General features: G+C 31.9%; 5 protein-coding genes across 5 annotated transcripts; 3 read left to right on the top strand and 2 right to left on the bottom strand.

Moving 5' to 3' along the window:
- The first annotated feature begins 19,397 nt into the window (after nt 1-19,397).
- Nucleotides 19,398-21,500, top strand: LOC137818312 (cytochrome P450 81E8-like). Its single transcript, XM_068621648.1, has 3 exons — nt 19,398-20,153; nt 20,249-20,618; nt 20,725-21,500. The coding sequence occupies exons 1-3, from the start codon at nt 19,636-19,638 to the stop codon at nt 21,340-21,342; spliced, it is 1,506 nt and encodes a 501-aa protein (XP_068477749.1). The 5' UTR covers nt 19,398-19,635; the 3' UTR covers nt 21,343-21,500.
- An 8,218-nt stretch (nt 21,501-29,718) lies between these two features.
- On the top strand, nt 29,719-31,639 carry LOC137819138 (cytochrome P450 81E8-like). The gene is made up of 3 exons (XM_068622901.1): nt 29,719-30,294; nt 30,390-30,759; nt 30,908-31,639. The coding sequence occupies exons 1-3, from the start codon at nt 29,780-29,782 to the stop codon at nt 31,514-31,516; spliced, it is 1,494 nt and encodes a 497-aa protein (XP_068479002.1). The 5' UTR covers nt 29,719-29,779; the 3' UTR covers nt 31,517-31,639.
- A 5,853-nt stretch (nt 31,640-37,492) lies between these two features.
- On the bottom strand, nt 37,493-39,389 carry LOC137819366 (cytochrome P450 81E8-like). Its single transcript, XM_068623186.1, has 3 exons — nt 38,847-39,389; nt 38,358-38,727; nt 37,493-38,251 (listed from the first exon to the last, which is right to left on the bottom strand). Exons 1-3 carry the CDS (start codon nt 39,359-39,361, stop codon nt 37,643-37,645), a joined length of 1,494 nt encoding a protein of 497 aa, XP_068479287.1. The 5' UTR covers nt 39,362-39,389; the 3' UTR covers nt 37,493-37,642.
- A 2,274-nt stretch (nt 39,390-41,663) lies between these two features.
- On the bottom strand, nt 41,664-42,071 carry LOC137819092 (uncharacterized). The gene has a single exon (XM_068622833.1). It carries the CDS (start codon nt 42,069-42,071, stop codon nt 41,664-41,666), a length of 408 nt encoding a protein of 135 aa, XP_068478934.1.
- A 4,989-nt stretch (nt 42,072-47,060) lies between these two features.
- LOC137819370 (cycloartenol synthase-like) lies at nt 47,061-63,587 on the top strand. The gene is made up of 18 exons (XM_068623190.1): nt 47,061-47,353; nt 47,496-47,681; nt 49,012-49,101; nt 49,183-49,377; nt 49,458-49,542; nt 49,671-49,837; nt 52,332-52,520; nt 52,678-52,791; nt 53,334-53,456; nt 54,007-54,129; nt 54,923-55,021; nt 55,616-55,672; nt 56,388-56,434; nt 57,064-57,207; nt 57,960-58,137; nt 61,515-61,595; nt 62,557-62,640; nt 63,389-63,587. Exons 1-18 carry the CDS (start codon nt 47,075-47,077, stop codon nt 63,497-63,499), a joined length of 2,352 nt encoding a protein of 783 aa, XP_068479291.1. The 5' UTR covers nt 47,061-47,074; the 3' UTR covers nt 63,500-63,587.
- Nucleotides 63,588-72,089: the final 8,502 nt, after the last annotated feature.

The following is a 72,089-nucleotide window of genomic DNA, read 5'->3' as shown; positions in this document are numbered from 1 at the left end:
TTATCTTTGGTGGATTTTCTTTATTGGGTCAGGTTAAGGAGTTTGACTATGTTTAGGGTTGTATTACCTAGCTCTTAGCTTCGCTAACCTTGATTGAGCGTAATTGGACTTGTGCAGTTGGTTGGTCCTATGGACGTAGGCCTTTACTTCGGTCGGTCCAGGGATGGGGACTAAAACGTGACATCAGTCGGACGACCCTCACTGGTACATTTGCCTCCCAAGCTAGAGGATGATTAATTCGAAGAGTCTTTTGAGAGTGATGTGTCAGTTGGGCTTCCGAGTTTGGTGTGACGATTGGGTTCTCAATGCCTAATGTGACGTTACGCGACGCCTGACGCATGACGTGACCCGCATTGATGAAGGATTTTTTGGGCACCAAGTGACGAGGATCGTTGGATCGAAAAGATCTAACGGTTGAGATGGTTATGACGCTTCGCCTCCCGAGACCCTTGAGGGCTATAAATAGTGGTCCCAACAGTGCTGAGACACTGTCCTACTACACAGACATTTGCTCCGAGACCCAAACACTTATTGCCCTCCTAAGTTGTTGTATTCCGGCTTTCATAAGGTTAATCATGTCTTCTCTGTCTCGGCCCACCTCTTCTTCAGCTCCCCATACTCCTCATCCTGTGCGTCCTTCTTCCTTTTCGTCTTCGTCTTTGTGTTTCATCTCCGTCTTCTGTTTTTGTCTCCTCCACGACCGAGCCTTTGTCGGTCGGTGCAATCCAAGTGTTACACCCTGTGGAGGAGGTGGCTAGAGGGCATGACCCGGATGGTGTTGTCGACCGGTCGAACTTCCTTGAGCAGGTCATCTCCCCCCCAGAGATCGACTGGGTGGATCCTAAGGTAACCAGGATCACCTCTGTCTTTACGACCGAGACCTCTGTCATTGATTTTTTGGGCAGGTTCCCGGTTTTGAAGGCAGATGCTAGCCTTAGCTTCTTTAGGGTTGAGTCGTGCCTATCGACCGAGACCATATGTCTGGGTTAGTCTCCTACCGAGTCACCTTTCTTCTATATGTATTCTTGTCTTTTTTTTAGACTTACACATTTCTTTACCATTCGATAACTTCACGATGGGCATCATTAAGGCGTTCAACGTGGCTCTTACTCAACTTCATCCCAACACCTGGGCATCCATCCAAGCCTTCCACCTGATATGTGACGTTATTCATTTACATCCAACTCCTTCATGTTTTTTAAGTTATTAGACCTTCCATCCGAGCGAGTCTGTTCTGTGGCATTCACTGATCAGTCGGTCGGGTAATATCCTCTTCAGCTCTTACACCACTTCATACAAAAAGTTCAAAGAAAGATTTTTCAAAGTCTTAATCCGATCGGAAGCCATGCCATACTTCTTTGACGAAGTCGACCGGTCGAGGTTTCCTATGTCTTGGACTAGGAAGCCTCAAAAGTTTAAGGATTGGCCTTTTCTGACCATGGATGCCGAGAAAACTCCCTACACAGAAGTTGATAACCATGTATGCGAAAGCGTCTCATTGGGTGGTCTTTAAGGGTATGCTAGTTTTCTCTAGTCTCAGTCAGTTGTTTTGTTTTTAACTAACACTTTGTTTCCTATTGTTGCAAAAATCATGAACCAAGACACTCTTCAGGCGAAGGGCCTACTCGACGCCTTTAAGGAAAGGGCCGCCCAACGGAAGGGTAGGCCGAGTATCGAGGCCTTGACGGCTAGGAAAGGGTCGATCGGTGGTGTTGACCCTTCAGGAAAAAGGAAAAAGGGGCCGAGAGAGGGGGGCAACATTGCCACGACTACCCACTCCCCCGGGGTAATGCTGACACCACCCCCTCCTCTCCGATCGTCGATTGACATTGACTCGCCACCAACACACGAATTTAACCGCCCAATCCCCCCTCCAGCGGCCAAGCGTACAATGGAGGTCTCCATGTCACCCCTGTCGGTGTTGGGAGTGACTTACAATTTGCGAGGGGGATGGATTGGCCTGCCCGAGCCGACTTGCTCCAAGGCAGCATCGAAATGATGTGTTGAGCACTTATCCTGGCCCACCAGGGTTTTGAGGATCTCTTGGCTTGAGCATGAGCTTTCAGAGGCTTCAGGGAACTTGAAGTAGTCTCTTGCGGGTAACACTGAGTACGCGGAGAAGCTTGCTCGGGAGGGTGCAGAGTGGGAGATTGTCGAGGGTCGAGCGGCGAAACTCGAGTGGCGGGTTGCGGAGATGGCGATTGAGAATGCACGCATGAAGAAGGTCGTGAAGGAAGCGGATAACAAGATCTCAGTGTTGCATGCCTAGAACTCTAAGTTGAAGGCCGAGAAGGGAGCGGTCGAGACAGAGCTGGATAGGAACACTAATGAGACTTTGGAGCTGCTCAACTAAAGTTTTTTCCAGGTTGTCCGACAGGCTCACGTCCTCTACAATGGTCTGCCACCGTCTGGTGAGTTCGACCTCGAAAACGAGGTGTTTGAGGGTCGGATCTTGCCGATGACCGAGGTGAGGGCCTTGAAGAGCGCAACTCAACCTGCGTCGACCGAAGGTGCTAAAGGTGAAGACCAGTAAGTCTTAGGCTTTAATTTCTTGCTTCCTTTGATTGGGATGTGACCTTTTATCGCTTTACCTTCGAGGTCGGGGTATGACCTCCTCGTATCTTTCTTCATTAATGAAATGGTCGTTTCTTCGCATATAGTAGCTTCATTTGAATAAGTTAGGTTCCTTGGTCAGATAACTTAATTGAACAAAGAAAATTGGTATGGCTTCATCCTTAATTGCACCATGTCTTTAGGTATCAGTAGTGTATGTCGGTTAAGGCTTCATCCTTAACCGCACCATGTCTTTAGGTATCAGTAGGGTATGCCAGTTAAGACTTCATCCATATCAAACCAAGGTTTTGCAGTGTTGGTAGGGTATGCCAGTTAAGACTTCATCCAGACCAATCCGAGCTTTCGGAGTGTCGACAAAGTATGTCAGTTAAGGCTTCATCCAGACCGACACGAGGTTTTTGCGGTATCAGCAGGCTATGTCGGTTAAGGCTTCATCTAGACCAATTCGAACTTTTGCAATGTCGGCAGGGTATGTCGGTTAAGGCTTCATCCAAACTGAACCGAGCACCAAAAGATGCGTGAACTTGACTTTAAATTGCAAATAGTTAGAGAGAAACGTCTCGTTAAAACCTATCCGACCGAAAACCCTCAGGGAAAAAATGGTCGGATGAGGAAAGATTGCGCAAAATTTTTCAAGCTTAGGTACAAAAGGGTCATTTGTGATACCATCCTAGATTCCTCTATCAATTGATTCAACAAAAAATTTCATTCTTACTTTCCAAAATTGATAGTTCAGTCCACAAAACAAAGGTGACCCTGTTTATAGAACCACCCTCCCCAAAGGGTAGTTTTTTAACCATTTTCAAAAAGGTTTTAGGATCGAAACTTGAGTAACTTTCAAAAACTTAACTCCTAATGTCAATTGTTAGAATTAGTGGCCTAAACAAGAGGAGGTGAATTGTTTTCGCAAGATTTTCACAAAGCTTGGAAGTAGAGTGAAAAGTTCTGAAAAATCAACCAATTGATTTTCTATTCAACTAGATAAAAGTTCAATTTTAATGTTCTTTGCAGAAATTCAACCGGTTTTTTCTCAAAACAACGGGTTGTTTATACCAGCAGAGAAAAAACAATGATTAAAATAGTGTAAAAGAGAAGGAATAGAGAGATTCACACAAAGAGGTTTATATTGGTTCACTTTTAACCAATAGTTACATCCAGTCCTCAGCTAACCACTGAGAATTCACTAAGTTATCAAACCAAGATTACAAACACACACCAAGAGTGAAGATCTTGAACCCCTCAAGAACACACACCACTCCTTGACAACACCACAGTTTTCAAAAACCCCTTTTTGAAACTGTCTTACATACAAACACACAGAATTACAGTGTTCAAAGTGAAAGAAATAGAATACATCTGGGCTTTGCAAAGTAGAAGAACCAAAGTATACAAAGACTCAGTCCTATTCCACACAAAAGTGATAATCCAAAGCACTTGATCTCTTGAAAAATATTTTTAATAATCTCTCTTTCTTTTTTCTTGAAAAGATCATAAAACAGCTTTTATATAGACTCGAGGAAGTGGTCAAAGTTATTAGATCAAAAATCAATAGTTGGAATCATTTAAAAACAGTTTCAAACTCTTAACATAATTATGTTATAAAGACAACAAATTGATTTCTAAAACAACAGATTGAAATAAATTTTCTGTTAAGATTTTCATAAAAACAATAAGTTGTTTTATCAAAATAACCAGTTGTTTTAGTTTGACAACAAAGATAAAATAAAGCAAAGCTTTTCCAAATCATTTAGAAAACCACTAAGTGTCAAACAACCAGTTGTTTCGACAAATCAACAGGTTGAAAAACTTGTCTTAGCCTCAATACCTTTGAGTAGCAGCTTTTTCAACTGGTTGATTAGAAAATCAACTAACTAAAGTTTCTCAGCTTTTAAGAAAACATTTCTTTCAAAAGATATAAAGAGTCAAGGGAGCTTGGATCAATACAAGGAGTGAATTAACAAGTCAAAAACTATTAGACAACACACACAGCAGGAGGGTCTTCAAGCTTTCCACACAGATTTGGAGGCATCAAATCATCTTATTCAACAACATCCAAATCTTCTAACCTAGGGTTCTATTTAAAAATAAACTAGCTTCCCTTACCTGAGAAGAAGTAAATATGCTGACAAAGAGCTCCAATCCTACAAAGCCAAAAGATAGTCTAACCTGTACCACATAGTCCTTATTAAAGATCTAACTATATCACTAGGACTCTGAACTGACAGGGACTAATCTTGAAGCTAGGAACACCACATGCAAAGCCTATACCAAAGATAATCTAGCAAGTTCAAAACTAACTCGAAGGAAGAAAGAAAAAAATGAACGTACTATGTCTAAAACTATGATCAAATAGTCTTGTAGGATTCGTTGTTAGGAATCCAATGGCAGAACCAATCGTCAGTCTAATGATAGAGAGGTTCAGAAAGTTAGAGAGAAAACAAAGGAGAGAAAAAAAAATAATGATTATTCTAAAATAACACTTAATCCACTATTATTAATAATAATAATAATATTATTATTATTATCATCATTGAATTATCTTAATATAGTGGTTACATATTTTCTGTTGTACTCAATGGACTTGTTACAACTCCTAATATCGAGATAATCTTCCTAAGACTGCCATGTAGTATCTTTCTTGCTTTGAGATGTTTTCTACCTTCTACATAACTGAAATATATTCTTCTACTCTTGCTTAAACCTATTGGACTAATAATATCTACAAATACACTTTCAGTTTAAATTAGGTAAAGAAATAATAAAATAATAAATGCATAAGGATAAGGATTGAATGATGTATACCTTGAAATTCTTATTTATTTATATTGTTTTTAATAAATGTTTACTCATTAAATCTTAGAAGAACTGCAATTACTCTTAATTTTTAATTAATTATTTTATAATGTCACTAATAATTTCAATGTTAATTATGTAATTAAAATATTAAATAGTTTACTGTAAAATACTGGCTAATATTACACAGACAAAAATATTTTTGAACTTTTATCCCATATAATCAATTTCATCCATAATAAGTTGTTAATAATTTAAGACTTTATTACCGAAAAAAGAGAGTCTTCACTAGTATAAAATGTCTTTAATATAATAATATTTGTACAAATTTTATTATATTAAACTAGTAGTCGTTTTTAAATACATATAACATATAGAATAATAATATTGACTATTTTTATTATTGTTCCATCTGTTGATAAATTTTTTCATAATTAAAATTGTTAAAACCATGTTTGCACTCAAATCCAATCGTTTTACTCTATTTTCAATTAAAAAAAAATCTTTAAATAATCATGAATATAAAAAAATTATTAACAATATTCTTAATATACTTAATAATTAAAAAAGTAGGTAGACTTTTTATTATCACGCACGTGATATATTCATAATGTACCAAAAAAAGTACTTTCCTTTTTTTTATAAATTTTTTTCAGTCCCACTCAGATACACACACTATTTTGAAGAGTTTATGTCTATATTCTTACGAAGCATTATGATGATGGTTACGTAAGATGAAAATCAATTCAATTCCAAATTCATTTCCATTTATCTCTTTCTTTTTTTATCGTTTTAATTATAAAATTAAAAATAATTTCTATATAAACTAAAATTAATTTATATTTAATTTACGATCATATAAAAAAATAAAAATAAAAAATAATTATACCAAAACTCATATATTAAAAAAATATATATAAATAAATTTTATATCTATTTATAAAGAATTCTAATAAAAAAATAGATAAAAACTTATTATATCAATAAAATAATTCTTTAAAAATAAATCATAAATTAATTAATTTATCATACTTACTTTTAAATTGCACATTCAAATATTTGCTTCAACAAAATTCAACTAATCAGCATTGTTTAACACCACTTCAATCACGGCTTAAATCTTTTCATAGAACGCCTCGTGTCCCACCGAATGTGTCAATGATTGTTCGCGTTTTTTTAAGCATAGAAGTTCTGAACTGCTGTAGTTTGATGTGAAAAAGTGAATTCTACAAAAAAATGGCTAGCAGTTAATTTATGACTTTAAGTTTAGTGCTATTTAGAAAACAACTCTCATGTTGTATAAGTGTACCATACTTTTTGTTTTTGTTCTCGTATAAGCATGACGGCTAGAAAACTGAAAATAAATTCTTTTATCTCCTTTTATCGGTCAGTCGTATTATCTTTTAACTACTTTGTAAACTTCTTGTTTTTTCTTTCTAACTTCAGTTCTCGATCTTCTCGTAATTCAGATTTGTAGGATAGTTACAGAAGGCAATTTGATGCTCAAGTCAGTAAATACGTTTGATACTCGATTCTCAGAGCATTGTATATGATGATGTACTTGATTCTTGGAATATGTGCTATTTACATTATCTTTGGTGGACTTTCTTTATTGGGTCAGGTTAAGGAGTTGGACCTTGTTTAGGGTTGCATTACCTAACTCTTAATCGCGGATTAGCTTTGCTGACCTTGATTGAGCGTAATTGGACTTGTGCAGTCGGTCGACCCTATGGACGTGGGCCTTTACTTCGGTCGGCCCAGGGATGGGGACCGAGACGTGACATCAGTCGTACGACCATCACCGGTACATTTGCCTTCAAGCTCGAGGATGATTAATCCAAAGAGTCTTTTGAGAGTGATGTGTCGGTTGGGCTTCCGAGTTTGGTGTGACGATTGAGGTTCTCAATGCCTGAAGTGACGTTAGGCGACGCTTGACGCATGACGTGACCCACATTGATGAGGGGTTTTTTGGACACCAAGTGATGAGGACCGTTAGATCGAAGAGATCTAACGGTTGAGATGGTTGCGACGCTTTGCCTCCTGAGACCCTTAAGGGCTATATATAGTGGTCCCAACAGTGCTGAGACACTGTGCTACTACTCAAACATTTGGTCTGAGACCTGAACACTTCTCGTCCTCCTAAGATGTTGTATTTCGACTTTCATAAGGTTAGTCATGTCTTCTCCGTCTCGGCTCACCTCTTCTTTGGCTCCTCATTCTCCTCGTCTTGTGCATCCTTCTTCTTCTTCGTCTTCGCCTTTGTTTTCATCTTCGTCTTTGATTTCTGACTCCTCCACGACCGAGCTTCTGTTGGTCGGTACAATCCAAGTGTTACACCCTGTGAAAGAGGTGGCTAGAGGGGATGACCCGGGTGGTGCTGTCGACTGGTCGGACTTCCTTGAGCAGGTCATCTCCCCCTAGAGATCGACTGGGTGGATCCTAAGGTAATCAGGATCACCTCTGTCTTTACAATCGATACCTCTGTCGCTGATTTTTTGGACAGGTTCCTGGTTTTGAAGGCAAATGCTAGCCTTAGCTTCTTTAGGGTTGAGTCGTGCCTACCGACCGAGACCATATGTCAGGGTCGGTCTCCCACCGAGTCACCTTTCTTCTATATGTATTCTTGTCTTTTTTTCGTACTTACACGTTTCTTTACCATTCGATAAATTCATGATGGGCATCATTAAGATGCTCAACGTGGCTCCTATTCAGCTTCATCCCAACACCTGGGCATCCATCTAGGCCTTCACCCAGATATGTGACGTTATTCGTTTACATCCAACTCCTTCATGTTTTTAAAGCTATTAGACCTCCCTTCCGGTCGAGCTTGTTCTGTGGCATTCATTGATCATTTGGTCGGGTAATATCCTCTTCAGCTCCTACACCACTTTATACAAAAAGTTCAAAGAAATATTTTTCAAAGTCTTCGTCTGACCGGAAGCCATGTCATACTTCTTTAATGAAGTCGATCAGTCGAGGTTTTCTATGTCTTGGACTAGGAAGTCTCAAAAGTTTAAGGAGTGACCTCGTCTGACCATGGATGCCGAGGAGGTAGAGATTCTTTCTCTTTTCTATAAGCTCTCGAGGAAACTCCCTACACGGAAGCTGATAACCGTGTATGCGAAAGCATCTCGTTGGGCGGCCTTTAGGGGTATGCTAGTTTTCTCTAGTCTCGGTTGGTTGTTTTGTTTTTAACTAACATTTTGCTTCTAATTGTTGCAGAAATCATGAACCGACGCTCCTCAAATGAAGGGCATATTTGACGCCTTTAAGGAAAGGGCCACCCAACGAAAGGGTAGGCCGAGTATTGAGGCTTTGGTGGTTGGGAAAGGGTCGGTTGGTTGTGTTGTTCCTTCAGGAAAAAGCAAAAAGAGGACGAGAGAGGGGTGCAACATTGTCACGACCACCCGTTCCCCTGGGTAATGCCGACATCACTCCCTCCTCGCCGATCGATGTTGACTCGCCACCAACGGACGACCTCAATCGCCCAATCCCCCCTCCAGTGGCTGAGCGTACAATGGAGGTCTCCATGTCACCCTCTGTCGGTGTTGGGGGTGACTTACAATTTACAAGGGGGGTGAAGGTTGGCCTGCCCGAGCCGATCTGAGAGCTTATCCGGGGGGTCCCCTCGGAGGACTTGCTCCAAGGAAGCATCAAAATAATGTGTCGAGTGCTTGTCCTGACCTGTTTGGGTTCTGAGGACTGGATTCATCACTCCGAGGAGATCTCTTGGCTCGAGCATGAGCTTTCAAAGGCTTCGGGAAACCTAAAACAGTCTCTCGCGACTAACATTGAGTATGTGGAGAAGCTTGCTCGGGAGGGCGCCAAGCGGGAGATTGCCGAGGGTCGAACGGCTGAGCTCGAGTGGCGGGTTGCAGAGATGGCAGCTGGGAATGCACGCATGAAGAAGGTCGTGGAGGAGGCGGATAACAAGATCTCGGTGTTACATGTCAAGAACTCTGAGTTGAAGGCCGAGAAGGGAGCGGTCGAGACAGAGTTGGATAGGAACATTGATGAGACTTTGGAGCTTCTCAACCAATGTTTTTCCCAGGCTGTCTAACAAGCTCGCATCCTCGACCCCGAAAACAAGGTGTTTGAGGGTCAGATCTTGTCGAGGGTTGAGGTGAGGGCCTTGGAGAGCGCAACTCAACCTACGTCGACCGAAGGTGCTGAAGGTGAAGACCAGTAAGTCTTAGGCTTAAGTTTTTTGCTTCCTTCGGTCGAAATGTGTCCTTTTATCGCTTTACCTTCGAGGTCGGGGTGTGGCCCCCTCCTATCTTTCTTCATTAATGAAATGGTCGTTTCTTTGCATATTGTAGCTTCATTTGAATAAGTTAGGTTCCTCGGTCAATAACTTAATTGAACAAGTTAAGTAATCAGCCTGATTGCGCTTGTAATGCGTTTTAAGGTTTTGGTAGGGTGTGTTGATTAAGGCTTCATCCTTAACTGCACCATGTCTTTAGGTATCAGTAGGGTATTTCGGTTAAAGCTTCATCCTTAACCGCACCATGTCTTTAGGTATCAGCAGGGTATGCCAGTTAAGACTTCATCCAGATCAAACCAAGGTTTTGTGGTGTTGGTAGGGTATGTCGGTTAAGGCTTCATCTAGACCGACACGAGGTTTTTGCAATATCAACATAGTATGTCGATTAAGGCTTCATCCAAACCGAATTGAGCACTGGAAGATGCGTGAACTTGACTTTAAATTGCAAATAGTTGGAGAGAAACGCCTCGTTAAAACTTGTCCGACCGAAAATCCTCAGGGAAAAAATGGTCGGATAAGGAAAGAGTGCACAAATCTTTTCAAGCTTAGGTACAAAAGGGTCATTTGTGATAGCATCATAGATTCCTCTATCAATTGATTCAACAAAAAAATTCATTCTTACTTTCCAAAATTGATAGTTCAGTCCACAAAACAAAGGTGGCCTTTTTATAGAAGCACCCTCCCCAAAGGGTAGTTTTTTAGCCATTTTCAAAAAGATTTTAGGATCGAAACTTGAGTAACTTTCAAGAACTTAGCTCCTAATACCAATTGTTAAAATTAGTGGCCTAAACAAGAGGGGGGTGAATTGTTTTCACAAGATTTTCGCAAAGTTTGGAAGTAGAGGGAAAAGTTCTGAAAAATCAACCAATTGATTTTCTGTTCAACTAGATAAAAGTTCAGTTTTAATGTTCTTCACAGAAATTCAACCGATTTTTTCTCAAAACAACGGGTTGTTTATACTAGCAAAGAAAGAACAATGATTAAAATAGTGTAAAAGAGAAGGAATAGAGAGAGTCAGACAAAGAGGTTTATACTGGTTCACTCTTAACCAAGAGCTACATCCAATCCTCAGTTAACCACTGAGGTAATCAAACCAAGATTACAATCACACACCAAGAGTGAAGATCTTGAACCCCTCAAGAACATACACCACTCCTTGGCAACACCACAATTTTCAAAAACCCTTTTTGAAACTGCCTTACATACAAACACACAGAATTATAGTGTTCAAAGTGAAAGAAATAGAATACACTTGGGCTTTGCAAAGTAGAAGAACAGTTACAAAGACTCAGTCCTATTCCACACAAAAGTGATGATCCAAAGCTCTTGATCTCTTGAAAAATGTTTTTAATAATATCTATTTCTTTTTTCTTGAAAAGATCATAAAACATCCTTTATATAGACTCAAGTAAGTGGTCAAAGCTCTTAGATAAAAAAAATCAAAAGTAGTTGGAATAATTTAAAAACAGTTTCAAACTCTTAACAAAATTATGTTAGGACTCTAAATCAACATGGACTAATCCTGAAGCTAGGAACACCACATGCAAAACCTATACCAAAAACAATCTAACAAGTTCAAAAACTAACTCAAAGGAAGAAAGAGCAAAAATGAACTTACTATGTCTAAAACTATGATCAGAGAGTCTTGTAGAATTCATTGTTAGAAATCCAATAGCAGAACCAATTATCAGTCTAATGATAGAGGAGTTCAGAAAGTTAGAGAAAAGACAAAGAAAATTTAGAAAAATAGTGATTTTTGAGTTTAAATTAGGTAAAGAATTAATAAAATAATAAATATATAAGGATAAGAATTGAATGATGTATACCTTGAAATTCTTATTTATTTATATCATTTTTAATAAATTTTTACTCATATAAATCTTAGAAGAACTGCAATTACTCTTAATTTTAAATTAATTATTTTATAATGTCACTAATAATTTCAATGTTAATTATGTAATTAAAATATTAAATATTTTACTGTTTAATACTGGCTAATATTACACAGACAAAAATATTTTTGAACTTTTATCCCATATAATCAATTTCATCCATAATAAGTTGTTAATAATTTAAGACTTTATTACCCAAAAAAGAGAGTCTTCACTAGTATAAAATGTCTTTAATATAATAATATTTGTACAAATTTTATTATATTAAACTAGTAGTCGTTTTTAAATACATATAACATATAGAATAATAATATTGACTATTTTTATTATTGTTCCATCTGTGGATAAATTTTTTCATAATTAAAATTGTTAAAACCATGTTTGCACTCAAATCCAATCGTTTTACTCTATTTTCAATTAAAAAAAAATCTTTAAATAATCATGAATATAAAAAAATTATTAACAATATTCTTAATATACTTAATAATTAAAAAAGTAGGTAGACTTTTTATTATCACGCACGTGATATATTCATAATGTACCAAAAAAAGTACTTTCCTTTTTTTTATAAATTTTTTTCAGTCCCACTCAGATACACACACTATTTTGAAGAGTTTATGTCTATATTCTTACGAAGCATTATGATGATGGTTACGTAAGATGAAAATCAATTCAATTCCAAATTCATTTCCATTTATCTCTTTCTTTTTTTATCGTTTTAATTATAAAATTAAAAATAATTTATATATAAACTAAAATTAATTTATATTTAATTTAATTTAAAAACACTCCCTCATATATTTTTTTAAAATATACTTTTAACTGCTACTTAGAAGTAACAAAATTAATTAATCTATTCTATTTTAATTCACTAACTTCTCAATCACTAAAAATAAGTCAAAAGGATTCCATTAACCGTAATTTACATTTTTTAAATATTATATTAATTATAATAAAAATTATTATATGTTTTATTGCGTTTATCTTTCTCTTCTATAATATTATTTTAAAAAGTATTACTACTAGTTTTCATATTTTATGTTTTATAGCTATTCTTTATATTAGTGATAAAAGAGTTTTTGTTCTTTACTTTAAATCTGTTTGAAGAATATAATATTTACTTATTAAATTATATTTTATTTCACAAATATTAATAGATATTTTTATTTTAAAAAAATGCATATGATATTCCTTGAATTATTCACCTTGTTCAGGTTTTTTTTAGTATGACATAATCTTTGTCTCATTAGAGTCCTTTTGTCTCCTTCATCCCCTCTTCCCTTATCCTCCCAGAGGATATTTAAGGTAATCTCTTATTTTGGAATTTTATATGACTTTTTTTTATTGTATCATATAGATCTTAATTATGCAATTTTTGCTAACAGTATATCTTTTTTATTCAAAACTTAAATAAAATTTTGTTGATCCCACAATTTTTTTACGTGGGTATAAAAATTTATTTTTTCTTGACATATTGAGAGTTCTTTTAAAATTAAATATTATATTTTTAAAATTATTTTTTTTAAAATAACTCTTCCGTTTATTAAGAAGTGCATATATAGATCTTATGTAATTTTTGCTAACATTATTTTATGCAACTCTTAAATAATTTTTTGTTTGTCCCACAAATTTTTTTACGTGGATATAAAAATTAATTTTCTTGACATATTGAGAGTTCTATTGAAATTAAATATTATATTTTAAAAAAAAATAGAAAAAATCTTATTTATTATTAATAAGTAAATTTTATATTTAACTCAATTCTATAAAAACAACTTATAATATCAAGTTTAAACTCATTTATTTATTTATATATATATATATATTAGATATTGAATGTTATTTTTTAGGAAATTTTTAAAAGTGAAATCCTATTTATCTTTTTTTAGAGTTTTTTTTAGAATAGAAGTAATAAAGTTGTTTGATGAAGATAATTTTCCTTGTACTTCTTCGAGTTTAGAACATTTTTCATCTTGCGAGTAAATATCATGTGATTTTTTTGGAAAAATTTTACTTGACCCTAAAATTGATATTAAATGTTCTTAGAAAAACCTAAAGGATCTTTTTAAAACTATAGTGTCTCTATTATTCCCTTTATAATCAATATGTTTTCTCTCGTTCCTTCCATAATGTATTATTCTAATTTTGTTTGACTCTCCGTACACATTTGTTGGAAAGTAAGTGCAATAATTAAATCACATCTTCATATTATTACTTATATTTGTATCATTTTTCTTCGGTTTTTACCTTTGTGAACCTTAAGATATACTTATATTATACTGTTAAAATCATATTTACCTTCTATAGCCTCACAAAATAGTCTTACTCTATTTTCAATTAAAATATATTTTTAGAGAATCATGAAAATATGAAAATTATTAACAATTTTGTAATAAAAAATATAAAATATTATGCTCAAATTGCAGAAAGTAGGTAGTAGCAAACGCATTTACCATGTGAAGCAGACCTGATCTGACCTGGATTATAATTTATTTGAGTAGTTGCTAGCGTGCTTTACTTTACTCTTTCTTGAAACGTTGGTATTTTTCGTGAAGGGAATGCATGTGCTGATAAGTTGGATAATTTAGGATTTATTCATAGAGAATCATTTTATTGGTATAATAGGTTTTCATCTAGTCTGTTCTTATAATTATTTATTAATAGATATAGTATATCTATGTATCGTTTTTCTTAACATATGCGTTTTGGTTTATTCCCCTATATTTTTGTATTTTCTTTATTTTTCTTTTTTTTAATAATATTTTTTTTCATGTGATGACAAATGATTGTTGTTACTTGAGGTGTCAGCGAGATGTCAAGTAGCATAGTAATGCCTAACATGAAAGTTTTTTATAAAAAAAAATATATTTTCTCAGTTTTCTTCATCATAATATTTTGATATCTTTTATCATTTATACCGTCTTTTAACAATTAGATGTAATATTATTTATTTAAATATTATTATTTTAATTTGAAATTTTCATCAATTTCGACTTCTAAACGATATGATACTATGTTTAATGTATTATTTATTTAAATATTATTATTTTAATTTTAAGTTCTTATAAATTTAGATTTTTAAGTGATATGAAACTATATTAGATGTACATATTAAGTTAAAAGATTAAGGAAATGAGTTTCTGATTCTCACCTACTATACTAATCTCAATCTTAGATACGTTGAGATAATAATCACTGCATTTAAGATATTGTGCATCTTCGCTTAGTTACAATTTTATTAGTTTAAAAAATTAAAAAAAAATATATTTATAAATTATTATTAATTTCAATTCTTAAATGATGATGTGACTTATCAAAATTATTACCTTTATGTGGGACTCTTATGCCTGGCCCCTCCCACGTTATGCATGCCAAGCTTCAAAAGTCATATTCATAGTTACGTAAGCTCAAACGCCACCCAATCCTAAATTTCGTGTCTGAGTCTTATTTTCTCGTACTACATCATAAAATTTAAAATAAAATTTATTCCTATATAAACTAAAATTAATTTATAAAAACTTTGTCATTTACAATTTGAAAGTATTACTTTGAATTGCTACATAATTAGAAGTAAAAAATATAGTTAATCTATTTTAAGTTTTTCTAACTTTTCCATCACTAAAAATAGATCATTCATCATAATTTATATTTTAAAATATTGTTATTAATTATAAAAGATTTATTATATTATTTTACTATAAAATTTAGAAACTAAATAATTGGTTGTTAAAACTTTTTTAACTAATTAAATATCAATTTAAAAACTATTTAATAATAATAGAAACTAATTTAAAAATCAATTTTTTTTATAGTTTCTAAGATGGTGTCTAATTTAGTTACTATAATAACTAATTATTATTTTCTCTAAAATTGATTTTTATTTCATATTTTTCTTGTAATTATTGTATTTATTTGAAGAATATAACATTTACTTAAAAAAATATGCTATTTTAAAAATTGTATATGATATTCTGATTTTAGAAACTCATGGTGTTGGTCGGTATTAAGAATATGAATGTATAAGAATATGGTAAAGGATAAAATATTAGAGTTAAATACTATGACATTGTGGACACCACATGAGATTGTGACAATCTTATATTAATAACTGCGATATTGAAAATATTCTCCAAAACCTTAATATTATTTTTTATAATATTACATTCTTATTATAAAAAAATTATTAAATAAATTAATTTTAAAAATAAAAAATAATTAATTATCATATTAACTAAATTAGATACTATTTTAAAAATTAAAATAATTATTAATATCTAAAATAGTTTTTATTATTAGCAAAATTTATAAACTAGTTTTTAAATTGGTATCTAACTATTTTAGTTTTTGAAATAATAACTAATTTAATTATTATAATAATTAATTATTTTTTATCTTTAGAATTAATTTTTATTTGATGATTTTATTATAGTATATATTGTATTTCTCTTCAAATACATTATTTAAATTCAATTTATTATATATTGGTCTTCATTTTCTCCCTCAAATACATTATATATATTTATTATTTTATTTTGTTGAGAGTTTATCTTTGAAGTTTTCCTAAAAAGGAAAAAGTGAATAGTTTTTTTTTTATCAGGAAGAAAAATAAAAGTGAATAGTAGGTGGAACTTTGAAACTCAAAATAGAACTCATAAATTAGGTTGGTGTGTGTGGAGATAGTCCAAAAAAAACCTAATTCCAAGTTTCACTTATATGTGAAACTTTTATTTCAATCAGAAGGTAATGATCCGAAGATTTGAAGTGAAATTCAATCTTTAGCAAGCCATATAATTGAAAATTTTGAGTTTTAATAGTTAAGATTATTTAGTTTTACTTGTTAACTACACTAAATAGAATTAGTAAAAGTTTGCAAACAAAATACATGGTATTCATGTAGCAATATATCTATCTTTGGTTAAGTAATTTTTTTTAAAAAAAAGTGAAAATTTGGTTTTACCAATGTTATTAGTGCCAAAATATTATATGATAATGGAGATTGAATGCGAAATTGTTGAAAAGTGTTAAACTTGTAGTAAAAATAGTGTGATAAAATTATCTCTAAATATACAAAATCAAATCATGAATATACTGAAGACTATTTTTATATATTATGCATAAAACAGTTGGTTCTTTTAAAAGAAATTTGAGAAATATAATACATAAAAGGATATATAATAAGTTCTTTCAATACATTTTGTTATTTATAAAATATATTTGTACAATATATGTTCCTACTAGGAAGTGAGACCTATAGAACTATTGAAGTCTTCTTCTCCTTCATTCGGTCGGTCAGGTTACTGGGTGATGAGCTGAGATTCCTCTCGTCCTCCTGCTTCTCCTTCGGCACTCGGTCTCAGGTGAACACCGGATGGTGGGGGTACCTGCGAAGGCACTCCGACGCTTAAGTCAGTAAAACGGGTGGTCAGCTCTCAGGTAGGTGAACAAGAATAAATGACATACCTTACTCCTTGGGATGCGTGCTATTTATATTATTCTAATGGGCCTACCTTGTTGGGCCCGTTTATCGAGGTGGATACCGCTTAGGGTTGCATTACCTAATTCTTAATGATGGATTAACTTTACTGATATTGGTTTGAGCGTTAACGGTAATAAGGGTCGGCCGTCGGCCAAGTTAACTTGGTGTGTGTCGGCCCTCGGCCAGATTTCCATGGTCTCGGCCGTCTCGGCTAGGTCTTCCAAGGTCTCGTCCAAGTAGGTCGTCGGCCTCGTCGTCTCGGCCAAGTCTCTTAGGTCTTGGTTAGGTTGACCAGGTCTCGGTCAACCACTTGGGTCTCGGGCAGGGAGATCAGAGTTCGGTCTCGCCCATACCAGTACAATATAAAATAATATTAATTACTTCTATTATTTTGTATCTTCTAAAAGAAATTCAAAATAAAAATTAATCATATTTAATTTTTTTCTATACCACAAGGTAGATTAAATAATTTTGCTCTAGATTTTAATTTCTATTAAAAATAATTTTTTAAATAATATTCATTGTAAAAACAATTTTAAAAAATATATTAAAAAATATAATTAGATAATTAAGAAAACACTATTTTTTTTTACTTAAATTATGACATTATAAAAACAAGGTAAGATATTTGGTTAAGTATGGAAATATTTCAGTTTTAGTATGATGAAAAAAAAAATTGTAATCTTAGTATAACAAAAATTCTATTAACTTTGTTTTAACTTCCTTAATTATTCAAGTAATTGAATACGTTTTTTTTATCCTTAATTTTTTTATTTTTTAAATTTAAAATCTTTAGTGATTTTTTCATGATTAATTATATATTAACATTAATTTCTCCTTTAATAAATATAAATAATAATTATTAAAAATCAAACAAGTATTTAATTACTCAAGTCATGAATAAAGTTAAAACAAAATTAATAAAATTAAATATTTTTTACTAAAATTGTAATCTTTTATTACACTAAACAAGCAAATATTTACTTACACTAAAAACAAAAACCATTACTAATTGCACTAATAATTGCCCAACTACGTTAAGTCAACATATATGAACGGTAGCTGCGGAACGTGTAGCTGTGGACCCATAACACCTGGACCTCATAGATAATTTTCTTCAACTACTTAACTATTTATTTTACGGAAAAATAATAATGGTATTTTTTTTATTTTCACCTAATACACTTTATCTTAAATACTAATACACGTTTTCCATTATTATTTTAAAAATGAATATGATATTCTAGATTTTAAAAAATCATGGTCTTCATATTAATTAATATTTTGTGAGCATAACACTACAAGAAAATCAAGAAATAGAAACCAATTTTTAGAGACTAAAATAATTAGTTACAATAGGAACTAAAATAGAGACCATTTTAAAAACTAAACAAAAAAATGTTGGAGATCCCACATCGACTAGAGATTAGAGCCTTTCATTGTATATAAGTGGGTGCAAACCTCAACCCTATGAACCGGTTTTATGGGGTTGAGTTAGGCTTAAAGTCCACTTCGTAATATGGTATCAGAGCCATTTCGAACCTATCCTAGTGAGTGTTTGAGTTGGGTCTATCGTGCCACCCGCTATCGGATCGTTATCGGACCATCCAAAAATTTAGAAACCAAATTAATTTCTTTTTAGTTTCTAAAATGGTATCTAATTTAGTTATATGCTATTTTAGACACTAAAAAAATTATTAGTTTCTAAATTAGTTTATATTATTAATAAATAATTTATAAATTGATATCTAATCAATTACTTAGATTTTAATTAACAATTATTTAGATTTTAAAATTGATATCTAAAATCTTGGTAACTAATTAGATACCAACTATCAATAATAGAAACTAATTTAGATATTAATAATTTGTTTAGTTTCTAAACAAGTATATAATTTAGTTAATATAATAACTAATTATTTTTTATCTTTAAAAATTGTTTCTATTAAGATGATGTTTAGTTTTCAGATCCATCATTTTCAATATGTTATAGACTACAATTGGCTATGAAGATTGAGAAATATAATACATATAAGTATATATATATATATATATATATATATATATTATTTAGTATTGAAAAACTTAAACAAATTGAAGGTGGAATTTTAAAAGTTTTGAGATGGTGAGTTGTTTGAAGTCATTTAATTATCTCCTACGCGTATGGTGTAGAATAAATATTAGCTATTCTTATTATAGTTGGAACTATTAAAAGATTTTTTTCAAAATTAAAATTGTTACAATTCTATTTGTATTTTGCTTACTATAATTTTTATTTAAAATAATTTTTAAATAATGCAGTTTGTGAAAAAACTTGTGGATGATTTTAAAAATATAATAAACTATATTGAAAAAATTACAACAATACTAATTTTCTTGTTAGGTATCAAGAAATCTCAGTGCCGACGGACCCTACTCACGCATGCACCACCACCACTAGAAGCCAACTCACGCTACTGCTACGTATTCAAATCGCATTTACCTAAAAACCAAACCCAAATGTTTTTCGTTCCCCAGCTATTTTTCTTGGCCTTTTTTTTTGAGCTTACCATTTTTATGCTTATATAAACTCCCACATGCTTGGAAATCAAAAACATAAAAATCAATAGCAGAATAGCAGAAGCAAAGCTTCAAGTATGATGGCTCTTTTGTATTTGGCTTTGCTAATTCTTCTGTTTCTGTTCTCTCTTAAGCTCTTCTTCAAAACAAGAACATTCAGAAACCTTCCACCAGGGCCATTCTCTTACCCTATAGTCGGAAATCTCTTGCAACTCAAACAGCCTTTCCACCGCACTTTCACTCAATTGTCGCAAAAATACGGCCAAGTCTTCTCTCTCTGGTTCGGTTCCCGTCTCGTGGTGGTCGTTTGTTCACAGTCTGCGGTGCAAGAATGCTGTACCAAAAACGACATCGTCTTGGCCAACCGACCTCACTTTCTCTTTGGCAAGTACATCAGCTACGACAACAGCACCATCCTTCACTCCTCCTACGGCGACCATTGGCGCCATCTTCGCCGCATCTTAGCGCTGGAAGTTGTCTCAACCAACCGTTTAAACTCCTTCTACCATGTTCGTAGGGGCGAGATCATGAGGCTCGTGCAAAAGCTCGCTCACCTTTCACACAACGACTTCACCAAAGTGGATCTTAAATCCATGTCAGTTCTTTATCAAACATCCTTACACTATGTTTTATTAAATTATACATTACTCTTATATTAGCATTATGTCTAAATAACATTTTTATATTAAGGTTCATGGAAACGGCGTTTAACACCATGACGAGAATAGTGGCGGGAAAGAGATTATTCGGCGACGATTGTGACGTGAATGATGTGCAGAAAGCAAAGCAGTTCCAAGATATCCTTAAAGAGTTAGTGACATTAGCCGGAGTAAATAACCGCGGAGACTTCTTGCCTTTTGTGAGGTTGTTTGATTTTGATAATTTAGAGAAAAGGTTAAAGGGGATTGGTAAGAGAACCGATGCATTCTTACAAGAACTCATTGACGAACATCGTAGTACTGGAAATTACAGTGGCAATACTATGATAGCTCATCTTCTTGCTCTACAACGATCACAACCTGAACAATACACCGATCAAATCATCAAAGGACTTTCTCTGGTAATTAGTTATTTCTTTGTTTAGAGTAAAAACAAAAGAACCTAAAAAGAAGGATCTGTTTCCTTATGTGGTATATTGATACTTTCTTTTTTTTTGGATTTTACAGAGCTTGCTACTTGCTGGAACAGATACATCAGCTTTAACTTTAGAATGGGCAATGGCTAATTTATTAAACCATCCAGAAGTTGTAAAGAAGGCAAAAAATGATATAGACGCTGAAGTTGGAGCAGATCGTCTTGTAGAGGAATCTGACATGTCAAAACTCCCTTACATTCAATGCATTGTTTACGAGACTCTTCGATTGCACCCTGCAGCTCCAATTTGGTCACCACATTTGTCTTCAGAAGACTGCAACATAGGAAAATATAATCTCCCAAAAGACACAATTGTGTTAGTGAATGCTTGGGCTGTTCATACAGATCCAAAAGTGTGGAGTGATCCAACACATTTTAAGCCAGAAAGGTTTGAGGATGAAAGTGAAGTGAGTAGGTTACTTTCATTTGGGTTAGGGAGAAGGGCTTGTCCTGGATCAAACCTAGCTCAACGTACAGTGAGTTTATCTGTGGCCTTATTGCTTCAATGCTTTGAGTGGAAACGAATTAGTGACGAAAAAGTTGATATGTCTGAAGGAAAAGGGATTACTATATCAAGAACACAACCTTTGGAAGTTATGTGCCAACTTCGTCAAACACCAGCAGCAGCAACAATAAAGGATATGTACTGAAGGATGGTGTTATTTAAAGAATAAACATAATGTAATGTGTGGAAAATAAATATGTCTGCATAGACAATATGTGATGAGTATGTTATGTGTTGAAGATAAGTATGTATTTCTATTGAATGTGATGAGTTATAACTTATAAGTTCTAGTTTTACAATAAATTCTTATTTTCTTTATATTATTTAATGTAATAGTAATCTTTTATAAATATGAGATTATAATTTAAGGTTTCTTATTATAATAGAAATTTTGATAATTAAAAATAAGTCTCATAATTTTAATTTAATATAATTTAATTATGGATTATTAGGGGTAAGATATTAATACTCCAAATAAATTTTTACTATAAAAAAATAATTAAATAAAAACTAATTTTAAAGATTAAAAATAATTAGTTACTATATTAATTAAGTTATATACTAATTTATAAAATAAAAAAATATTAATATCTAAATTAATTTGTATTATTAATTAAAAATTATAAACTAGTTTCTAAATTAGTATATAACATTGCTTACCAAGATTTTAACTCTAATTATTTTAGATTCTAAATTAGTCACTTATTTTTATTTAATTATTTTTTTAGTGTTCTCTTGCCTCTCTCTATATATATTTATTTATTTGATTAAACTAATTTATGAGTATAATCAATTATGATATTCTTATAATCAATTATCTTCTTCCTCCACTCCTTCTAAATCAAATTACATGCAAATATTCAAGGACATTTAGACTTTTTCATCATGGAAGACATGACTTTTCTTGTCTTTCTTCACATTACACAGAAACCATCACATCTCTTTTTTTCATAAACTCTTGCTTTTCTTCACCACATATCTGAAGATAAAAAAAATATCACCTCTTGCAAATCCATCTTCGTCCACACTAAATCAGTGAAAACAAAACAAACACAACGTTAATTCTAACTTCATGTCTCAAAACTATGGTCCCCACCAATTGATACACAAACAAAAGAAAGTAAATAAAACAAAGAAATAGTAGATCCTTACTTATAATATGATTAAAATAAATAATACATTGAGTTATTAAGTGAGAGTAATTTTTTAATAACATTAAACAATGGACACTCTTTGTTTCACCAAATCGTGGCCCCACAACCATTAAAATAAAACTCATTTTACTAAAAAAAGAAAGAAATGAATCAAAGGCACCTAAATTTGCATACCAAATGCATCCAAGAAATCAGATACGGATGAAAAATATTCTTAGACAACCAAGTTTCTGTACTTGGAGAGGATGCTTAGGGGGACAATTTTGAAGTGCCAAAAAAGAGAAAAACAAGAAAATTGAAAATCTTGACATGACAGAAAATTAATATGGACGAAATAAAACTGCAAAGTTAAAAACTCATTCTTTCATATTTAAAACAAAATCATTTTAATATTTTTTTTAAACATTTCTTTTCTGCATTAGAATTTTTCAAATCATACAAAAGATTAAAAGTTACCTTATCATCTTGAGTTCTTACTTTAAGATTTTCCTTATCAGTATCAATTATAATTCTAGGAGATTCACAGAAAATGTAAACTTGTCCACCTTAACGAGAACATTTTCAACCAAACCATATGGATAGTAGGTTACTCTATTAGCTAACTGTAATGTCATCTTGGTGGGTTTAATCTTCAAATCACCTAATTTCTCCAACATTGCCAAAGGAATTAGATTTATGCTTGCCCCCAAATCTAGTAAGACCTTGTCCACAAATAAAGCACATATAGACACAGGAAGAATAAAGCTTCTTAGGTCCTTGCATTTTTTAGGCAAACCCTTTTTAGTAATGGCACAACATGTAGCCTCCACCTTTATATTTCTCTCTTCAATATAACTTCTATTCTTCATAAATCTCTCAAATGTTGAATTTTGTTTTAGATTTTCTGCAAAACAACTTCAAATTCTTTCCTTCTTTTTTTTTTGAAGGAGCATGAGGATATGATAAATATTTTTCAAGAACACCTCTCTCCTTATTTTCACTTTATCTTTTCCTCCTCACTTCTTTTCTTCTCTCTCCCCCTCAGTCTCATTTTCCCTTTCTTTTTCAACCACTACATTATTACCATCCTTTTCTCCTGCTATTCTACCACTTTCATAGGCAATTTTATTGCAATGCTCTTTTGGGTTGCAACATCTAGGAACATCTTAGTATCAGATCTGAGACCATTAAGAAATATGCTCATTTGAGCAATATCTTCAAACCCATGATTTGGACATTTTCCCAACATCATTTTGAATCTCTCCCATGTCTCACTAAAAGCTTCATCTACTTCTTTTCTGAATATAGATATTTCGGACTTTGCTTCGATGTAGCGAGATATTGGAAAAAATCTTTGCATAAATTTTTCCTCTACATCCTTCCAGCTAGTGAGGCTCTAATTTGGATGAGATTTGAGTCCTTCTTTAGCCTTTCCTACCAATGAAAAAGGAAACAATCGCATATAAACATTTTCAATATCACCTGATTGAAAACCCATTGTTCCCACCAATTCATAAAATGTGGCCAAATGTGTATATGGACCCTCATGATTCATCGTTGTAAATTGATGGGTACTGATGAGACTAAGGAAAACAGGTTTCATCTCCAAGGCCCTGGTGGTAGCAGGTATTGCAATACTAGAAAAATGCCTTGGGCACTACTGCACGGCATAATCTCCAAGTGTTCTCCTATGGGGTGGTGCTTGCTCTTCTACCATGTTGCTTTCATCCTGAAAAATATTAGTGGGAAAGAAGAAGTGGTTGAGGATTTCTATCTAGTGTTTCCTTGTCTCTCTTTTGTCTTTGTCTTTTTATTTCTTTTGTCTGCCCTTTCAATCTCTGCTTCAAATAATAATTGGTCTTTGAGAATTTGACCTCTCAATATCATATAAGACAGCTAATTCAAGGGTAGCACAAGGATTCACTAGCAACAAAAAAATAATTTTTTATTTATTTTAAAATTGAAAAAATAAACATAATAAAATAAATGCAAATTAAATCTAAAAATAAAATAAAACCAAATCTAAACAAATATGCAATTAATTAATATAAACCAAAATAAAACAATACACAAAATAAACAAAAAATAAAAACAGTTAGAATATTCACAACATTTAGGAATTTGTACTAAAAAATTAATTATTCCCCAAACATGAAGCAAAAAATTCGATGACTTTTCTACGACAAGTGTACCGTGTTGTCAGAAGTAATAAGTTGTTCCTAAGGACGGATATTGATAAGTGCCTAATTTCAGTAATATTTCATATTAAAGTATAGGCACTTATGAATATTAATTTTTAAAATATATATAAAAGAATCCCTAATTTATTAATTTATATCTTTTTACATATTTTATTATCTTCATTTGAATAATAACATTTTATTCCCCAATTTGGTGTTAATTTCAGGCTTTTAAGGAAGAATGGAGATGACTGGTCTAAAGAAAATAAGATAAGCTAAAAGGAGAAAGCTTGAAGGCCCGAAACGCACAAAAAGAGCAAAAATTCCAACTCAGCAGCGGAGTTTCTTGCTCAAGCGAGCTCATTCTCGCTTGAGCGGGAATGCTCCCGTGAAGTTTTCGGAAATCAACGTCTTTCTCGCTTGAGCGAGCTACATCTCACTTGAGCGAAAATGCGTCAGACAAATTGGGTCATTTTATGTTTTCATCATTAAGCCCATCAGCGTGACGCAGGAAGTCACCTAACCCTGGTAAATTAGGTTAAATAGGGGGCTTAAAGCTCAACCCTAGTGTGCTAGATTGAGAGGAAAACATCATTAAGTGACTTGTAACCCAATTGGGAGAATAAAAGATATTAGAAGATGCGTGGCTAATTCTACCCTTTGGGATTGGGTGTAATATGCTCAAACTCTTATGTATTGAGGTGATATTTAAATATGATAGAATATTATGTTTTTGATTGATTATTGCTATTGTTGTTTTGTTTCTAACTCTTGATCTAGAATCTTAAATCTGGCTTAAAAGTATTTTTAGGGTTCTGACCTAAACAACAATATTTAACATATTTGAGTGCTAGAAATAGACTTGAAATTTTAATTACTATCAACGTTTGAGTGCGACTCTAAGTTGTTTTTATAAATATGTGAGAAATCTTCTAAATTATCAAGGAGTCTTCTAAATATCGATTCTTTGCATATTTATAAAAGTTTCTTATCATTAAGATTAGATGTTGATAGCAATTAACATTAATTCAGCACATCCCACACCTACCTCTAACCCATGAATTTTTAAGATGAGAAAGTTTAGAGGTGCAAAAGGCCTTCGTGTTGCTCAAGAGGAACACCAATATACATCCCTTACAACTGTTCTGTTTCTTTTTGGGTGGGTCTGCTTATATAGTAGATGCTCTTTATTTTTGAAGTCTTTTATGTTGCTGCCACAATCATTATTATTTTACATGATTCTGTTGCATAATGAGGTATAATGGTTGTTGAATTGTGGTACATTGGGGGTTCTTAAGCAATGGTTTCTTTAGGCCATTTGTGTAGGCTTTTATGGGTTGGTGGAAGGGTTATTCATTTTATGAATGAGTTTTGTTTTCTTCTTAAGAAACCAATATTCATTGTTGGTTTGGGTTTCTTGGATTCTGTATACGGGTTGAGATACTCCTAAAGTATCTCTTTTATTTTGTTTTATTCTTTGCTGATAAAAAAACATTTCAAATATATTCCTAGCATGCAAATATGTTAAGCATTATCATTTGGGTCAGAAACTTAAAAGTACTTTCTAGTCAAATCTAAGCTTTGAGATCATGGCGAACAAGCCTTACAAAGAAAATGACAATACCAATAACTTGTTGACTCCACCAACTCATCCTTCAACTTTTTAGTCAAGGTCGTGGAAGACTATTGTTGACCCTCGTCATCACTAATGTGCGACTCTTCATCTCGGTGCAGATCACATCTAAGGAGGTCGCATCCAAGACCTCCTCCTCGGCTAGGGAGAGAGCCATTTGCACCTCTTTGTCAAACCTTAGTCCATCTCCCAACATAGGAAGGGGAGTGTGGGTATTGGCCCCAAAAGGTGAGGGTCGTGACCTTTGAGGGGACTTCTCGAGTCGTGCCCTCTTATTTTTCTTAAAAAGATTATTGTTAGCCAGAGGAGGAGATAAATCAACAATTGGTGTCAAAGACCCCCGACAACAAGTTCAATGCTTTCTCCCGGTCTTTGGCTGACCTATCGGCGAAGCTGCTTCAAAACCAAGTCCATATCAAGGGTAGTCTAGTCCATTTTTTCTGCAAGCAAAATACAAATTCTGTGAAGTTAAAACCAAAATATAAGAGAGTACATTTACAACAAATCATTAAAGTCCACCCAACGATGAGGTGCAATATTATAAATGGAAAGCATTTTCTGGGTCGGTAACCTCTTCGACAACTGATAGAAAACATAAATTTCTCGATCCTCGGTGGTCATCGATGACCTCGGCTAAGATTTATAACGTGTGGGAAAATAGGTCCTATAAAAAAAGAATCTTGGTTTCCCCTCTGCATAAAAGAATAACAATCTCCCTTTCGACTCAATAAATCTTTTTAAAGAATCTCCCCTTAATGTTTTTATAAGTGGAGGAGAAGGGGGTGAAAAGAATATTGCCCGACCGACACGTTAGAGAAACCCAACCCGCAAGATCAATTGGATGAGCGTTATAGTAAAGAAAGAAAAGATCGAGGACTCAACTTAAGCCGAAACATATCACATATTAGGCGAAACACTTGCAGTGTGGCCCAAGAGTTCAAGTGAAGTTGTGTAAGAGCAACATTTAGAATTCCAAGCACCCCATTGTGAATTCATCGAATGTAAGACATGGAGGTCCGAGAAAAAACAATAATATAAATAAATAGAAGTCGAAACTAGACTATTCCCGACCGTGGCAAATGTTTTAAAAAACATCACAACTTCTGATAAAGATAATACTCGTATCGGCATTTGACTTAATCATAGGAACACTTGACAGGAATGAATTCATGGTATAACTCCACCTATATTGAGTAAAATACTCAATCACCTTACTATTTACCCACTCCTACCTTACCTGGTATGAATGGTTCCCCTTATTAGCCAGGTCGGCTTCCCCACTAGGAGTGTCTGGCCGACAAGAACCAAACCGAGAGCCCCTATGCCCACCAACGACACCGAATGATCCCCTAGAAGAAGACAAATAGTCATAAGAACTAGATGAAAACATCAATAACCTTTTGTGGAAAACGGTCGACACCTCACCACAATTCGGTATTCAGGATTCAAAGCAAAATAAAAGTTAAAAAAAAAAAGCCCCTATTTATAGAACCCTAGCCTCGATCATACCAAGCGTCGCGAATCGTTAGATCTATTCATATCTAATGGTCCTTTTTAGAAAAATGCAAATCCTAAGACTAATAAAAAATTTCACGCCAAAAGATCTTTCTGGAACTCTGCAGGACATGTCCCATCCAAGCTTGTGTAACAGAGAAGTCATACAACCTTGTTCCATCCAACCTTGATTCATGGAGCAACCATATCAAGACCCTTCGGGTAATATCCTTGAGCAGTGTACCGTTAGGGGCCGAACAGTCGTAGGACACACCAGTACACCGACCCCCATAAGAAGAATGTGTTAAAAGTAAAGTATATTAACACAAGTTAAACCATACAAAAAATTAGGTAACACAATCTTAATCATGATACATATGATAATCTCGATGTAGTAGTAAAATGATTAATCAAGACCATATAAATAGGCACAACAAACAAACAAAATACGTCATTATTACATCATTTATTACATCATTATACTCAGTGTTACTTTAGTCTTAGATAACCTTTTGCAGGTCTACTCTCAATCTAGAACTGAAACCCAAACACGAGTATGAAGGAAGAAATGCAATTACAATCGAAACAAATAATAACTTGTTCGATCATTATTGATACGGTAATGAAATGTTAAAATAATAACAAATTACTATTATTACTCATAATCATAGGTTATAATATTTCTTGGATCAAGCGCACAGTCCTCTTTGAGGTGGTTTTGTCTCCATATGGGACTCTTGTATCTTACAATTCCACGTTCTAAATGCATGTTGTGAAAGCATTAAAAGTCAAGTTCAAGCGCACTCTAATTGTAAATTCCATGTGGCCAATTTTTTTACTCGTTTTAAATATAAAATTAAGTAGAAACGATTTCATTCGTCATAAATTATTACAAAATATTATAATAAAAATTATTACATTCTTTTTATTACGTTTATCTTTTATCTAAAATTTAATTTACACTATTATAAACATACTCTATTATATTCTCATTGTATTAGTATTAATTTTACACTTTTGCTAAGTTCTATGTTAATTTATTTTATATTCGTTGAAATCAATTAATACTGATTTATTGAAGATATGCACCAGATATATTATCTTATAAATTTTGATGACATCCCTAAAAATCAGTTAACACTTATTTATTAAAAATATGTATTAAATATGATCATGAATCAAATAACACATTACTAAAAACTATAAATAATTTTTTTTTTAAAAAAGGTAGACTATTATATTTTTAAAGGAAGGTACACTATTATATTTTTAAATCATATACTTTACTTACTTAATCATTAAAAGAGTACTTGCTTGATAATTGAAAAACTTCCACGTGTAACTATCAATCCTCAGTCACAAAGCATATTAAAAAAATTACGTGAATAATGTATCTGCAATTAATTCCAATTTTCACAGGTAAGAGAAACACTATTTAACTACAAGTTTATAATTCAAAGATTTGAAGTTGAAATTGGAAATTTTGAGATTTTAATAATTACGAATTATGCACCATATGTTGCATTTTCTAAAAGATATTGAAAATTAAAATCACTAAAATCCTTTATACATTTTGTATGCCACGAGGTAGATTGAATAATATAATAAAAACAAATCCCAGTAGAGATGCTACTCTATGTGAAGTCAATAATCGCTACAGTGTATTGCTGGGATCTCATGCATCCTTAACGTGTACCAAATCTCTTTTAACTATTTTTTAATTCCAGTTCACACACTCTGTTTTGAAGTGTGCTTTTATGCTCATAACAAAAAAAATTCATTAATATCATTGTTTAGCTCAAATGCAATTCAATTAATTATTAAATCAATAATTAAAATCTTAATATCTAATTACGTATCAATTTAAGAATAAATAGTTAGGTAATAATAAAATCTGAGTACACCCATACACCACTTTATGATTATTTTATAAACCTCAACTGCAACATTATTTGCCATGCACCACTTTATTATTATTTTATAAACCTCAAATTCAATGTTATTTGCCAGCTAATTTGAACAGCCATTTGTTCTTGACTTTTGTTTTTCCAGCTTACCATTTTTATGCCTATATAAACTCACATGCATGGAAATCAAAAACATAAAAATCAATAGCAGAATAGCAGAAGCAAAGATTCAAGTATGGCTCTTTTGTATTTGGCTTTGCTAATTCTTCTGTTTCTGTTCTCTCTTAAGCTCTTCTTCAAAACAAGAACATTCAGAAACCTTCCTCCAGGGCCATTCTCTTACCCTATAGTCGGAAATCTCTTGCAACTCAAACAGCCTTTCCACCGCACTTTCACTCAATTGTCGCAAAAATACGGCCAAGTCTTCTCTCTCTGGTTCGGTTCCCGTCTCGTGGTGGTCGTTTGTTCACAGTCTGCGGTGCAAGAATGCTGTACCAAAAACGACATCGTCTTGGCCAACCGACCTCACTTTCTCTTTGGCAAGTACATCAGCTACGACAACAGCACCATCCTTCACTCCTCCTACGGCGACCATTGGCGCCATCTTCGCCGCATCTTAGCGCTGGAAGTTGTCTCAACCAACCGTTTAAACTCCTTCTACCATGTTCGTAGGGGCGAGATCATGAGGCTCGTGCAAAAGCTCGCTCACCTTTCACACAACGACTTCACCAAAGTGGATCTTAAATCCATGTCAGTTCTTTATCAAATATCCTTACACTATGTTTTATTAAATTACACATTACTCTTACATTAGCATTATGTCTAAATAACAATTTTATATTAAGGTTCATGGAAACGGCGTTTAACACAATGACGAGAATCGTGGCGGGAAAGAGATTATTCGGCGACGATTGTGACGTGAATGATGTGCAGAAAGCAAAGGAGTTCCAAGATATCCTTAAAGAGTTAGTGACATTAGCCGGAGTAAATAACCGCGGAGACTTCTTGCCTTTTGTGAGGTTGTTTGATTTTGATAATTTAGAGAAAAGGTTAAAGGGGATTGGTAAGAGAACCGATACATTCTTACAAGAACTCATTGACGAACATCGTAGCAGTGGAAATTACAGTGGCAATACTATGATAGGTCACCTCCTTGCTCTACAACGATCACAACCTGAACAATACACTGATCAAATCATCAAAGGACTTTCTCTGGTAGTTAATTATTTCTTTGTTTCTGTATCTACTTAAATATCAAATTGTTCATCCATTTTTGTTTAGAGTAAAAACAAAAAGAAACTAAAAAGAAGGATCTCTTTCTTTATGTGGTATATTGATACTCTTTTTTTTTTGGATTTTACAGAGCTTGCTACTTGCTGGAACAGATACATCAGCTTTAACTTTAGAATGGGCAATGGCTAATTTATTAAACCATCCAGAAGTTATAAAGAAGGCAAAGAATGACATAGACACTCATGTTGGACCAAATCGTCTGGTAGAGGAATCTGACATGTCAAAACTCCCTTATATTCAATGTATTGTTTACGAGACACTTCGATTGCACCCTGCAGCTCCAATTTGGTCACCACATTTGTCTTCAGAAGATTGCAGCATAGGAAAATATAATCTCCCAAAAGACACAATTGTGTTGGTGAATGCATGGGCTGTTCATACAGATCCAAAAATGTGGAGTGATCCAACACATTTTAAGCCTGAAAGGTTTGAGGATGAAAGTGAAGTGAGTAGGTTACTTTCATTTGGGTTAGGGAGAAGGGCTTGTCCTGGATCAAACCTAGCTCAACGTACAGTGAGTTTATCTGTGGCCTTATTGCTTCAATGCTTTGATTGGAAACGAATTGGCAAGGAACAAGTTGATATGTCTGAAGCAAATGGAATTACTATATCCAGAAAAAATCCTTTAGAAGTTATGTGCAAACTTCGCCAAACACCCCTAGTTAAAGATAACTACTGATTTATGGTGTTATTTTATGTAATGTTTGGGGAATAAATATGTGATGTATGTTATAAGTTCTAGTTTTACAATAAATTCTTGTGATTATTTAATGGGTTGAAAATAATATGCGTTTCCATTGAATGTGGTTATTAGTTCTGATTTATGGTGTTATTTAAAGAATAAACATAATGTAATGTTTGGAGAATAAATATTTCTGCATAAACATATTCGTCTCCATTGAGTGTGATATGTTATAAGTTCTAGTTTCCCAATAAATTCTTTATATTATTTAATGTAATAAGTGTTTTGTTAAATGAGTACTTTTAAGGCTTCTTATTAATTATAATAGAAATTATGATAATTAAAGATAAGTCTCAAAATTTTAATTCAATATATTTTTTATTATGGATTATTAAATAGGAATAAGATATTAATAATCCAAATAAATCAATATATATATATATATATATTAATATTTATCTAATGGAAATTAATGTATCTCTTTTATTAATTTGCATATTTAGATTATACACATACGATTGTAAACATTCAAATAACTCAAATGAGATCTGGTAATGGTTATAGCATTACATATTTTCTTTTGCATAATATTATCATTTTATAGAGAATAATCAAACTGGAAGATATTAGAGAGAAATTTACGCAAACAACATTGGTCAATCAAAAGAATTTTGAGAATTTGGAGATATATTGGGACAAATTGCAAAAGAAGCCCGAATTTATAAGGAGGTTATCATAATTTATAAAATGTTTTTGTATTTGTCATTTATTTATCTTTGATTTACTCTTTTATGTATTTGATAATCCGATGGATCGGTCAATAGTGACTCACTCAACTATGACCGATACAATATTCTTATACTCTCATATAGTTAATATCAACATGAGTTCTTAAAATTAAAATATCATATACATTATCTAAAATAATATAAATTATTAGGTAAATATTATATTCTTCAAACAAATAAAAAGTAAATGAAAATAACACTTAGAAGGAAGATAAACAATAATAATAAAATATAAAATGGTTAAATATATTTTTTGTTTATGTACTTTCACGTGAAGTTGGTTTTCGTTCCTAATCCAAACTTTAGACTTCATGGGTTTTTATAGTAAAGAAACTATTGAAATAGGCATTGTTAGTATTTTTTTTTTTTCAGTGTGCACTAGGATGTTAAAATATTTCATGTTAACTCATCGCTGAATGTTATAATATTATAATATAGTTTACGTTGAAAATTCGTTTATTATATAAAAAAAAATATTATTCCAATATTTTCTTTATTACAAGTACTTGTAAGATCTAATATTTAAACTATAAACAAAAATCAATTTCATGTTATTGCACATAAAAAAACTCAATATAAAATTAATACTAATACATTAACAATGTAATAGTCTAATCTTTAAATAAGTTAAATTACTGTATAGAGGAAAGATAAACAAAATAAAATTAATATAATAATTTATATTATAATTAAAAATATTAATAATACTTTAAAAACAAATTATGAAGAATTAAATCATTTCAATTTAATTTTATATTTTGAAACGAGATAATAATAAAAAAAATCCCCACATGCCATCATGCATTTAGAATGTGGAAGAGTAAGGGCATGAGAGCCCCATGTGGAGACAAAACCACCTTAAAGAAGAGTATGGACAAAGGTGTACACAGATTCACGTGATATGTGCGTAACAAAGACTCGTCTACTACCTACTTTCTAATTATTTTGAATCTAACTACTAACTAACAGTATAGCTGGAACAAATTTATTTTATTAAATCTTGATCCGAAAAATATTCAATCAATACAAAAATGTTCTCCTGTAATGTGGTTTTATTTTCTTTCAATGCTTTTCAATATTTTATAAATTAATATAGTTTTTTAAATATATTTCATTATTGAATTTTAAAATTATTAAAATATTTTAATACAATATAATAATATATAATTATTATAAAAAATATTTTTTAAAACATGTCAACATAAAATAAATATAAATGTTTAAAATACTTAAGATTATAATGACTGATTACTAAAATTTGATTTAAATTTTTAATATTTGTAAGAAATTGATTGCTGAAATTTTTAAAATAATATTTAGTAATAAAAAATTATTTGTAAAGAGATTTAAATTTTGTATAAGAATAATTAAAATATTATAAATTTGAAAGTTAAAGATACATGAATATTATCTCTTCAATTTAAGATTACGTGTACCTCAAATGCGGCTATATAGCCTCCGTTTTAAATTGAAAATAGTCGTCGTCGTTTTGCCTTTCTACACTAGTGAAGGTCTTCACAAATGATTAATAGACACTTTCTCCTGTTTAATATTTTATGAGACATAGATGCCTTTTTTTTTTGGGATAAATCTAAGAACTATTTTCTACCAGTTTATCCCCAACAATTGATAAATGTCTAATGATCCATTCTTCTTAGTAGTATCTATTCTACTTTCCTTTTTCCCTAATGCAAAACCTTTCAGAAAAAGTTTTTGAAATCTATTCTCCACAAACTTTAAAACTTTCTGAAATCTATAAGCCATAAGATAGTCCACAGGAAATTCTTGAACTTGTACCTGCCTCAATTAATCCTAGATGCTTTTGTCAAAAATTTTCCAAAGAGAAAATGGGTTGATTCACAATGCATCGCGCTCTTATGATGACCTATTTATGTTGATGATCATCTATCTATAAGAACTCCTTATAAAAACCTTGAAGATGGAGCAGATGATTTACAAGGATTGTGTAAGGGGGTTGTCCATTACTTTTCCTATCTTCTTCAACAACTTTCCACACTCTGTCACAATATTTTTTCCTTAGTACAGGGCTTCTTAACCTTTTGACGAGCAAACTCCTCTGAAAAGTTATCACCATATAGCTTTTGTACAACTGTGTGAGTTCCACACTAAACCTTTTCCCTCATAGGATAAAAACAATTAGGAACCTCTTTGTAGTGATTTCTTTAAAGATATTGGCCATATTGATGAACAATTGTTCACCCAAAACCAAAAAGACAATAGTGTTCTCTTCTACCAACTTAGCATTTTTCTTGAATTTTCTTACCAATTTTGGATAGATGGCTTGTGATTTAAGAAACCTCCAATACGACATTCAAGACCCACACAAAATTTCAAAACCTCTTTTATCAAGCTCTTGGAAATCATACTGATGTTCCATATAGTACCAAGGCAACAATACTCATATTTTTCTTTCTTAAAACGAGAGAGACTAAAATCATAAAAAAATAAAATAGTCTTGAACTATAAGAAAATGATAAAAAAAATGGTAAGAAGAAGAGATGTTTCTTATTCTCTTATGTGAATATTAAATCACTTCATGTATAGGAAATATAAGGTTCCTTCAATAACCAAAGAAAATTTAACCACTACACCAAGCAAATTCTTTAGTATTATTATGATTTTTATTATACTTATTATTATTAATAATATTAACAATATTAACATTAATAATAATAATATTAACATTAATAATAATAATATTAATAATAATAATAATATTAATAATGATAATGTTAATAATAATAATATTATTATTAATAATATTAATAAATATTAATAATATGAATATAATATTAATAAATATGAGGTTCGAGTCCTGGCTGCTGCCCTTTCCAAAGGCTACCTCTAGTCCCCTCAAGAAATCCACTCAAAAGTATTAGATAATCACAACATGTTTAATCAAATTAACCAAAGGACCACAATTACTTTTAATAAAAGAAATGAGCTCATCCACATGAACTCATATCGACCTAAAACTTTAATTTTAGCATAAAATTTAAACTTTTTACTTGGAGTTAATGATCTCTTATTGAATGATTATTAATCACAAAAATATTTAATTATATTCATATCTGTTCAACTAGTGTTATTGAGTATTAGGTGTCCAAAATTAAAATATATACAATTTCTAATTAAAATGATAATATTATGCAAAAGAAAATATGTAATGCTATAACCATTACCATATCTCATTTGAGTTATTTGAATGATTACAATCGTATGTGTATAATCTAAATATGTAAATTAATAAAAGAGATACATTTATTTCCATTAGATAAATATTATATATATTGATTTATTTGGATTATTAATATCTTATTCCTATTTAATAATCCATAATAAAAAATATATTAAATTAAAATTTTGAGACTTATTTTAATTATCATAATTTCTATTATAATTAATAAGAAGCATTAAAAGTACTCGTTTATCAAAACAAAAGATTCCATTGGGAATCCATTCTAGAGGATGAATTATCAGAAGTATTATCTAGGGGTGGTGTTATGCACAAGGATTCTAAGGATTTTATTTCTTGGAATGACGATCCAAAAGGTTTGTTCTCGGTAAAATCAGCATATGGCCTTTTAGTTAATCAAGGAACCGGACTAAGTAATGACATTTTTAGGATGTTATGGAAGATCAAAGCTTTCCCAAAAGCTCTTATAACAGCTTGGAGAATCCTCCTAGACAGAATCCCAACTCGTCAGAATCTTATGGTACGAGGGATTATGGTGAATTCTCCTTTGTGCGTTTTGTGTAACCGGTCAGTAGAAACTGCCCAGCATCTGTTCCTGGATTGTACCTTTGCTTATCGTGTCTGGACGTTATGCTCTATATGGATAGGTGTTCTGGTGTATACAATAAGGATATATGCAACCATTTTCTGAATTTTCATCTTTCTATCTTGTCCGAAAAGCAGAACCAGGTCTGGAAGGGAGTGTGGGTGGCCATTCTACGCTGTATATGGGAGCACAGGAACAATGTGATCTTCAGACAAAGGATCCCTGACCATGATGAAGCCTTTCAAGCAGCTCAACTTATGTCCTGGTTTTGGCCGAAACATAGGGAAGGGTCATTTTCCTATGTTTTCTCTGATTGGATCTTAAATCCAATACAATGCATGTTGTGTGTACGCTGATTATCCTTGGTAGAAGAGGTGGTTTACGAAGGTCTGTTCACGTCAAAAGTAAACCAAGCAGGGTCTCCATGTGGTTTGTTGATAGACAGACGCCATAATTGAATTGGGTTCGTTGGGTTTCCTATTTGGGCTTCGATGCTGCAAGTATGGTGCTATCACTGGGACGAGCAGGGGAATCTGGGCAGGTTGCTCTTTTATCAGTTTCGGTTGGCTACACTAATTTTATGCGGATTCCGAGTCATGCTGGAGATAACCAAGAAATGGGTCTGGGTGGACCCGTAACTATCTTGATATCTTGTGCTGGTTTGGTTCTGTTTAGCAGGTGTCTTTGGAGGATATAAACGCTGCTTTGGTCTTCACGAGTTGAGTCTGTCTTAGGTAACAGGCCTTTTGTTGGAGCTAGACTTTGATAGTGGTTGGAGGAGGTATGAAATAGGGTATGCTTGGTTAGGAAGTTTTATGAACGAGAAGACCTAAGTTGTAACTGGCACTGTTGGAATCCCTGTTTGGGCACTGTTAATGCAGTTTTTATATGATGTTATATTGAAGGATAGGATCAACTTTTTTTTCTCTTGAGCAGATGTGGGTGGTGCCTGGGAAGGATGGAATGTACAAATTGTTTGTTTAGCTGTTCACGTAAGCTGGTTATGCTTTTCAGGGACCAACCTTTTTTATGCTTTGTGGAGGAAATGGACCCTGGATCACGTTTACTACTATAAACCCAAGCTGTGTTGGAAAGATTAGGGATGTAGTATCTTTATTTTTATTCTTATGTTGTAATTGTTGTTGGTTTGTATAAGGGTTGGACAACTAAAGTGTACTTTTAATTTATTTAATTTTTTTCTGATAAAAAAAAAATCAAAACAATTACTACATTAAATAATATAAAGAAATTATTGGGAAACTAGAACTTAAAACATATCACATTCAATAAAGAAGAATATGTTTATGTAGACATACTTATTCTCCAAACATTACATTATGTTTATTCTTTAAATAACACTATATAAATCAGAACTTATGACATATCACATTCAATGGAAACGCATATTTATTTTCAACCCATTAAATAATCATTACATAATATAAAGAAAATAAGAATTTATTGTAAAACTAGAACTTATGACATATATCACATATTTATTCCCCAAACATTACATAAAATAACACCATAAATCAGTAGTTATCTTTAACTAGGGGTGTTTGGCGAAGTTTGCACATAACTTCCAAAGGATTTATTCTAGAAATGGTAATTCCATTTGCTTCAGACATATCAACTTGTTCCTTGCCAATTCGTTTCCAATCAAAGCATTGAAGCAATAAGGCAACAGATAAACTCACTGTACGTTGAGCCAAGTTTGATCCAGGACAAGCCCTTCTCCCTAACCCAAATGAAAGTAACCTACTTACTTCACTTTCATCCTCAAACCTTTCAGGCTTAAACTGTGTTGGATCACTCCACATTTTTGGATCTGTATGAACAGCCCAAGCATTCACCAACACAATTGTGTCTTTTGGGAGATTATATTTTCCTATGCTGCAATCTTCAGAAGACAAATGTGGTGACCAAATTGGAGCTGCAGGGTGCAATCGAAGTGTCTCGTAAACAATGCATTGAATGTAAGGGAGTTTTGACATGTCAGATTCCTCTACCAGACGATCTGCTCCAACATAAGTGTCTATATCATTCTTTGCCTTCTTTATAACTTCTGGGTGGTTTAATAAATTAGCCATTGCCCATTCTAAAGTTAAAGCTGATGTATCTGTTCCAGCAAGTAGCAAGCTCTGTAAAATCCAAAAAAAAAAAAAGTATCAATATACCACATAAGGAAACAGATCCTTCTTTTTAGTTTCGTTTGTTTTTACTCTAAACAAAGAAATAACTAATTACCAGAGAAAGTCCTTTGATGATTTGATCAGTGTATTGTTCAGGTTGTGATCGTTGTAGAGCAAGGAGGTGACCTATCATAGTATTGCCACTGTAATTTCCACTACTGCGATGTTCGTCAATGAGTTCTTGTAAGAATGCATCGGTTCTCTTACCAATCCCCTTTAACCTTTTCTCTAAATTATCAAAATCAAACAACCTCACAAAAGGCAAGAAGTCTCCGCGGTTATTTACTCCGGCTAATGTCACCAACTCTTTAAGGATATCTTGGAATTGCTTTGCTTTCTGCACATCATTCACGTCACAATCGTCGCCGAATAATCTCTTTCCCGCCACTATTCTCGTCATAGTGTTAAACGCCGTTTCCATGAACCTTAATATAAAAATGTTATTCAGACACAATGCTAATGTAAGAGTAATGTGTAATTTGATAAAACATTACAATATATTTGAAAACATGGTGTAAGGATGTTTGATAAAGAACTGACTCACATGGATTTAAGATCCACTTTGGTGAAGTCGTTGTGTGAAAGGTGAGAGAGCTTTTGCACGAGCCTCATGATCTCGCCCCTACGAACATGGTAGAAGGAGTTTAAACGGTTGGTTGAGACAACTTCGAGCGCCAAGATGCGGCGAAGATGGCGCCAATGGTCGCCGTAGGAGGAGTGAAGGATGGTGCTGTTGTCGTAGCTGATGTACTTGCCAAAGAGAAAGTGAGGTCGGTTGGCCAAGACGATGTCGTTTTTGGTACAGCATTCTTGCACCGCAGACTGTGAACAAACGACCACCACGAGACGGGAACCGAACCAGAGAGAGAAGACTTGGCCGTATTTTTGCGACAATTGAGTGAAAGTGCGGTGGAAAGGCTGTTTGAGTTGCAAGAGATTTCCGACTATAGGGTAAGAGAATGGCCCTGGTGGAAGGTTTCTGAATGTTCTTGTTTTGAAGAAGAGCTTAAGAGAGAACAGAAACAGAAGAATTAGCAAAGCCAAATACAAAAGAGCCATTGCTTGTGCTATTCTGCTATTGATTTTTATGTTTTTGATTTCCATGCATGTGAGTTTATATAGGCATAAAAATGGTAAGCTGGAAAAACAAAAGTCAAGAAAAAATGGCTGTTCAAATTAGGTGGCAAATAACATTGAATTTGAGGTATATAAAATAATAATAAAGTGGTGCATGGCAAATAATATTGTAGTTGAGGTTTATAAAATAATCATAAAGTGGTGCAAGCAAGGGTGTACTCAGATTTCATTATTACCTAACTATTTAATCTATCCTGTCACATAATAAATACAAATAGTATTTTAACCATTTTAATTTTTAAATTTTTACTTTTAATAGATGCAACTATAATAAGAACAGACAAGAGAATTAGGTACACGTTAAACATGCATGAGATCCCAGCAATACACTGGTAGCGATTATTGACTTCACGTTGTGCAATTATGAGTAGCACCTCTACTCAGATTTCTTTTTATTGTATTATTCAATCTACCTCGTGGCATACAAAATGTGAAAAGGATTTTAGTGATTTTAATTTTCAATATCTTTTAGAAAATGCAACATATGGTGCATAATTCGTAATTATTAAAATCTCAAAATTTCCAATTACAACTTTACTTCGAATCCTTGAATCATGAACTTGTAGTTAAATACAGGTTCTCTTACCAGTGAAAATTGGAATTAATTGCAGGTACATTATTCACGTAATTTTTCGAATATGCTTTGTGATTGAGGATTGATAGTTAAGGCTTTCACATTAGAGCTTTGTCAACAATCCAAAATCATCTTTAGCTTTAGAGTTTGCAATATCACAAATGATCAAATTAAGATCTTCACAACCACAATCCTATAAGATTTATATCTATAACTCTTTTTTACACCTTAGTATTTATATTTAGTATTTGATTCATTTATATACTGTAATTCTTTTTTGGAAAGATATTTAGTTACGAACTGAAGCGCTGAAACAAAAGTATCCAAGATTGTATCTTCTATCTAATGACAAAGGGAAAAGTGATCTAGCAGGTTGGAGTATGGTCAGTTTGTCTTGAAATTTGGATTGAAGAATGGGAAAGAGAGCAAATGAACCAATTATATGTGGATTTGAATAATGTCAAGTGACTCCCAGGATATGGTTTTTTGTTAGGGGATTCTCTGTCCAATCTCCATACGAAGTGATATAAAAATTTACTAACTCGGTGTTTTTTTTAATCAGCAATAAAGAATTACAATAAAGAATAATATAAATGAGAATACTTGGATATTCTAATTCACGTAAAAAAGATCTAGTTCTTAGCCAAAATTTGTACATATATAACTTATTACAATACAAAAAATAAAGCAACAACATACTAAAAGTTGCTCCTCAGTGTTGTGTTTAGCAATGGAAACCTTATGGACTATCAAAGTGACCCTAATGCTATTACCCTTGCGTGGAGGACCCTTATGGGAAAGATCCCTACAAGAGTGAATCTTAGTATAGAAGAGGAATTTCTCTACCATCTAAGTTGTGTTCTCTATGTAATTTGGTTGAGGAAATTGGTCACTATCTTTTTGTTGAATGTAAGATTGCTTTTCAGGTGTGGGCAAAGGTTTTCATGTGGGTAGGGACACAAAAAGTGTATCATAATGACCTTAAAGTTTTTCTGCTTTAGTTTAACTTGTCACAGTTTAATGCCAAGAAGAACCGTGTTTGGAAGGTGTCTGGGTAGCAATGATATGGAGCATCTGGAGCCATGGGAATGGTGCATTTTTTAGAAATGGGATGGTGGATGTTGAAGAAATTTTTTGTTTAGCATAATTACAAGTTTGGTCATTGATGAAAAGGAATTTTTTGTGTTCAATTGTTCGTTCTCTGACTGGATTCTATATCCTTTGAATGGGTTATATTCGATGTAGCATTTGTATCTTAGATATAGGGAGTGGGTTTCTTAAGTTCTAAAGCACGTCTGGATTGAGTAGGAGTGTTGAGAGGGTAAGGTAGTTGTTTTAAGTTTTGAAGGACCTTTGTAGGTAGTAAGGAATGAATAGATCCCTTGTTTTTTTTTATCTTTTTGTTTTCATACCTGTCCTAGTTACATTGATCTTAGGCCTAGTCAAAGAGGTTTTTTTGTCAAGTGTGAAGCAGAAGGAAGATGGCCTTAGTAGAAAAAGCATAAGCCAGACAAGGACTTACATTAAGCCTATTCATCTCCTATTAAGCCTATTCATCTCCTATTCGTGTTCTCTTAGCTTTCCAAATAGTGAAGCTGTTGTCAAGGATGTTAAATCTTTTTATTTAGAGATGGTTGTGACTTTAGGCTGTCAAGATCTGTCAGGACACTTGAGGATCTTGATATTGAGTTTCTTCCTTTCAAAGGTTTTGTCTAAGCTGATGAGATGGTTGACAATATGAGTGAACCTCTTTTGAACATTAGCAATGGTCTCCCCTTTTTGCATTCTGAACATCTCATACTCTTGAATAAGAACATGCTTTCTTGCTCTCTTTACACCATTATTTCTTTCATGAGTAACTTCAAGAATATCCAACATTTCTTTAGTTGAAGTACATTGTGATACCCTGAAAAACTCATCAGAATTTAAAGCATATGTTATGATATTCTTAGCAATGCAATCAAACTTAGCCTTTTTTTCTTTCAGACTCAATTCATTGGGACCAAGGTTTTTCAACAGAAACATTATCTTTTTCAACTTTTGGAATAAAATGACCATATTCAATTGCATCACAAATTCCTCTATCTATTGATTCTATAAAGACCTTCATTCTTACCTTCCAAAACTGTTAATTCAAACCACAAAATAGAGGTGGTCTGTTAATAGATGCACCCTCCTCAAAGGGTAGTTTTTCAGCCATGAAAAAGATTTTAGAATAAAAAACTTGAATAACTTTCAAGAACCTAGCTCTTGATGCCAATTGTTAGAATTGTAGGCCTTAAACAAGAGGGGGTGAATTGTTTATGAAAGATTTTTGCAAATATTGAAGGTAGATTGAAAGCCAATGAGAAATCAATGAAGGAGAAATCAGTTCAGCCAAAAACAAATATGTTTTTAATATGATTCCAAAAAATAAACCAGTTGTTTTTGCGAAACAATCGGTTGTTTTTATCAACAATTATTAAAATCAAAGCATAACAGATTTAAAAGAGATAAGGAATAGAAAAATCAACATAAAAAGTTTTATACTTGTTCACTTTTTACCAAGAGGTACATCCAGTTCTCAGAAAAGTTTTAATCTGTTAAAAATTAAGTTTTCATGTGTTCAATAAAGTGCGTTTTTTCACTTGAAGTTTTTAACATGTTTAAAAAAATGAATTATACTACTAATTTCACTTTAAGTGAAATTAACTATTAGTTCGTGCTTTAATGATTGATTTTGACAACTATGTTTTTAATTAGTTTTGTTGTTTGTCAAAATTTATAAACACTACAAGAAAATCATTAAATAGAAAATAATTTTAGAGACAAAAAATAATTAGTTGCTATAGTGACCAAATTAGAGACCATTTTGGAGACTAAAAAAAATTTTGGTTTCTAAATTAGTTTCTATTATTGTTAAATGATTTTTAAATTGGTATCTAATTAGCTACGAAGGTTTTAACTACCAATTATTCAGATTTTAAATTTGGTAGGAAAAACCTGGTAGCCAATTAAATACCAATTTATAAACCATTTAACAATAATAGAAACCAATTTAGAAACTAAAAAAAAAAAGTCTCCAAAATGATCTATAATTTGGTCACTATAGCAACTTATTATTTTTAGTTTCTAAAGTTGATTTCTAATTAATAATTTTCTTGTAGTGAAATAAGTTGCTAGAACCTTCAAATAGAACAATTTTCGAATCTGAATTTGAGAAAACATTCTTGTGATGTGTTACACAAAGCTTGTGAAGTTTTTATTTAATCCTTGGAAATCTTGTTTCATAGTCTTGTTCTATGAAGGATTCACGGTCATGTTGGATAACCAAAAATCCAAGGTGAGTATCTATAGTTTTTCTGTCAGGTGGTTTCATTCCATTGTTCTTTCTTTACTTGTATTTGAATTGAATTGCAGTGCAATAGTGTTATAATCTGTAGTAGAGTGTTATAGGGCTATAAATAATCTTTTTAGGGTTCAAAATTGTTAAACATAATTGTTCTTTGTACAAGATTTTGTGTGATTAGTGAAAACCATCAGTGGGAAGTGATAACTGGATATAGCTCCTAAAAAAAAGTGAACTAGTATAAAAATACTTGTGTTGTTGTATATTTTTGTTTTTACTATTTTTTAATTTTCTACGTATTGATTGTCTCTCTTTTTTAATCAATTAATTTTGTAAAGAATTGGTTAATCTTTTACTCTGATACATTTTATTAAAATTTGAAACAATTGTTTTTTTAGATATAATTGATTTATATTTGTAACAGGGTTTCTGATTAAAATTTTAATCTATTGGTTTTAATAAACAATTGGTTGAAATATTTTGTTTTTCAAGAAAAGCTAAAATTTGCGAGGTGAGGTCATATGTGATGATAAAAAGATGTAGGTGCAATGGTGCAATGCAATGAGAGTTAGGATTTATGGATTTTGAAGAAGAGAAAGAGGAAAAGGAGATTTGGAGTTTCCTACAACAGAAAGAGGAAAACTAAGAAAAAAATAAAATAAATTATTCTAAAATTATATTTTTTAATTATTTATTTAAAAAAAATATTTTAAAATTATTTATTTACTATATTTTGGAAAAATCTAGTGTATTTTTTTGAAGGTTTTAAAATAAATAATTGAAACTTAATAAAGATTTAAAAAACTTTTATTATTTAAATCTATTCCTGAGATTATATTAACATCTTGGTAAATAACTTTTGAAGAAACCATTTATTCTTATAGTAAATGGAAAGGTTATAAATTATATTTGGAGACAAATAGATAGTTACTAAAACATATATATATATATATCCCTCTTTACTAAGGATAAAATAATAAAATAGAAAAATTACACTAACATTGATTATAAAAAAATTATCTCAAATTCAGATCTATTGCTACTAAGATTTTATATTATTTTATGTGAAAAAGTTAGATATTATTTTTGATTGAAAGACTAGAAAGTTATATATGGAGACAATGAAGCCAGTTACTTAAAAAAATATATCCTCTCATGAAGGATAGAATTGTCAAATAAAAAGATGACAACATTAATAATAAAAAATATTAGTGTTAATTACATAAATATCTCTCCAATTATTGAGAAGACTTGCACTAGTCTAGGAGTGGTAGTGGCAATCTTCCTAAAAGCTAAGAAATGGAAAGTGCTCAAAGCTTATAAGCCATTAATTCTGACTCTTAAGTCGTCCATTTACGTTCATGTCTTTGGTGGAAATTCTTGTTCATCATAAATACAAACATTGCAAGTGTTTTTCAATTTTCCACCACGATAAGGTGTTGACTGAGAAAAGACCACCAAATTCTTAACGTAGTGAAAATTACATTGGAAAACATCACAAGTCTACTGAAAAATGATCACAAATGGCAACTGTGCTACCAATTATAAACATCCCTTTGAAAAAATGATAACATGAGGAAGACTTTGTCACCAGTTTTGTAAACATCCATAGGAAAATGTGGCAAGTCTTTTAGACCTTAAGTGGTCAACAAGTGGAAAAAAAATACAACTTTGAAAGCTAAAACGATAGTCTTTAATGCTTAATTTGTATTAGAAAGTAAATTTGAGAGAGATTATTTAAAGGAAAAAATATGCAAAAATTAGATTGTTTAGATTAAAATTACTATTTTAATTTTGGTGGGTTAACAGAGAAATGAGTGTATATAAACCGCTTTATTACGAAGGTTCATGGGTTGAGGGTTTGCACCCACTTATATACAATGAAATATTCTCATCTTTAGTCGATGTGGGATCTCCAACACACCCCCTTACGCCGAGAGTGACAGCTCGTGCGTGGGACAACATATTATGGGTGGTCTGATAACGGTCTGATAGCGGTTGACCTGATAAGCCCAACAAGCAATAGGCTTGAAATGACTCTAATACTATATTACGGAGTGAACTTTAAGCCTAACTCATAAACGATGTGGAATTATATTGAACATACCGAAAGAAGTCTCAATATTTATCTAGATCGAGATGACCAATGAAAATATAACTATTTAACATAAAATATTAATCTAGCTAGACACTTTTTCAGCTTATCCAGACCATGCATATTAGATGGAAGATGGCATAAAGACCAACTATTATCAACCCAATCCTAACAAACTTTAGTAGTAAGTTTCAACTCTCCCTATTAGGAACACCAACCATCTCCGAAATTAAACATTTAGAGCATTAATTGGCGTTCAAAAAATTAATTTGATCCCCATTACATATTTCAACAAGTATTATCCAAAACAGTATCATATTAATCATTAAACTTCGCTAGATGGAAGAGAACTTATACCAAGTAATCTTTCATTACAATAAATTTCAATGTTATCCACAAATTATTACATATACAGATTCTGAGTAAATTCAACATTACATACGGGATATTATTCACGAATTTTTATTCATTGGTAAAGTGAACATTACATACGGATTATTATTATTATTATTATAAAAATTGATGTATGAACAACACAAAACAACAAGAGTCATATGTATATGTGACATGAGCGATTCAAGAACAAATTTATGAAATTTGAAACGATTAGATTGTAAAATAAATCGATTAAATGGTTAAACACAACAATTAAACTGTGGAAATGAACTAAAACAAAGCAAAACGGTGATGAACTATACAAAATGATGAACAAAACACAACAATTTGAGAAAAAAAATTGACTTAGTTGGAGAATGATATGATATTGGACCGTGGAATGACTCTAAATACCACTTGATGCAATTATCTTTTGCTCCAATTCCTGAAACCTTGAAGGAGAAGTGCTAGATGATGTTGAAGCACGCTCCAATGGACGAGTTGATGTAAAAAACCATGAATGATGGAGGAGGAAGTAAAACGATTTTGGTGAAAGTGAAGAGAACTTTGACCAACTCTTCTTGTTAAGGAGAGGTTAAACCAACTCTTAAGGTTGTTCTAGATTAATCTTCAAAGAAAAAGAAATTAGAGAGAATTAAGAACAACTATCCGTTATGCACAAATTGACATTAATGATATTTCATTTAAAAATATCATATTGATTGAAATTTAATAAAAAACTACAAAAAAAAAGTTTTAATTTATAAAAAATTTAAAATATATAAAAATTTATTTTCTTATAAAGGAAATTAAGTGTTCCTTTATCATTTATTAAAAATATAAGAAAGGTGGTTATCTCTTTAAAAACGATAAAGAGGGTATTATTTTAATAAAAACACAAATAAGGTAAATATGCATTTGAAAATTATTGAAAATGTTTATTTTAAAATTGAAGGGTGTGTGAGTTTCGTTTATTATGACTTTAGTGAATGCAAGTGAAATTATTAAAAAATAATGTTATTTTAAAACTAAAAATTATTTTTGACAAACTTCTTCATAAGGATATTAAAAAAATAAAAAAAATTATCCATAAATTAAAATTAACTTATTATAAAATTATTGGTCTATCACTTCTTTAAAATTTTATTTTCAAATTTTAATTTATACGAAAATCAACTTTTTTTATGTTCTAAAATTCCTCATAAGTAACTACTATTTATAAATTAATTTATAGTAGCATGAAAAACTTGTATTAATTGCTGAATGATCATTTCATTTGATTCATCACTTCATCTGCAAGTGGCAGAGCACACTAGTTGTGGTTCCTTTTTCTTTTTGGGGAAAATGTGGAAGCTGAAGGTCGCAGAGGGAGAGAGTCCATGGCTTCGAACACGCAACAATCACCTTGGAAGACAGGTCTGGGAGTTCGATCCGACGCCTCAGCCACCGCAACAACTCCTCCAAATCGAAAACGCTCGCCACAGTTTCCACCATAACCGCTCCACTCAGAAACAGAGCGCCGATTTACTTTTGCGCATGCAGGTTCCTTCTATTTCAAGAATCAATTCTCCAAAATTTCACAAGTTGTTTTTGAAATAACATGAACGCGCTCGTTCTGGTAAAATCATTTCCCCAAAATTGATTTCGTTGAATGATAGTTCATCTCTCTTGTTGAAAATTTTAGTTTGCGGAAGAGAACCCGATGCACGAAGTCTTGCCCAAAGTGGAAGTTGAAGGCACCGAGGATGTAACTGAAGAGGTCGTGACGAGAACGTTACGAAGAGCAACGAGTTTCCTTTCAACTCTTCAGAGTCACGATGGACACTGGCCAGGTGATTATGGAGGTCCCATGTTCATGATTCCTTCTCTGGTAAGTTATGGCTTATCAAATTTATGGAATGAATGAACAAATTTTTCAATTAATATTTTTAAGAAAAGACATTTAAATTGTTTTTTATAAGATAAAATTAGTTCATCTATATTAACTTGTTTAATTATTTTAATTTATAAACAAACTAATTTTAGTCCATAAATACTCCAGTTCCTTTTTTTTCTCATTAGAAAGATTTACGAAAATTATAACATGTAGTTAGTGTTTTCCTTTGGTTTAGTATTAAGAAATTTATGTTGAAGATGTTTTTAATTAGTATGGTTAAAACATGCAGTTAGTAGTGTTTTCCTTTGGTTTAGTATTAATAAATTTATGTTGAAGATGTTTCAATAGCTTTATACAAACTTTTTTCCAAGACTTGAAAAGATAAAATGAAATATTCTTAAAATTAAATTAACTCATATATATATATATATTAATTAGGTTAAATATGTTTTTGTCCTTCTATTTTTCATGCGAAATTGGTTTTCGTTCTTTATTCAAACTTTAAACCTCTTAAATACTTGTAGTAGTTTTTTTACTTTGACAAATTTTTAGTGTGAACTATGATATTTGAATATTTCATGCTGACTCATGGATGTTATAATATTGTAATACAATTTATACTAAAATAGTTTGTTACATAAAGAAAACACTGATAAGAATTTGTTCTAATAATTTTTTTATTACAAGTATTTAAGTATTTTTGTTGAAGATGTTTTTAATAGGTTTGTACAAACTTTTTTACAAGACTTAAAACAATAGAATGAATTATTCTTAAAATGGAATAACTTATATACACGTTTTTCGTCTCTCTATTTTTACATAAAATTAATTTTTATTTTTAGTTCAAACTTTAAACATAGGGTACTTGTATTAAAAAAATTATTGAAATGAGTCATTGTCAGTTTTTTTTACGTGACAAATCATGTTTTTAGTAAGAACTAGGATGTTAAAATATTTCATGTAGACACTTAAAAAAGACATGTGTTATAATATTATAATACAATTCACATTAAAAATTATTTTATTATGTAAAAAACAAACACTAATAAAAATCTATTTAAATAGTTTTCTTGTTATAAGTAATCAGAAAATTTAAAATTTAAATTAAAAATAAAAATTAATTTCACATAATATAGGAATAGGAATGAAAACATATTTAACACACATATAAAAATCAAAATAAGAATGAATTTAGTTTTTTTTTTCTTATAAATCTTTTATGGAAGTATATTTTTGTATATATACATATATATTCTTAAAATTCCTAAATTTTAGTTTTGGGAATCATTCTCTTACATACCTAACGGCGCTATTTACTTAATAGATAATTGCTCTGTATATCAGCGGGGCGGTGAATTCAGTCTTAACAGAAGAGCACAGAAAGGAAATTCGGCGTTTCATCTATAATCATCAAGTAAGAACTTCAGATCCTCCTTCCCTGAAATTTACGCGCTTCTCCAACCAAAGTCCTATTTGGTTAAAAATGTAACTGCAGAACGAGGATGGTGGGTGGGGTTTGCATATTGAAGGTTCAAGCACAATGTTTGGCTCTGTTCTGACTTATGTTGCTCTGAGACTGCTTGGTGAGGGAGCAAGTGGAGCACAAAGGGAAATGACGATTGCACGTGACTGGATTCAAAGGCATGGTGGAGCCACTTTTATAACATCGTGGGGGAAGATGTGGCTTTCAGTTAATATACTACTGCCCTTAATTTAATAATTATACATATATTTATATTTGATAATTTTATTGTGGGAATTATTATATAGGTCCTTGGAGTGTATGAATGGTCAGGAAATAATCCTTTACCCCCTGAAGTATGGCTCCTTCCATACATGCTTCCATTTCATCCAGGTTACACCGTTTGAAAACGATGGTTCATTTGAAAGATTTTTTTTTTATCAATAATAAAAAATAAATAAATGAGAATCATTTAGGATGAAGCCTTATATAAATTATTTGAAAGATTATGTGTTTGACAGGAAGGATGTGGAATCACTGCAGGATGGTGTATTTGCCAATGTCGTACTTATATGCGAAGAGATTTGTTGGTTCAATCACGCCTATGGTTTTGTCTTTGAGAAAAGAGCTTTATACCATACCTTATGCGGATATAGACTGGGATCAGGCTCGTAATTTGTGTGCAAAGGTTAGTTTTATTATTAGATAATATCTAGTCTAGGGATTGTTGTTAGGTATCATTACTTGTTAATATATTATGTGTAACATTTTTTTACATTGTTTAATTTATTTTTAATATTAGTTTTCATGATACTTGTCTTACTTTATAAAGTATAAAATTATTAATTAAAGTTAAATATTTGTTTTTATACGTATCAATATATATTTGAATATTTTATAAATAAGCTATTATTAATGATTTAGTTGTTAGCAATTATATTAATAGTAAAGTTTAATAACTAAGTTATTTTTATTATATTTAATAGTAATTTAACCACAAGAAATGTAACCTTAATTAGATAAATACATATCTTAAGTGTCTTCGTCATGCAAAACAACTTTGAATTTATTATTAAATTTGGGTTACAAAATTGGAAGGTTAATTGTCTTGTAAATTTCATCGTTAATCCTTCTTTAAAAAATTGTTTTAATATATATATATATATATATTAAAAGTACATTTTATATTAGAAATATTTTCTAAGTCTTTAATCGATTAATCAATGTCACTGATTTGATAAATTAAAAAGATTATTATATTTATGTCTCAAATTATTTTATTATAATTAATAATTGAAATTTAATTTATAAATCTTAATGATTGAATTTATAATATTATTATATTTTTTAATCTTTCAAATAATATAATACTAAAAAATTAATCTTTTTAACTATTTTTATTTTTATTTTTAATTTAAGAAAAGTTACTTGACGAGTTAGTCATGTTTTGTCTTGCCTCTAACATGTTTAGTTGATAGTTGAAAATATCAATCCTGCTCGTCAGGTCTGAACTGTTTTTTCATCCATATTAGTAAATAACATCAATTTGGGATTCAAATTCTACAAGATGAAATCTAATTCAAAGTTTAGTTAAAATCACAGCGTACAACAACCACAACTTAATCTGCTTAATTCATATATTAAATTCATATATGAGGTCAAATCTCATATGGAACAAACCAATTTGGAACCTAGTATTTAACCTAGGAAAAAAACTCAACCAACAAATCACAACACAAAACAAAATAATGTATTGTTGTTGGTGGTGTCATAAAAGACAAGGAGTGTCAATGTTAAGAAGGAGTCGTTGAATCTCACATGTTAAACCCTAAACCCTAAACCTCATATTCTTCTCTTGGAGGTTTCACCTTCCCACAGATGTAGGACAATGTTTCCATCTCTATGATGTACATCTCCATTAGTTATAATTATATTTATGGTTGGATTCATTTAGGATGATGCCTATATTAAAGACATCTTCAAAGTGAATTATTACTAGAATTGGTTTCTCTCGATCTAAGTTCTCCAAGAATTTAAAGAAAAAAAAAAATCATAAGCTTTTGTAATAAATTGAAAAATAACTCACTCTATAATTTTCTTATACCATTTTATTTCTATAAAAACTCTTTAAATCAGGACCAAATTAAAAATAATCTAATTATATAATATTTTATTCAAACTTATAATTTAATCAATTAAATATGTTGATCTCAACTATGCTTGAAAGAATAATGTCACTTTTTATTTATATCGACTAAATTTTTAACTTATATAGTAAGTAGGGGTATCACACTTTCTATGATGGTTCTCGTTCTGTCTATAACCTCTGTTAGATATTCATATAGATTTTATGTCCTGGTCAACTTTCTTGAAAGTTTTGACGGTAGTTGTGAAAATATCATATTAATAACATCTTTTGATATATTATCTGTATTTGTATAGACAAAGTGAGTCTAAATAGTACATAAAATTGGTTGTACATTACTGAGGTTTCATTCGATAACTCCCTTGCACTTTAATATTCTAAGACGCCTTCCTTAAAAAGGTACTCTAAAGATCAAGTAAGTACTCAGTATTCAGAGTGTATATTAAGAACTGATTAAAATTGTGTCTTACTCCTCTGTAGACGGTTTCTTTATCGTATTTGGTCATGAGCCCTTTGTTGTGATTGACCGAATCTATCAAATATCAGTGTTAACTGATTTCTAGGTAGGGAGATTCCCTGATTTCCCGATACAATACCCGAATTTGGTGGAATGTGACCCTCATTTGTATGGAGGTTACCCTGATTTATTATTAGTTTGTTCTTTAATGTGATTGATTACCCGATCGGTCGATCAAAGATGTTGAGTGACATGGGTCATTCAACTCCAACCGGTATATTATCAAATTTAAAAATAAATTATCACCTTTTTATCTTTCAAAAATTGTTTTAACATCAAGATAAAAGTATCTATAAATTACTATTATAGTTTGGAATTGTAAAGATTATAAGAGTTTTTGTCTATTGAAAATAAACCTTGTGGACAAAACACTCCTTAATGTTTAAGCTATTAGCCAAAAACACGTGAAAGACTTTACATCTCTAAAAAGTAAAATCAGAACACAACTTCTTTTTATATATATATATGTGTGTTCAACAGCAACTAATTAAATTGCTCTGATACCTTCGTCTTATGCAGGAAGACTTGTACTATCCTCACTCACATGTGCAGGATATTCTCTGGGGAACTCTACACAACATCATTGAGCCTATTTTGATGCATTTTCCAGGCAATAAGTTGAGAGAAAAGGCTCTTAGGAATGTAATGGAGCGTATACATTATGAAGATGAGACTAGTCATTATATTTGCTTAGGTCCTGTAAACAAGGTAATTGTTGAGAGTGTACAAGAATTCATGTTTTGTTCTTTTATTTTCTACCCTTTTGAGTAAGAGTTTAGAATACTAAACACATACTTTGCACCATTTTATTTGCATTAGCAATACTACTGACTACTTGGTTATATTCTCAATGGTAATAATTCAGGTGTTAAATATGCTGTGTTGTTGGGTGGAAGATCCAAATTCTGAGGCATTCAAGTTACATCTTCCAAGGATTCATGATTATCTATGGATTGCTGAAGATGGTCTCAAAATGAAGGTCAGCATACAACTCAACATTTTTCACATGGTCAAAGTTATTAAGGGGTGTTTTTCTTCTAATTGGACAGATTGTAATTTCTAAAATGGTTAGGGATTATATGGACATAATTGTTGATCCCTATGCTATTGAGTCTTTTAAGAAGCTAATGTTTCAAATTTAACTTTTAACTAATAAGATTGATTTGGTTGGATTAGAAAAAAATTCAAACTAATTAATTTCCATTAGTTTAGATTGGTTTAACTTTATAAAAAAAAGGTTAATATTGAAACTAAACTACCATGATCAAGAACGAAAGTTCAGTTGGATTGGATTCAGTTATATAGATAAAATTCTATTTTGACACAGAAGAAGTACATAATTTTGTTAAAAAAAAATTGTACATGTAATAATAAAATTATATATAATAATGCATTGAGTTTATAAATAATAGATTTGATATTATTAATGTTTTGTTTTATTCAATTACTTTTAAAATTTGAACTAATTAGTTTAGTTTAAATTAGTAGAATGAAAATGTAATTAATGAGTTTTTGTTGCAGGGATACAATGGAAGTCAACTATGGGATACTGCATTTATTGTCCAAGCAATTATTTCAACTAACCTAGCAGAAGAATACGGTCCAACTCTAAGAAAAGCTCATACATACATCAAGAATTCACAGGTAATAAAATAATACCACAGTTAAAATACAATTCAAAATACAAATTTTATAATATATTTTTAAATTCAGAAAATATTTTTCAAACTTTAAAATTTTTTATTTAAATTTTAAAATTTAGAAAGTATTTTTTGAGTTTGAAAATATATTATGATCCAAAAGTTTACGAATTACACAATTCCAAAAGGAAAAAACATGCATCTTTTGTCGAATGGTAGCTTTTGAAATTAAAATATTTATGAAGGTGCATGCATAAATTATGGAAGTGAATGAAAAAATTGCCTGATAATTTTATATCTAGGATAGTGATATGTTAATACCACAAACAATAAATAACATACACTTCACACACTAATAAAATAATATTTTAATTATGTTTAATTTATTTTTTAATTTTAAATATTATAATATTATTATAATGTGATGTCAAATATATGTTTTTATTCTGTGTGTGGAGTGTGAGTGTGAAATAAATCTTTTCCTTGCATCTATCATTGAATTTTTGCATTGGTTTGTCCCTGTTTTAATCAAAATTTCTTTTTATTTTCCATAGATTTTAGAAGATTGTCCGGGTGATCTAAATAAATGGTTTCGTCACATTTCAAAAGGCAGTTGGCCATTTTCGACCGTAGATAATGGGTGGCCCATTTCTGATTGCACCGCTGAAGGACTAAAAGTAACATCTATGATTTCGATTTTGTGTTATCATGAGAAAATCATTAAATAAAAATTAAATTTTAATAATAAAAATAATTAATTATTATAGTAACTAATTAAAAATTATTTTAAAAACTAATTAGAATTATTTTTTAAATTAATTTTTATTATTGTTAAATGATTTTTAAATTGACATTTAATTAGTAATCTGGAACTTTCTACCAAATTTAGAAACAAAATAATTGATAGTTAAAACATTGGTTGTTAATCAGATACCAATTTAAAAATTATTTAATAATAATAAAAATTAATTTAGAAACTGTTTTTTTTTAAAATGTTTTAAAATGATTAAAATTTAGTTACTATAACAAAATGATTAAAACAAAATAATTAGTTTTTAAAATGATATCTAATTTAGTTACTATAACAACTAATTATTTTTTGTCTATAAAATTAATTTATATTTAATGTTTTTCTTGTAATGTCTCTTTCTAATTTATTTTTAAAATATATTTTTTAATATTTAAAATATATTAATGTTTTCAATATATTAAAATCGGACACATCAAAAGTACATCTCTAAATATTTAACAAAGTATTTGGACTCATTCATGATTTGAGATTATTTCTTGCTAATTTTTATACTCAATTATATCGTTTAAAAGTATTTTAAAGAATAGTTTTTAGTTGATTATATGATATTATAATATTTTTTTTCTATAATAAGAGAATGGGAAAAGAAATTATAGGAGTATCCTAGTGAAAATCTATTATTTTTATTTTATTTTTTTATTAGTAGATTTTTCTTTCAGGCTGTTCTCTTACTCTCCAAGATGGCACCAGAGATTGTTGGTGAGCCGTTGGATGCAAATCGATTATATGATGCAGTAAATATCCTTCTCTCATTACAGGTGCTACACTCATTTCAAATACTACTATTTTAATAATATTTGTTTTATTTTTAATTTTTTAATTTTTTAATTTTTAATTTTTAATTTTTTAATTTTTAATTTTAATATATATTATTAAAGTAGGTTGTTATGTAATAATGTAAGTGTAGATTTTTAAAAGATTGTTAAACAAACATTTTTCTTTCAAATAATTTGCAATTATAGTCAAGATAGAGAAACTCCATAATTTACATAATCTTATAAAACTTTCTAAAATCAATTTGTAGATGCTTATAAATTTATAAGAGATCAAAATAATATCAAAAACTTATTTATCAAAATATATATATATAATAATACTTTTGATATAAAATAATTTAATGTATCAACGTCATAATAAAGAAAAGTAGCAAATCATAACAATAAAATGCGATAAAACATAAAATTTTAAGGTAATAATTTAGTTTTTTGTTTAGTAAAATATTTTCATTGTTATAAAAAAATATAAGCAATAGTTTTAAACTAAATTATGTTTGATTGTAATCAAGGAAGGTATTATTATTTATAACGTTAATTAATTTTCTAAAATCAATTTTTTTTTTGACGTCATTGTAGAATAAAGATGGAGGCTTTCCAACGTATGAGCTCACACGATCTTATAGCTGGATGGAGGTACCCTTGTCTCTCAACAAATCAATAGAATCCAATTAAAATAATAATATATATATATATAAAAATAAAGATTAAATTATTTTTAAGAGCAACTCTTTCATCATTATTATAGAAATAATTTTTGATTTCTTCTTATGTGACCAATGATTTTTAGAGGTCTATATATTAAAATTAGTTGTGGAATAAAATAATTAGATTTCTATAATTTTCTTAAACTTTATATATACTATAAAACTACCGAAAACACATGTCTTAAAATTTGTTATTAAGCTGTGTTATAGCTTTTTTATGAATAAATATATTATTTTATGTAATTTTATTCACTATATAAAAGTAAAATAATTAGATATACTAAACCAAATATTTTAAATATTTACGTCTTAATTATATGTTAAATATGAACAATTACTTTTTACTAATATACATAAGAGTCCATTTTCATTATCTAGTTCCTTTTTTTTGTTGCTTTAATTTCTTTTTTTCTCTTTTTTTTCAGATTAGTTTTTTTTTTAAATCTCTTGTTATGAGTTTAAAATATTGTTAAAGTTAAAATAAAAAATATATATCAATATACATTTTGTTTATATTTTTATATGTTTGAAAAGAAATTATATATATTGTATATACTCATTCCTAAAATATATATGATTAATTTTTTCTGAACTAAAAGTAAAAGTATATAAATATAATTATTAACTTGTGTCTGTAATGTCAGATAATCAATCCCTCTGAAACATTTGGCGACATAATTCTCGATTATCCGTAAGTTCTCTTAATTAGTCTTGCATTCATGACCATAATTTCAAATACTGATTTTTTTAATATTTTTTATTCATAATTTACTAAAAAATTATTAAATAAAAATTAATTTTAAAAACTAAAACAATTAATTATTAACTAAATTAAAAACTATTTTATAAATTAAAAAATTATTAACATTGAAAATAGTTTCTATTATTAATAAAAAATTATAAAATAATTTTTAAATTGAGATCTAATTATTAGTTTAATTATTAAGATTTTAAATGAGTTTCTATTAAAATTTAAAATTTTGATAAATATAAATATCAATTTAAATAATTTAATTAATATAGTGATTAATTATTTTTATTTTTAAATTTGATTAATATTTAATAATTTCTATTTAAAATTGATTTTATTAATATCTCTTTATTCATAATTTCAAATATTTATTTTATTAAGAGAAATATTAGTTTAACAATTATATAATTAAAGGTATCAATTTACAAGCTTTATTTTTTCTTTACTTTTTTCATAGTATCCATGTTTTAATAAAATATTAGTTCTCTTTTTAACTGTAATTTAGAGCATTTACTTATGGATTATCAATCTTTCGAGACTCTTTAATTAATATTTTTTTTATGTTACAGTTACGTGGAATGCACCTCTGCATCGATTGAAGCTTTGACATTATTTAGGAAATTGTATCCTGAACATCGTCCACAGGAAATACAAGGCTGTGTTGAGAAAGCTGTTGCCTTTATTCAGAAAACACAGTCATCAGACGGCTCATGGTTTGAAATTTAAAATAAATTATATTTTTATATTTATCTAATTTTTTATTTAAAATGTTATTTTATATTTTTATCTTTTAAATTTGGATCAATTCGGTGTCACTACAAAATAATTTTCAATTATGGAATATGAATTTGGATTATTTTTGCTAATTCAATACATGAAAAAAATATCATAAAAAGGATAAAAAAAATGGGGTTTAAAGTAAATTTATTAACCAATATAGAATTAAAAAAAAATTGAATATCAGATTTTTTTTTCTTTCATGAATTTGACTTTTAATGTGAATTTAAATATATTTATAATTTTTTGTTTGAACTCAATTTAGTTTCATAATTTTTTCATGAAGTCAATCTAGGGTTTGTTTAAATAAAATTTCTATAAGTTTTACCAGAAAATGTAAAAGGAACAAAATTAATTTTTTATAAATTAAAATTAATTTACACACAAATTAAAAGTAAGAACTTAGAAAAATTTTATAAAATAATTTTCACAGATTGCTAAGACAAAAGCTAAATTTGTTTTATTTTTCTCTTCTAAAAAAATTACATAGAAAGTTTATTCAAAACCCCTCACAATGAAAAATGGTTCATGGCTTGAATTATTAAAAGACAATTTAAAACATAACTGCTTGTACAGAACTAAAAGGAATGGAAATAATTATTTTGAAAGATTAAAAAGTAAAATGAAAATTTAAAGTGTAATTAAGGATTTGCTAAGTAGAAGTATAAGAACATAAAATGTTAAACAGGTATGGTTCATGGGGAATTTGCTTCACTTATGGAACATGGTTTGGAGTAAAAGGGTTGGTAAGCAGTGGAAGGAGTTTCAGTGATTGCTCAAACATCAGAAAAGCTTCTGAGTTTTTGCTGTCTAAGCAACTCCCTTCTGGTGGCTGGGGAGAGAGTTATCTGTCAAGTCAAAACAAGGTTTGTCTCTAATTTTAATATCAACATTTGTTTGATTAGTTCATGCCTTGGAAAATTTGTACTATAGTTAGACATGATATTCTAACTTTTGAGTCACAACAAAGAGTAGGTTTAATTATAATTTTAGGTGTTATATTTTATAAAATCTGTAACTTTAGTCTGTAGTTTTTGCTTTCATAATTATAGTTTCTTAATTTTTAATTATATGTAGTTTTGATTCTAGATTTTCTTTCATTCAATTTTAGTTCCATAACTTTTAATCATTTTTTATTTTGTTCAATTTTTAGTTTAAGAAAAAGTCAAGGTTTTCAATCATTACTAGGAAACAACAACACAAAGTGTTGCTTTTAAGACACTCAGAAGAGTAGTGTTCTCTTTGACACTTGAAACACTTGACTCATTTTGTTTGTTTTAGTCTCCTTATAAAGTTCTTATAATTATATTTTTATGTTTCTCTTTCTCTTTCTTTTTTGTTTTTGTTTTCCCCTTTCCCTTTTACCTTATGTGGTCCTTCATACTAAGATTTAGACAGGGTAATTGTCCCTCCTGTGATATTTCTTAGGGTATAATATGGTGGGGTTTGTGATATTTCTTAGGGTATAATATGGTGGGGTTATCTCTCCTAGAAGTAGTTTTTCTCTTTAGTTGTTGTTCTACCTTCACACATAGTTGAACTAAGTCATTCAAATTAGTATAAGGTAGCACTTAAACCCTATCCATAATGTCATGATTGAGGCTACTTATAGCCATGATATTCTAGACTCCTCTCTAATCCCTGCTCTCATTAGCAACAACTCTATTTTCTGTTTGTACTTCTCTATACTCATTTCTTTTTTTTAGAGTCTTCAGAGTTTATCCATTAACTCCCTATCATAGTATGAGGGTACATGTCTCTTCCTAAGAGATGCTCTAAGCTCATTCTAATATCTTATTTGGAGATTGTTATGGATCCTAAGGTCTCTAAACAAATATGTTCACTACTACATAGTTAGTCCCTAAAATCTCAATGTAGCTAGGGACACTCTTCTCTCATGATCTACCTGGTGACACTCGAATATCTACTATACATTCATTTCCCAATCCAAATACTCTTCAACATATTCTTTTCCAAAGAAAAAGAAAATCTTTACTTTAAGCTCTTTAGGAAAGAAAGGTTTAGGTTATGGGCCTATGATGTCTTGGAGGTGATTGATAGTAGTCATAAGTGTGGTAACTACTAAGCACCCTTTCACTTTGGAAGTGAGGGTCATGAATATAATTCCTTTGCCTACCGAACCCTCATTATGTTTTACCCTTGGCCCTTTCTTGATTTCTCATTAGCTGAGTGAACATCCCTTTTATTTTGTTTGTCTTTTTCTCTTTTTTCTTTCATTTTCTCTGAATCTCCTCGCCTCATCCCTTAGATTTATCTCTTCCTATGGGTTCCTAATACTACCATACACACTCGGTGAGGGTGAATGACCACCCATTTTCATTCAAATAAGAAGAATAATTTCACAAAAGATTTACTCACAGGAAAGAAAGGTGGGTTAGAATAGATACTCTTAAATACCAAGTCTTTCCTAGCCAGAGAAATTAAAAGACAAGAACATGCAATAAAACATCCTAAACATGACATTGATTCAAGACTAGAACAAGTAAATTGAACCAATTAGCATATGGAAACGTAACTCATAAATTTCAAGCTAACCTACACTTAAGGAGATGCATACATGACACATACAAACATATAAGAAGAAAGTTGTGTGCTGTGAAGTATTGTTGGATTGATCCAAAGGAAGCTGTTTTTAGTGGAAACAAGCTGGGAATTTGTTTGGCATAATGCAGTTCTAAGCAAGGTTATCCCGAATGGTGGCATGGATGGAGATTTGGGAACTCTGCTTTTATGCTGGTGCTTTGTTTTGAAGTTGTTATCTACGATAATTGTGGTGGACCACAGGAGCTATCCCGTAGGTTAGTGGAGCTCTATATCACAAAATTCCATTAAATTTGGTGGACTGGGTGGAGGTTAACAAAGCTCTGCTGGTGTTAGAAAAGTTAAAATGCATAGTTCTAAAGCTGTCTCTGAAGGAATATAAACACCTGCTGGTTTTGTCTTTTTTTTGGTTTTCTGTTGGTCCAAGCAAGGGGGGTGTTTTTAAGCTGTTGTGATGTGAAAGTGTGCTTGGGCTCCTGCTAAGGAGTTTGGTGTTGTAGCTGTTTTACCTCTGCTACATCTAGTCTCTTAGGCTATTGTTAGTTGTTTGTAGGGAGCTTGATTTGATTTGTTTTTGTTTTCACGCTCTTTAGGCTAGATGTTTCGTGGTTCTGTATAAGGGTTGGGACACCCCTAAAGTGTTCTTTTTTAATCTACTTTATTCTTTGCTGATAATATATATATATATATATATATATATATTTAAAAATGGAAGAACCACTTAGCTCTTGAAGATCCTCCAAGCCCGGCTCATGCTGCCAAATTGTTGGAAGCATCCTCTAAGTGACAGCGAAAGACTTAAAAAAGAAATTTTAACTTTTCCCAAATTTCTTAGAAAAACTCGAGACACTCACCTTTTAGTGGAGAACCTAGGAGAAGAATACTCCAATTTTCAAGACTTTGAAGAACAGGAAGACATGCGAAAATGCAACATCAATTCTCATTCCAATTCAAAGTGAGCTTCAAAGGGGAGTAGACCTCTATTTATAAGTAGACAAACTCCTCTCACTCAAAGCACTAGAGGATGCGAGACTAAGAGAGCAAGTGTAACTCCAAGGTGAATTTTCAAACAAGTCCCACATTGCGCATATTGTCAAACTTTTAAGGGTTTATGAGGTTCCACACTCCTTTGTAGATTGTCTAGCCGTGTTAGTAGATGATTGGGTGTGTGCACTCTCTCCATGACTCTCCAAGTATGATTTTGACTTCCTTAATGAAGAGGGATACATGTTGACTCCTCAAATTAAAATTTTGACTCCAAAGTCAAACCCTAATTAGACCCAAATTTAGCCAACTTATGCTCCTATTTTTTTAGACAGAAAAATACTATTTTTATATAATTTTCTGACTCCTATTTTTTTTAAACAAAACTACTCTTAAAATATGTAATATATAAAAACACGTTGTGAATATATATATTTAAAATATTTAAATAGAGAGGTGTAGAACATTATACTAAAGAAATGCATAAATTGTTTAATTATTTAGAGAAGAGACCTCTAGGACATTTAACATTAATGACTCAAACAAACTTACATCATCATGACATAATTTTTAAAATAAAAAGTTCCTAGATAACTTCTTCTTACACATTGTTCCTTTTATTCATTTTTATTTAATATAAAATTTTGTTGGTGAGATTTTTCATGGATAATTTATATAGCAACCTCTTTTTGTTCAGGTATATACAAATCTTGAAGGCAACAAGCCTCATGTAGTAAACACTGGGTGGGCTATGCTGGCTCTAATAGAAGCTGGACAGGTATAAGAAAATTTAATAATTTCTTTTATTTATAACATTATTATGTTGAAAAATTAGTTCAGTATTGCACCAAACACATTTTCATTTCTTGTAGGATAATTTTTTCTTTTTAAATTTAATAAAGAAAAATTCTGCTCTATGGTTAAATAACTGTGTCATGATTGCAAATTGGCAAATTGTCAACATATTCCGGTTATATTTCTCATGAAATTGGATATTTGACAATTTTATAAATTAGTAAATTATTAAGACATATACTCAAAAGTCATAATTTGATTAGACAGAAAATCCCTAAAAAATATCATGAAATATAAATCAATTTTTCAGACAAAAAATAATTAGTTGTTATAGTGATTACATTAGAGATCACTTTAGGAGACTAAATAAATTTTTGGTTTCTAAATTAGTTTCTATTATTGTTAGATGGTTTATAAATTGGTATCTAATTAGCAACCAAGATTTTGACTACCAAATTTAGAAACTAAATAATTGGTAGTTAAAACCTTGACAGCTAAATTAGATACCAATTTAGAAACTATTTAACATAATAGAAACTAATTTAGAAAACAATTTTTTTTTTAGTTTTTAAAATAATTTATAATCTAATTACTATTGCAACTAATTACTTTGATGTCTAAAAATTAGTTTTTTTATGATTTTCTTGTAGTGAATTATTGAATATTACTGGATATTATTTTTTTTATAAAATAAAATAATTTTATAGGTCAATTATTAAAATGAATAAAATTTTAAAAAAATCATGTTACATTAAAATGATTTTAATTTAAATACAATAAAATTGTGTGAATTTGATACGATCAACCAATTTTTGTATTTTTTTTTTAAGATTTTATTTATCTTGACAATTAACCTACAAAATTTTCCTAAAAACCCTGTTTTTATTTATTTATTTAGGAGGTTGAATATATAACTTGTTGCCATGTTCTTGATAATGTAACAGGCAGAGAGAGATCCAACACCACTGCACAAAGCTGCTGTGTACTTGATAAATTCACAGATGGAGAATGGTGACTATCCGCAACAGGTAAATAACTTAATATATTTTCATATGACTTGTTTAATTTAATTTATTATCATTTTAGTCTTTCAATAAATTATCAGTATTTAAAAATAAAAATATATCATAATATAAATTATTTACCATAATTTCTAAATACGGTATATATGTTAAATAAGTTATTCATTAAAATTTTAAGTTATAATTTATAATTTATATTCAAAATATTTGTTTATAATAATTTTTAGTTGTATAAAATAACTTATTTTTGTTCAACAGCAGGAGATAAAATATTATTACTTAAGTCACTACTTTCTTAATATTAAACTAAAGTAAATGACAAATTTTTTCTTTATTTTTTAATTTTATCATGTCATGGACTAAATTAATATTCTCGCCTATTTTCAAGAGATAAATTAACTATTTCTCCTGTGATTAATTTATTTTCATCAAATTAATATATATTTTTTCTATATATATCTTGTGTAGTTTTTGTCACAAAGTTTGGCAAACTTAAATAAAAAATGGGGTAAATAGTTGATTTAGTAGTATTAACAATTTTTCTTTTAATATAGTAAAAACGTTAATTTTAATAAAAAAATTATTTTTGTTAATTTTGTTTGAATTCTGTTGATAGTTAATGTAATTCAACATGTGTTTAGTTTTTAATAATTGTGTCATGAGTTTATTAAAGATAAAATTAATATTAATACGTAATTAACCTTTCATCGTTTATCTTTTACTTTTTAAATTTAAATCTTAGTTTTTTCACCAGGAAATAATGGGAGTGTTCAACAAGAATTGCATGATCTCATTTGCGGCATACAGAAGCATATTTCCTATATGGGCCTTAGGAGAATACCGACGTCATGTATTTCATGAATAATTTTAATTTAATTACATCGTTTAATAGATATGTATCAGATACAGAAATACGTATAATTACGTATAATTCATGTACTTATTTTGGTATATTTTTAACGTCTAACATTTTATTTTACTTTTTTTTAGTTTAAAATTTTTAATTGATCTTCTTTGGTTTTTGTTAATGGTATTGTTATGGATTTGTGTATGGGCTACTGCCCTTATGAGAGTTCCAAGATTATCTCATATTTATAGGGTTCCCTTTAAACCCTTTAGGTGTAATCCTTAGTTACCATAAAAACAACTTTCTCTTAAAACTTGAGTACTAAAAAATCAAGTGTTAGACCTTTACTACTGTGATGCTAAAACTAGGGCTAATTAAAAACTTCTGTGCCTTCATTCATAGTGTTGGTCCCTTTTAAGGGCATAAGATGGCCATGTGCCTTACAGTTTAATTGTAAAATAAAACAACTAAAATAAAACAACATAATAATGGCAGACATTCCTAAACTTCATGGGCCTATCCAATTATAAAATCCTTCATCCAAATGGGTTGCTTCCTGGACCTTGTACTGATGTATGGACCAACTCTAACATTACTATCCGCCGCGGAAGACACTTTGTCCTCAAAGTGAAGCTCCGGGTTCAGTTGGGCTATTGGAGAGTCAGGAGGTTGGGTTTGGGTCACTTGAGAGTTTGTTGGGCTGTGAGGAGGGGTGTTTCGGTAGTGATATTGGGGTGCGAAAGGAAGTTGGGCTGGAGGAGGCATGTTGGGCTTATTAGGAATGTCTTGGGTCACCGCTTGCGCAGATGGGTTTGGGGAATGGGGTGTCGTTTTAGGGTTTGGGGAGGGTAGCGCCTCACGCACGTTAGGGTTTGGCGTGAGTAGGTTCTCTGTGCCTGCACTGGGTTCAAAACCCTTGGAACTTGTGCCCTTTGTGATGTGGTTACGTGGCTCCCTTGCCTTAGGTTCATAATGGGGCGTTTTATGAGGGTGATTGGGTGGGTGAAGAATCTGTTGGTGGGGCACATGGGTGTTGGGCTCGAGACCTTGGGAAGCATTAATGCTTGTGCAGCTCCTGACACGTGGCACTTCATCCTTGGAAGTATGAGAAGGCGTGTGCAGATTTGAATTAGGCATGTGAGTGGGTTTTGTAGGGGGTGCATGCGCATTGGGCTCGAGGTCGGGTAAGTGTGGGCCAGCTGTGCAAGGGGCACGTGTTGCGTTGGTATTGGATTCCGGTCGCGGTGTGTCCAGACAGTTTTGAGTGACTTTTCTTGATGAGTTAAGTGTGGTTGGAGAGATGTAGTCAGTGGGTTTTGAAGACATATTAGGGTGTTCTCCCGAGGGCCCCTTGAAAGGTTTGAGCAAGGAAACATGGAAGACAGGGTGAACGCGGGCAGATGCGGGCAACTGGAGCTCGTACGCCACAACTCCGATTCGGCGAAGTATCTTGTATGGGCCTGAGAAACACGGGCCTAGCTTTTGGTGCTTGCGTGGTTCCAATGATCGTTGCCGGTAGGGTTGGAGGCGTACCCACACCCAATCTCCTGGTTCAAAGCTCCGGTTGGTGCGGTGGCGGTTCGCTTGGTCGCACATGCGCTGACGTGTGCGACGCAAGTGCTCTCGGAGTTCATGGAGGATGACGGTGTGCGCTGCCAGCGATGTTGAAATGGTGGTGCCTTCGTGTGAGACGTGTAAGAAGTCGACGACGGTGGGTGGGTGGCGACCGTAAAGTGCATGGAACGGGGATGTTCCTATAGCCGAATGGTGGGTCGTATTGTGCCACAACTCCGCCAAGTGAAGATATTGATACCATTTGTTCGGTTGACTCCCCACAAAGCATCTCAAGTAAGCTTCTAATCCGCGATTCAGTACCTCTGTTTGTTCGTCTGTTTGTGGGTGGTATGATGAGCTGAATTTTAACATGGTTCCTTGTGCCTTAAACAGATGTTGCCAGAAAGTGCTAATGAATAAGGGGTCTCGGTCCGAAACTATGGTTTTTGGTATGCCATGGAGGCGACAGATTTCAACCGAGAAACGCCTTGCTAGTTGTTGGGCCGTGAAATGTGTGGGCAGAGCAATGAAGTGTGCATATTTTGTGAGTCTGTCACAGATAACCCAAACTACCGAGTGGCCAGCGGAAACCGGAAGGTGAGTAATAAAATCCATTGATATATCCTCCCATACTTGTTTTGGAATTGGCAAAGGTTGAAGTAATCCTTGAGTTTTGGTTGGCATATATTTGTTTTTTTGACAGATGGAACACTGTTGGATGAAAAGGTGGACGTCTCTGGTCCATTTCGGCCAATAGAAGGAAGCGGCTATGCGCTTGAGAGTGGGTTTGATGCTAGAGTGGCCACCGTAAGGGGAAGCATGGAACTCCGTCATGATACGTTGGCGAAAGTTGTTTGCTGCTGGCACAAAAATCTGGTGGCGAAAAAATAATAATCCTTGACTGGTGGAGAAGAGGCTCGGCTGCTGTTGACCGCTTGTGCACGCGTGGATTACGTCCTGGCCTTCTGTGGTGCCAAAAAAATTTTGGAGTTCTTGAATCAATTAAGGGATGGGGGATGATACTGCAAGCATGATGAGTGTGGAATCCTGACCCTGTCGTGACAAAGCATCAGCTGCGGCATTTTCCCTTCCAGGTCTGTAAATAATTTGAAAATCATATCCCTGTAGTTTAGCTGTCCATTTTTGCTGTTCTAGGGTTTGTATGGTTTGGGAAAGAAAGGTGTTGAGACTCTTTTGATCAGTGATTATTTTGAAGTGCTGACCAATGAGATACTAACGCCATCTTTTGACTGCTTCTGTTATGGCATACATCTCTCGAACATAAACGGAGGAAACTTGGAGCTTGGGGTTCATCTTTTTGCTGAAGAAAGCCAGTGGGTGCCCTGTTTGGCTGAGAACAGCTCCAACGGCCACTGCAGACGCGTCGGTTTCTACCACAAATGGGAGCTTGAAGTCTGGAAGGTGTAGGGTAGGCATTTTGGTCATGTGTAATTTTAAATTGTCAAATGCTTGCTGCGCGAGCTCCGACCATGTAAATTTGTGATGCTGTAATAAGTCGGTGAGAGGAGCGGCGAGAGTGGCGTAGTGCTTTATGAACTTTCTGTAGAATCCGGTGAGGCCGAGGAAACCCCTTAATGCCGTGAGTGAGCGTGGCTGAGGCCAGTTGTGAATGGCGATGATCTTCTCTGGGTCTGGTTGGACCCTATGAGCAGAAATGATGTGACCGAGGTAGCTTACTTCTGTGGTTGCGAAACTACATTTGGAAAGCTTGGCAAAAAAATTTTGTGTGTGAAGCACTTCCAATATCGTTTTTAAATGAACAAAATGGTTCTGCAAGCTTGGGCTATAAATTAAAATATCATAAAAAAAAACTAAGACAAACCGGCGGAGGTATGGTCTGAGAAGATCATTCATTGTTGCCTGAAAAGTAGAAGGGGCGTTAGTTAAACCAAATGGCATGACCAAGAATTCGTAATGACCATCAATAGTGCGAAAGGCTGTTTTGTAAGTGTCTTCTGGCATAAGAAGTATTTGGTGGTAGCCTAAGTGTAAGTCTATTTTAGTAAACACAGTAGCTGAGCCTAACTCATCTAGCAATTCATCAATGGTGGGAATGGGAAAGTGGTCACGAATGGTGGTTGCGTTTAGGGCCCTGTAATCCACACAGAAACGCCATGATCCATCCTTTTTTTTATTAAGAGCACCGGTGAGGAGAATGGGCTTGTACTGGGTTGAATAATACCCTCTTGCAGCATTTCAGAAATGAGGGTGGTGATAACTTCCTTATGGTGGTGTGGGTAGCGGTATGGTTTCACTTTGATTGGTGGTGTATTTGGTAACAGTGGTATATGGTGGTCATGTGGTCTCTGTGGAGGCAATCCTTGAGGTTTTTGAAAGATACCCTGGTATTCTTGAAGAAGAGTTTTGATGGGTAAGGGTAGGTGGGAGAACGTTGGAGAGGTATTATCAATGTTCGTGTCTATGGATGTGTGGGAGCGGCCTTGGGTTTCCACAGATAGGAGGTGTAAAGAGGCAATAGAGTTATTGGACAGGTAGTGACGAAACTGGTGATACGTGGTAGCTGAGGGGTTGGGTGAGTTGGAGGCTTGCAAAGTCATTTGTTGGTTGTTGTGGGTAAACTCTATGCTAGGGATGGAGAAATCTGCTTGGATTGACCCTAGCGTGCTTAACCATTCTACGCCCAAAACCACATCAGCACCTTCAATGGGAAGAAGGTAAAAGGGAATAGTGAACGTGGAGTTCTGGAGAGAGATGTCCACCAATGGGCAAATACCTTGACACTTAATGAACTCCCCATTTCCAACCATTACAGAGAGGGGTGGGCTGGGAGATATGGCTAAGTTTAAATGGTGGGCTATGCGTGGTTGAAGGATATTGTGAGAGCTGCCTGAGTCAATCAAAACCGTAACAGGGAGGTTATGAATTAACCCTGTGAATTTGAGGGTTTTGGGAGACACAGAACCTGAGAGGGCTTGAGGTGAAAGGTGAAAGTGAATAGTGTTGGGGTAGTCATCGGAATGGGAAATCTCCTCCGTGGGTTGAATTGCAATATCTGGGTCATCTAATAGAAGTAAAAACCGAGATGAAATGCATTTATGGCCTGGAAAAAAATTTTCGTCACAGTTGTAGCATAAACCTAAGGCTCGTCTTTCTTGCAGTTGGGAGGAGGATAAACGTTTAATGGGCATATGAGGTGGTGGAGGTGTAGGGTTACTGTTTTTGGATGGAGTAGTGAAAGGGGGAGTGGAGGTAGGGTGGTGGTAGGGTTGTTCATGAAAACGGTGTTGTTTAGGTTTAGAGTCCCTAAGTTTGTCTTCAATAAGCTTAGATAGACCAATGGCCTGGGCTATAGAATATGGGTTCAATATGGTGAGCTCTCTACGGATTTCAATATTCAATCCAGAAATGAAACAATTAAGAATGGTCTCAGGAGTGAGACCCATAACACAGTTGCACAATCGTTCAAACCTGCTCTGGTATTCCATGACTGAAGTGGTTTGCTGGAGTTTGAACAACTCAACCTGATGATTAATATATGTGGATGGGCTAAAACGGAGCTCCAAAGCTCTTGTGAAGGAATGCCAATCAGTGAGGAGGTTGTTGTTGTGCAGCCACTTAAACCAGGAGAGAGCTTCTCCCTGCATGTGAAATCCCACTATGGAAATGCGTTGATCTAGCTGAATTTGATAGAAGGAAAAATATTGATCAACTTGGAAAAGCCAATCCAAGGGGTTTGTACCGTCAAAGAAGGGTAGGCTCAGTGTTGGTGGTCGTAGGGCAGGGGTGGGAAATTGTTGATGGTGGGAGTGAGATTGAGTGGAATGAGGGTTGTGTTGCTGGTTCATATTGGGGGTTCTATTTTCTGTTTGAGTTAGGAGTGCTACCTGGTCCAGGATGGTCGTGAAGGTGGACTGAAGGTGGTCATTCCTGGCTTCTAGGGTAGATTGTCTACTAGTGGTGTCCTCAAGTTGGCTTTTCATGTCTGTGAGGGTTGCTTGAATGCTGGATAAGATTGCTTCCATATCTTTTGATGGAGGGTGGGAAGCCATGGTAGGATCAATGAAAGCACCAAATTTGTTAGACCTTTGCTACTGTGATGCTAAAACTAGGGCTAACCAAAAACTTATGTGCCTTCATTCATAGTGTTGGTCCCTTTTAAGGGCATAAGATGACCATGGGCCTTACAGTTTAATTGTAAAATAAAACAACTAAAATAAAACAACATAATAATGGCAGACATTCCTAAACTTCATGGGCCTATCCAATTATAAAATCCTTCATCCAAACGGGTTGCTTCCTGGACCTTGTACTGATGTATGGACCAACTCTAACATCAAGTTTCCTTTTGTTATGTTAATTCCTGAATTTTCAGTAACAAAACTTCTTTTTGTCCATTGACTTCATTTTAGATCACTCTGTGGAGTAATCTTACAAGTGATCTACCACATAAAACTCAACCATCAAGAAGATTAGCTAGACGATAATGAACTTCTTTATGAAGAATTCTCAAGTCTTATGGAGTATTGTTTGAAATAAGCATGGAAAAATAAAGATTCTTTTTGGGACTTCAAGTAAAATAGAAAGATAGTATGATTTACATACATCAGAAACAGTATGTAAAAGAATGGATAAAAAGGTTTAATCCAGATGAAGCAAAAACAATTAGAACTCCAATGCACCCAACAACATCTATAGGTTTGGAAAAAGAATCAAATCCAGTGGAAAACACATAATAAAAACATATGATCTGGTCATTGCTCAATCTTCTATTCTTTACAACATTATGTACAAGGTTTGCTTATGTGTTCGGTCTTAATCAAATCCAAGGGAAGTTAAGGGAAGTTGGTCTATATCTGTTGTTAAATGTATTTTTAGATATTTAAAAGACACTACTAACCTTGGTCTATGCTATAAGGGCAGGGAAAGTATTAAACTGTAGGGATATTGTGATGCAGACTATGCAAGGTTGAGAGGAAGAGCACAAGTGGAGGTTGCCACTTCATAACAGGTAACCTGATTTCAGGGATGAGTAAGAAACAAGGAACAATATGTAAGCTCTCTTGCCTATGCTCTTGTATGCTTTTCTGCTTAATGATTTATCCTTGTTTTGATTGTTTGGACAATCTATTTTTATGTGTCTTGGCTTGCCACAACCGAAACAAGTATAGTTAACAAAACCATATTCATTATGTTTAGAAGAATACCCATTGATGTAGAAAAGGTGAAAAACGACAATTATTTTAGAATTAATATGGCGGCTCTTGGACTGCTGTGTTTAAACACGTAGTCTATTTTCTTGAGGCATAGACGACGACTATTTGACCATCGTGTTAATGTCATACATAATCGACGATTACTACCATAACCGTCGTTTTTGATCCTTCCCTGCACTGCCAAATACAATACATGCAAGAGGTATAAAATGATGATTATGGTAATAAGCGTCATTTTATACCCTTTCCTAGGCTCAACAAAGATAGAGGTATAAAACGGCGGTTATGGTATTACCATAACCACTGTTTTATACCCTTCCTCGAGAGGTATAAACGGCGATTATGGTCATAACAACCATTTATTGTGGATTTTTTTTTAGTTAATTTTGTTTTATGCGTTTTTCCATCTAAATTGACCTATTCAGTTAAACCCAGCCAACCAGATACATAAATTCAGGTAATCAAATTATATATATTGATAAAATTGTATTACAAACATTAATACATATTCCTATTTATCTATCTAATTCCTATACTATTGATCAACTAACTTAGAGTTATAGAAATTAAGAAAATATGTGGCTCAAACATGTCTCACATAATCTATGGCGGGCAAAGGTAGTGGGTTCTCATCCGTAAAGAACTGTACTACAAAATAAGGTTCACATTAATTACTGTTAAGATACATATATGTTAAAGAATTATAAAGAATAATTTAAACATTATTACCTACTCTCAATCTGTTTCAATGTCTAGTCTTACAATGGTAACCATTCATTTTATAACTTAATAACCACATTAATAGCCTTCCGCTTGTCTAGTGCAATAAGGTTAGTGTCTTAACTGTACTGTACAAATTAGATTGTCTAACCCAAATTAGATCGTCTAATCCACGTCTAACCCATGTTAAACCGTCTAACCCAAGTTAGACAATCTAACCTGTTAAATTTGAGACTTTAATACTGAATTATTCATGAATTGCTGATTGATTACTTTTTCTTAACATCACTTACTCCTTTCTTTATTTGTGGTGAATCAGATTTTAAAATGTAGTGAGTAACCATTTTCAATGAATGTAAGATTGACTAAAAGAAACCATAGAGTACCATTTACTTAAGGATAAGTTGAAAACCAGGTTCATTGTAATTATATTATGTGAGAGATGAAATTTTTTTCCTACTAGAAAACTTATTTCGTATTCTCTGGTGATTCTTATTTTCTGATTGTAATAAGTCTATCTTTAGATAATGTAGTAGCTGAAAGAGTATTAAACATTTCATATCATTGCTCCTCCTTTTCTCATGTTCTTTATTAACCTAATACAATAAAGTTAGGCCTATTTTAAGGTTAGAGAGTCTAATCTATGCAATACATTTATTTGGTTTGGTTAGATAGTCTAATCTTAGTTAGACCGTCTTATTGAACTATGAAAAAAAAGAACATGGTATAATTTATATTAATAAATATAAGAGATCCCAATTTTTTTAATGGGGTTGGACACAATTTTTTATTATTTTTTCTTTGTTATTGTAATGTTTTGATGATGTCTTATCTTGTCTATAAAAGTTATTATTTTATTTAAAAATTACGTAGACATTATACCAATATATAACAACTTCGTCTCTTGCAATAACTGAACCAGTTGTTCCACCAAAGACTTCTCCCAGTCAAGGCTCTACGCCATTCTAGATTCCACACTCAAACACCATTATATCAATATCCAAGCTTAACCACTTTTGCGTCTTTGGCCAAACTTATAGAGAAAAGTCTCGGATAAACTCCCTTCAAAGTACCACAACCCAACCAGTTGTCCTCTCAAAAATATATCTCCTTACCGTCTCCCACTTTCCACTTAACCC

This window comes from Phaseolus vulgaris, chromosome 10 (assembly GCF_000499845.2).
Source record: "Phaseolus vulgaris cultivar G19833 chromosome 10, P. vulgaris v2.0, whole genome shotgun sequence".
Lineage (NCBI taxonomy): Eukaryota > Viridiplantae > Streptophyta > Magnoliopsida > Fabales > Fabaceae > Phaseolus > Phaseolus vulgaris.
Note: the sequence above shows the minus strand (reverse complement) of the source record. Positions and strands in the feature narration are given on the sequence as shown.

Coding starts and splice junctions, on each gene's coding strand:
- LOC137818312 (XM_068621648.1), top strand. CDS start 19,636: ATGATGGCTCTTTTGTATTTGGCTTTGCTAATTCTTCTGTTTCTGTTC. Junction 20,154..20,248: donor AAAGTGGATCTTAAATCCAT/GTCAGTTCTTTA, acceptor TTTTATATTAAG/GTTCATGGAAACGGCGTTTA. Junction 20,619..20,724: donor TCATCAAAGGACTTTCTCTG/GTAATTAGTTAT, acceptor TGGATTTTACAG/AGCTTGCTACTTGCTGGAAC.
- LOC137819138 (XM_068622901.1), top strand. CDS start 29,780: ATGGCTCTTTTGTATTTGGCTTTGCTAATTCTTCTGTTTCTGTTCTCT. Junction 30,295..30,389: donor AAAGTGGATCTTAAATCCAT/GTCAGTTCTTTA, acceptor TTTTATATTAAG/GTTCATGGAAACGGCGTTTA. Junction 30,760..30,907: donor TCATCAAAGGACTTTCTCTG/GTAGTTAATTAT, acceptor TGGATTTTACAG/AGCTTGCTACTTGCTGGAAC.
- LOC137819366 (XM_068623186.1), bottom strand. CDS start 39,361: ATGGCTCTTTTGTATTTGGCTTTGCTAATTCTTCTGTTTCTGTTCTCT. Junction 38,728..38,846: donor AAAGTGGATCTTAAATCCAT/GTGAGTCAGTTC, acceptor TTTTATATTAAG/GTTCATGGAAACGGCGTTTA. Junction 38,252..38,357: donor TCATCAAAGGACTTTCTCTG/GTAATTAGTTAT, acceptor TGGATTTTACAG/AGCTTGCTACTTGCTGGAAC.
- LOC137819092 (XM_068622833.1), bottom strand. CDS start 42,071: ATGGTCATTTTATTCCAAAAGTTGAAAAAGATAATGTTTCTGTTGAAA.
- LOC137819370 (XM_068623190.1), top strand. CDS start 47,075: ATGATCATTTCATTTGATTCATCACTTCATCTGCAAGTGGCAGAGCAC. Junction 49,378..49,457: donor GGGGGAAGATGTGGCTTTCA/GTTAATATACTA, acceptor ATTATTATATAG/GTCCTTGGAGTGTATGAATG. Junction 52,521..52,677: donor GCTTAGGTCCTGTAAACAAG/GTAATTGTTGAG, acceptor GTAATAATTCAG/GTGTTAAATATGCTGTGTTG.